Below are 60,948 nucleotides of genomic sequence, written 5' to 3' on the forward strand. Positions count from 1 at the left end.
GAAGCATGAAATGAGACCCGGAGGCTGGCGCGGCCGTGACTGCCCTGTCTGCTCTTCACAGACTTTTATCGCCCTCGGTTCCTCCCGCTTTTATTGGCCCTGGGAATAATAAAGTATGAAATGAGAAACAAATGTAATAACCAGCGTGAACGTCTGCTGGAAACAGTCGTCTTCCATTTTTGGTGCTGGCTGACACACGGCGAGCCCAAAAGGTGATGCTGTTCATTCACGGACGTTATCTGTGCTGCTCATTCAAATGTACTCATCCTCTCAGTTAATTCAATGCACCCACGCTGTTTGATGAGTATGAAGCCGGTTTCACTGATTTCACTGGTTTCACTGGTTGTACTGACCTACCTTTTACTGAGCGAGGCCTCTTGCGTCTCCTCCAGATATGTGAGATCCCGGACGAAACACGACATCGACATGCGCATCGGCATCCACTCCGGCTCCGTGCTCTGCGGCGTGTTGGGTCTGAGGAAGTGGCAGTTCGACGTCTGGTCCTGGGACGTGGACATCGCCAATAAGCTGGAGTCTGGAGGGATCCCAGGGTGAGATCCTCAATAAAACAGCAGATCAGAGCTGCATTCACTCTAAGCCTGTGTGGCAAATATGGTCAAACAATGAAAATCACTCTTGCTCCATTCATGGTTCTTCTCCTCAAGATTAATTTAAGAAGGGATTTAATGTGGGAATCCGTTTGTGCTGAGTCTGCGTTTAGCGCGTGGGGACAGGCCTTCGTCTGTGTTCTGTGTGGCCTTGAGAGGCACAGTGGGGTGGATTAGTGCTCTAACTGCTGATGCTAAGTATCCTACCAGCATCTGTTGTTGAACCACGCGCTCTCGCTGACCTTTGACCTTTAGTGCAGCCAGTTGTGTAACATGCATGAAGCTGCTTTACTCATCCACCACATCTGAGCTGAAGTTGCCTCAGCAGTGGATTCCCTGCATGTTTGTTCGTCTATCAGTTGCCTAAATGCTTGTCTCAACAGTGTGTGTAGTGAGGACGGGTCCACCCACATTTTAAATCTGTCAGTAGATGTTTAAAATGGATTCTCTCAGACTGTTTGCTGCCTGTTTGTTTGTGAAGGCAGGAGCCGTTTGTGGCGGTGGATTCTCCCTCCTGCGCAGCCGTCTGGTTTCTTTAGTCTGATTCAGGCAGCAGCTGGTGAAACTCGCCACCTGACCGTGACTCACCCTGTTGCAGGCGGATCCACATCTCCAAGGCCGCTTTGGACTGTCTGAACGGCGACTACGAGGTGGAGGAGGGCCACGGGAAGGACCGCAACGACTTCCTGCGCCGCCACAACATCGAGACATACCTGATCAAGCAGCCGGAGGAGAGTCTGCTCACGCTGCCCGAGGACATCATGAAGGACTCGGGCAGCTCCGCCGACCGGCGCGCCAGCAGCGCCACCTTCAACGAGGCGTCCTGGAGCCCCGAGCTCCCCTTCGACAACATCGTGGGGAAGCAGAACGTAAGTCCGCTGCTGAGCCCCTTCTTTACCCGTCTCCACACGGACCCAGGTCTCCGCAGACTCTGGGCCTCAGATGCAGCGCCTGCTGATGACGGATGCTTCCTGCAGAACGCCTCGCTTGTTATGTTTTCTGTTTTCTTGAGATTGACTGGAGGGCTTTCTGCGGCGAGCGACTGCGTTGCCGTGGCAACGCGTCGCCGCATGTCAGCGCGCCTGCTTGTGAGGATGACAAGCTTCTGATTGTGTGGCCTATTTAAACATCCTCCTCATCCCTTTCTTCATTTGTCTGCATTCCCGTCCGCCCATGGCAACAAATCAGCCTCCGAGGCATCGTGTTGACGCTCAACGGCTTCGTCTTCGATGGTTGAATGAGTCGTTCTTCCAAAAAATGTCAGCAGGATATTAGCGACATTTTCTACTTTATTTATTTAATATTTAATTATAGCCCATTTTAGAGTTGGCTTTACGAACATTTTGGAGGCCTGACAAAATGAATGTGGCAATCAGCCCATAACAACAGAGCCAAAATAGTTTAACTGGGTTGGTTTAATGTGACTGGATGTTCGGTTCTGTGTCCGAGTCGAGTCCAAGCGGAGCTTCTGACCGCTCGACCCTGCCCTGAACGCTGCTTAATCCCTGCCTACGTTTCCTGCAGGTGAGGGGTTCAAATACAGTGTAACAAGAAGCACTGGGTTATTTTCATAAATCACACCATGATGTGTGTGATTTTGCTGACAAAGTCCAATATGTGCAGTTGTCCATTAAGCAGATTGAGCCTATTTGGGCCACGCTCCAGGAAAACGTTGGTCCTGTGCCAAAACAGCCACAAGCCATTCACCTCCTCGTCTGCATTTGCCCTCGCGAGCTCGCAGGCCTTTCTCACATAATAAGTCAAGTGATGTAAAGTTGCGTATTCAGGGCACATTTGCATTCCCAGATGGGTCTCGGGGGACGGGCTGTTGCATCCTGTGCTGCTGGTGGGGACCCGGCGCCAAGAACACGCTTCTGTGGCCAGAAGCAACCGGTGACGCGCATCAAGATGCTGCTTCTCTTCCAGGCTGTTCAGCGTCACCAGGTCCCGTCAGGAAGATGAGGCAGAGAACAATTAGCTCCATATTTCATTTTAGATATGTTGGCAGCTCATTGCGAAGCTCTGGACAGGAGACGCTGGAGATATTTAATTATATATGAGCAGCAGCTGGAGCTGGAGGAGGGAGAAGATGCATGTGAGACATGGAGGCATATTTATTTTTGGTTACCTACAAAAAGCTAATATTGACCATACAGTATATATATATATATATATATATATATATATATATATATATATATATATATATATATATATATATATATATATACTAGTATGCCATCATTAGTGCAGCCTGTGTCAACTTGAATTTGTCAAACATGTGCAGAGTATGTTTTTGTGTTTTTGTGCAGACAAGAGCAAACAGGGAACTCTGGACTCGCTCGTCTTTGGCTTGTCAGCAGCTCGTGTAGCGTGTGATGCAGCTTTGAGTTTGGATTCTGGGGAATGTTGCTTTTTAAAATGCCATTTCTTTGTTGCTGGCGCAGTGGAGGCCTGTCAGGGAAGTCGTTGCAGACACGCTCTTTGCACATCAAAGGCTTCCGAGAGGAGTCTCGAAATGACTTTCATGTTGTCCCGTTGCTCTGCTTAGACGTGGACTTCTCCGGTGGGTCCTTGTCCTCCAGGTTCCCGTCCTTCCCTCGTTTGGTCCCAGTTTTCTTCTCTTGTGATGGAAGCACAGGAGGCAGATTGTAGAATTATGCAGGACGCACTGTTTCTTATATTCTTCATGTGTCATACTGGGTCAGACGCTGATGATACACGGGTCGGTCAGTTCAACTAAAGAACAGGGACAGATTGACTCATTAAAGATTACGATTGCATCAGCCACTTTTGGTCTGCATGAACAGAATGACTCTGAACCTGTGACGGTTTTTGTCATGGACGTTGAACTTCACATTTTCCTACCAGGCACTTTACAGTTTGCCTCTTCATCCGGATCTGCCATCGCACCCTCACACACTGAGCAGCTTGAGGTTTAGTGAGTGAGTAGCATGAGTCTGCTGAGTCACAGCCACGACCCTTCACCCTCCATTATTCCTTGGAAGACTCTGTACCCAGAGGGTTATGAAGCTGCACACGCTGGACCTCTGGCCATGCGGAGTCGTCTATTCTCTGGGTAATGACCGTCCCTTTAAATCAGAATACAGCACGGCTGAGTGGGGATTTACGGGTCCCTCTCCCTCCTCCGGTTCTGTCCCAGTGGGTCACTGCCTACTCTTAGTTATTATGAGGTAGACATATGGGGATTGAGCCATAGTGCCTGAGCTTAACAATACGTGTGTGCCTTTAGCATCATGATTCCACATGATAATGACTGCTAGCATGTGGAGCAGACACCTCCTGAGCCTGCTGGTGATAACAACTGTGACACTCACAGAACAGCACGATCACATCCTGGTGAAGCAGAAGCAAACGGGTCGGAACCGTTGCGGGTCCGACGAAGGCAGCGAGGCTGTGGACCGAGGCGTCGTTGAAGCGAAGCTGAGAAGGCGGAGGGTTGAGTGATGAAATGACAGCTGACAGAAGCTCCGTTTATCAGGACGGACGTTAGACTGAACCCAGCTTCATCTGCTGGTTTCATTTTATTAACTGAGACAGAATGAGTCTCAGACGTGAACACACTCTAGGTGTGATATTGAAGGTTCAGATGGAGGTCTCCAGGCCTCCAGCCTGAACAGGCTCTGAGCTCAGTGCCGCCGCCTGCTTCATGCTTGGCTGTGCGCCTGCTGGCCGCCATCAGGACGTTACTGTCGCGGCGCTTCCACCTCAGCTCGTCTCCGCTCGGTGCCAGAGAAGAAGCGCTTCCCTTTGGCCACTTCTGACAAAGGGAGCGCGATGACGTGTGGGTGGGGTATGGATTAACATACCCACAGCCTCCTGCAGTGAGGGGCATCACACACATATATCTATTAATGGCTGCAGTCTGGCTGATTAGTGCTGGTTCAGAGGCCGCGTTCAGCCTGAAGCGAGTGTGTGGTTTACGTAAGCGGCTGCTTCAATCCTTTAAAGAGCACCGGCTGCAAGCACGGCACGCTGCACTGATCTTACTTTCTGGCTCCAGCGTTGATCTGTTGCACGTGTGAGACATGGAGCATGTGAAAATCTCCCTGGCATCGCTGCACCAGCGGGAGGACGCAGGGAGGCGACGCAGGTTTCACCGTGTATGAAGGAGCCCTGGTCCAGGCTGCACAGCTGGGCCTCAGAACACACACTTGATGATGGACGGGTGAATGCACTTCACAATTGGAAGTCAATTAGGATTCCGATACTTTTATTTGAACAAATGTTTGCCTGTTTTTTTCTCAGCTGTGTTTTCATTTTGTTTCATGCATTTTCTCTTTCATCTGTTGTGTGTTGTTCACTCTGCCCTGTACCATCACAGCCGTGGACAGAAATTACAGCTTTGTTACAACGTTTGCATAATTACAAGCTTCGCCGCCACTAACATCAGTGCAAATTGAATGTGCTGCGAGTGAATGAGAGATGCATGACTTGCTCCGAGCTCTCGGTCTGATGCATTTTGCTCTTCCCTTCTTCTTGCTTTCAGTTTTCCTTTTCTTTGGTGTATGTAATGAATGTAACAGTGTCTCTGTTCTTCTTTTTCATTTGTAACTTGAATGAAACTAAAGGGGGACAAGCAGGTTCATTCTATGTGCATGTGCTTTCCCCCTAGACTCTGGCTGCCCTAACGAGAAATTCGATAAATCTGCTTCCAAACCATCTCGCACAAGCTTTGCATGTCCACTCTGGTCCTGAGGAAATTAACAAGCGAATAGAGAGCGCCATCGACTTACGGAGTGGCGATAAGTTGAGAAGAGAGCATATCAAGCCTTTCTCACTGATGTTTAAAGACTCCAGCCTGGAAGAGAAGGTAGCTGGGGTTTTAGACAGATGTGTTTTCCATTCTCTCTCCTTCCTCATATCTTTTCCCAGATGAAGATTTTCAAAGGCAAAATACCAGCCGACCTTTTTTCCCATCATGAGTAAGCTAAAGGCCTTGACATACTTCTTATGCACAGACAATCGATTTTTGATTTTACTTGACTCACACAAGTCATTGTTTTGGAAAAAGCTTTTTTGCCGTCACCGAGAGATGAATTTTATGCATTATACATAAAGCTCCTCAGGTTCCTCCTCTGCGCTTTCAGTGTCTGAAACGTGCCACCAGACAATAATTTAGCCAACTAATATATTTCTTTGTTATTAGTTTTTTTTTAAATGTATATAAAGGCTTAAGAAGGTTGATTAGAGATTTATATATATTTCTATTTATTTATACATTAAATATTTACTATAAATATATTTACATTAAAATTAAAATGATATGATTTCTTTATATTTTAAATTGCTCCTCCCGCCACCCCTTCACAAACAGGCAGGGAACGAATATAATTCACATTAACACATCATAAACTGAATGGCCACACAGTAGTACACAACCAACGCTCACATGTTTTCAATACTGGTTTGTTTGCCAACATGGTAGAATCCCTTCAGTTTACTCATGACCACGACGTCACGGACCTGTCAACCAGTTTTGTGGAAAAAGTTGACACGTTCAACTTTTTATTTTTTAACAGGAGCTCATCGCATTCACTTAAAAAAAGCTGTTGGTACATTTGTTTCCTCAGATTCTGTATCTCATCATACGACTTTTTCATTTCACATTATAGGCACAGTTACATGCTCTAAGCGGGAGCTTAGGGTGGATAAGGTTATGACAAATAAAATGCAGTCTGTCTCTACACCTTAATGCTTCACTGTAAATGCTGGCAGAGTCTCAGTGGATTAAAAAGTGGAACAAAATAGTGTGAATGTCAAGAATATTTCCACTTGAGGGAGCAGTACAACAGAACTATGCTCCAGTTAGTGTTGATGAGGTTCAGCAGTGTTAGAGCTAAAATGCAGAGCAGTCACATAACACAAGCAGCGAGAGTCCTCATCATGAGACGTGGAGGTCATAGTTTCCTGAAAATATATTTGGTGAATGCGATGCAGTCCTGTGGCCTTTCATCCAGCTTCCCATTTTTTGTTCCCTGACCTTTGAGTTGACCTTCATATTGGCACTGGTTTCCTCCACATTTGTGTTCCCCATCTTCAGAGCTCTACCAACAAACCTGTTTTTAACCTCTTCAGTAAATGTGCAGTGATTTGCTGTTGGCCTCCCTCATTTTTTGCCAAAGCTCGAACGTGGAACATCCTCTTGCTAATTTCCCAGCACCCTTTGAGAAAGAGACAGAGCCAGGATGGGGCAGTGGGGTCACGGGGGTCACGGGGGTCAGGACTGGGGCTGAGATGAGTCAGGCTGCTGGGCATCAGGTCTGGACCTGTTAACCACCACATTCACGTCACTGCAGAGCAAAAGGCATTGATTGAATTTTTACACTTTTGAGAAATTGGCTCATTTGGGAATTTGATACTTTTTTACTTTTCTACCGCCACTCATGGTTAGATATATTAATGTTTGGTTGATAGAGATAAAACTATATGGTAGCTAAAACCCTTTGCTCTTTAAGCTAACATTAATTATGTACTATTTTCCAAACCTGTTCCCAGTTTAGCTTATTTTGAGTTCTTCTGCTCATACTGTAGCTAACGGCTAACAGCTAACGGCTAACAGCTAACGGCTAACAGCTAACAGCTAACAGCAGTGCCTTCCCCAGGGCCCCACAGCTCCTGTCTCTCTCTGATGCTTGTAGTTGAACATGCATGCATTTGTGGCAGTGCACTGGTTTGTGTGTGTGTGTGTGTGTGTGTGTGTGTGTGTGTGTGTGTGTGTGTGTGTGTTTCTCTGTCTTTGTCCGTAACTTCTGTACCTTTTCCATCTTACCCTCACCTCCTCTTCCTCCGCCTCTCTCTCTTTTGTCTCCTCTTTGCGGGGCAGTACTCTCAGATGAGGGACGAGGTCTTCAAGTCCAACTTGGTGTGCGCCTTCATCGTGCTCATCTTCATCACGACCATCCAGAGCCTGCTTCCCTCCGCCAGGTAGGAGACATTACACAGTTCCTTTAATATGAAAGAATCCTTTGGGAGAAAATGCAAGAAAATAGAATCTTTAAAGGTCACAGAGGTAATAAAATACCTGGTTTTGACTTCCTGCTCGTTTGTTATCCTCCTGTCGCTGGATGTGTGTCTGCAGATTGGTAACGATGGTGATCCAGTTCTCGGTCCTCATCGTCCTTCATTGCTGCCTGATCCTAATTACGACAGCGGAGGATTATAAGTGTTTGCCCCTCGTCCTGCGAAAAGCCTGCTGCTGGATCAACGAGACCTACGCTGCTCGAAACGTCATCATCTTCGTCTCCATCCTCATCAACTTCCTGGCCGCCATGATCAACATAGTGAGTCTGGTCTGATGCTCCCCATGACTTCCTGTGTAGAGGCTCCTCATAACGTGCACCGTGGATGGAACATCAGTTTATAGAAAGATGTTATAGATTAGATATAGAGGTCCGACGTGCGCAGCAGTGAGTAAAACTTCAGTGTTCCCTGACAAATGAACGAACGCTGTGAGCATATTGGCGGATTTGAGACCTGATGAAAAGCTGTATGGAAGGATTTGAGTTTAATTCTATAAAACAACACTAATCCCTCTTTCTCCTCCTCACAGCTGTGGTGCGACTTCGACAAGTCCAGCACTTTCAGGAACCAGACGTTCAACGAGTCGGGCTCCATCCCAGACATCTGCTTCTACCCAGAGGTACCTGCTAAATGAGGGGTCTGAGTTCTGCACTCAGCTCCATCTGCTCCCCTGTTTTTCACGTCCACCACAGTGAGACAATGATAAATCAAACACCTTCCACATCTGCTCACACCCAGAGGGAGGTCTCGCCTTAGACAACGGTGACTGATGCTGAACCGTCACCATGTTGGGGAGCAAGGAGCCAGTAATTTTGTTGGTGCAATAGGAAACTGATTGATGGGTGTAATATGAGAGTCCAAACATATTTACTCACCAGGGTCAAAAAGGCAAAGCAGCTCCTTTAGATCCTGTATATGGAGACTTATTGCCTGTTGTTGTTGTTGTTGTTGTTTTGGAGCCTGACTGGATTATTACAGCACCAGGCCATAAACACCCTTTGCTCCATTTATGACTTTAGAATAACTTTTAAAGAAGTGAATCACGTTGGGACATGAATGAGTCTCTGAGTGACGGACGTTTCCTCTGGTCGCCAGTACTTCGTGTTCACCGGCGTGCTGGCGATGGTGACGTGCGCCGTGTTCCTGCGGCTGAACTCGGTGCTGAAGCTGGCCGTGCTGCTGGTGATGATCGCCATCTACTCGCTGCTCACGGAGGCCTTCTACACCTCGCTGTTCGTCCGCTACGACACCGTGCACCACAACACGCAGTGAGTCTGGTGGGATCTGTACTGCTACTGTACGTGTGGAGGTCGGACGCGAGCGCTGCTGGAGGGGAGCCAACATCTGTGGCTCCACCACCTGCTCAGGCAGCACTCGGCCTTAGAGCAAACAGCACGCGCCTCCTGCACGTTAGAAGCAGGTGACATTTACGGTGACTGACGAAGGCTTGAGGAGTATTTGAGAGGGGCTCTGTGCTCCTTGAAGGGACGGAGCCCCCGTCACAACTCATCATCATTTGTCCTTGTTTATTTAAGCATCATGAAAAGGCTTTTTCTCTTTGTTTCTACAGAAACTTCCTGGGAACCAAAGAGACATCTTTGCTCCTGATGGCCATGTTCCTCCTCGCTGTGTTTTATCACGGCCAGCAGGTAAAGTCAGACCACAGCTTAATCATTATGTGTGATTGGACCATAAAAACAGTAGTTGCCTTCAGAATAAAACAGAACCTTTTCAAAGAGAGGAAGAAGAGAAGCTTTGCTTTCAAAAAGTAATAAACTGGATTTTAGTTTTGAGGAACTTGATCAGCAACCACGCCCTGTTTCTACCTAATAACAGTGGCCCAGCGCAGCAGAGACACTGGGAGGTCGGTTCATCTGCGCAACAGCCATAAAGAAATCAGTCAAAACTTGGTGAAATGGTTGAATGGTGCATTTTGCACCCGACCCACCTCCGACCTCAGGGTCTGTGTCTGGTCGTGTCCCAAGAGCTTGGTTCAGTTTTCTGTACAGAATCTTATACAGTGTTTTGAGATGATTTCTGTTGTGAATATACCGTGTTTTAAACGGACATCAACAGTAAATGGGTCACAATCCTAAAAAAACACAGTCAGTCCACCTTTAAAATGCAGCAGGTTTAATTCAATAAGAGGAAAATATCAGAGCGCGTCAGACTTCATGACTGCGTAATATCCGTAATACTTCAGATAAAGAGCGAAGCAGAAAAAAACCCCTGATCGTCCATATCTGTGACATTACACGAGCAATTCTCTAAAGATGCAATCAGAGTCATGAGCCTGAAGGAAGCGCTGTGAGGGCCCTGCTTTCATGCGCTCGCTCTCCATGGCAACCTTTGATCATGGGAGTTGGGCGGCGGTTGGAGACGGCGGCTAGACGCCATAATTGAAGGCCTCTTTGTAGTCCCACAAAAGTGGAGAGCAGCTGCATTTGAAGTCGTCCGGGGCCGTATCGATTTCCCCGCTCAGGTTCACTGCAGACAATGAGGCCTCGCAGCAGGCGGCTCCGAGGGGCTGCCGGTGCGACGCCCGCCGCCGCTGATTCTGACTCTGCACAGGTGACGCTGCACGGACACGTCAGTGAGCGGCACCATCACATCACAGCCGCTCCTCGTCTGCAGCAGCTGCTGACGCGTCCATCACTTACTGCGCGCTGGCGGATTTACTGTAGCGATGCGTCGCCGCGCGCTCCTGGTTCCACACATTCATCTTAGAAATCGAAGTCTCTGTTTGCGAGGAGTCGAGTGATGCATCACTGCACACGCTGCATCATAAACTCATTAACATGTCTGTCAGCGCTTCCGTCTTGAGCTGTGTGTTCTGATCCTCCCATCAGGGCAAACATTAATCACAAATCTCACATCACAGAAATGTCTTACTGTCGAAGCCGTGAAAGGAAATGTTCACACAAAGACCGAGGGAAGAGATCCTGGTGCCGAGGAGAGCGATAGAGTCGCTTCCTTGGCTTCTTTCATCAGACCTCGCCTCCATTCAGGACATTAGAACGCATGAGGTGTCTGAGCCCGGAGCTCAGAAACATTTACACACCTATTTATCTTATGTGGAAGATAAAGTTCACAAAAAGTGTTTATTCATGTATATTTATCATCTACGGGCAGTGAGGCTCGAGGATCCAGAACCCACAGCTGCACTTGAATGGAGGTTTTTCAGAAAACACAACACAACTTTTTCTGCCTCTTGCTTCATGTTGTGATCAGAAAGTTGTGGAAACTCTGGGATAAACTCAGCTGAGCCCAGATAAAGCAGCAACTGGAGGTTAAAGGCTGAGACCCAATTACTTCAGCAGCCGCCGTCTTCCTTGTGATGAGAAAAAGTCAAAATGAGATTGAAGTTTTGGTTCAAACTCACAAGGGACTAATTGGCACCACAGTTAATCACAGAGGTTTCCTGGGCCGTTGTGGGAGGCAGAGAGATTTAATGCTCGCAGCCTTATCTGCCGCCCCTGAAATTAATTTTCATTCTCAGGGATTTGTCTTGTACTTTTGTTTGGTGCTAATGTATTTAAATGACTTTTATTAATTGTGCATTCAGAAAAGTCATTAATGTTGCCTGTGGGAATATTGTTTGCTGTTTTTCACTCTTTAATGTGATTTTTCACTACTGCAGCGTTCAGCAGAGCTTCTAACTCAGGCTCTGAACCAGCCCTGATCTGATGTTTGCGCTGCCCGTCGTCTCCTGCTTTCAGCCGGTCACAGCTGTGTTTGCTTTGTCCTCAGCTGGAGTACACGGCCCGGCTGGACTTCCTGTGGCGCGTCCAGGCCAAAGAGGAGATCAACGAAATGAAGGAGCTGCGAGAGCACAACGAGAACATGTTGAGGAACATCCTGCCCAGTCACGTGGCGCGACACTTCCTGGAAAAGGACCGGGACAACGAGGTGACGCTTCAGACCTTTCATGTGAAAACGAGGTCACAACCAGCAAAAGCTGCAGGAAGGACTTTAATCAATATTTGCCAACGCATTGGCTGCTTTCTCTTTGAACTGAGTTCTCGTTCTTCCTTCAAATGTTGTGCTACGATGAAACACATTCAGTCCTGTGCCTTTTCTGGGAAACCATTCATCAAGTGCGGCGCAGCGCTTTCAGGCAGCATCACCTCCTCTGACTCCTCACCTGCTTGTCAGAATTAGTCCCTGCGTTGGTTCCAATCTGCTCCCTGCGCCGTGGAAGCCAAGAAACGGCTGCGTAAATGCTTTTCAAACAACTGTACCGGCGCAGAGAGAGAGAGAATCGCTGGGGCGGTTCATTCAGCCGGAAATCTTTGCGGAGCCGGCAGCTTTTTTTGTCTTGCGCGTGTTTGATTTGAGTTTAATAACATGTTGTCAGTCAGCGGCAGCAGAACACATTGATTTGCGTCTCCGCCGCAGCAGTGACTCAGCTGCTCAGACTCTGCAGAGTCAAACTTTACAAAGTTTTCCTCTTTGTTTACCTTATCTCTAAAGGAGAGAGAGAGAGAGAGGGCGTTCTCATTTATAGTCTACAACACCCACACACACAACAACACTAATCCAATGCAGAAGTAAACTCAAGGCGACTACTTCTTACTTTGCTCAGACTCCTCAGTTTGAGGCTGGTGCGTCATCACCACTGAGCTAAATATTGGACATAATAACATTATTGAACTTTATATTCATACTACCTGTCACTAATTAGTATTCCGTGCTTTCTCCTCGTTCACCAACTGGCCAACGAGCGCTTGAACTGAGGCCAGTCATCACATGCTGGAGTCAAATCTCTGTATTGTCCTTGTCGGGCTTCTTCGGTATCGTCTCCTCCGATCTTCCACTGCCTCCCGACAAAAGGCAGCAGCTGATGCATTAGTAATGTCAGGAGACGGGAGCTGGTCTCATTCTGCTCCAGTGCCTGTTCCTAATTAAGAGAGACATGATTAAAAATGCATCCATTAGGATGGGTTGGGTCCTAATCACTCGTTACATTATTAATCAGCCTGTTTATTGCTGTGTGATTTAGATACTTGAGTCCTGGGTTAATAATAGGCTCCTACAACAACCCTGAGGTGGTGTTGGTGACCTAGAGCTGCCAGTTCTATCAGCGTATATCAGGTTTTAGCCTTATTTTTGTAGGAGCTGTTCTCATCAGGGTCGACTGTACTGTAGGTGCAGCCCTCTCTGCTCCATCCTTAGAGACTGGGCCCAGTATAGGACACAGGTGGACCCATGGAGACCAGTTGCTCATCACCAGAACCTTTCTCCTCACATCTCAAGTGTGGAATCCTTTACAGGGTTTAGTTCTGTCTGAGTTTCTATATATGATCTCAGCTGTTTGTAGGTTTTTATAATCGTATCGCTACTGTGTCAAGATGACAGGGACAGATTCACTGTGACATTAAAGCTAAGACTGGGCTCATGCTGGAGGATTACGTCTGGAACTAATAGAGCTCTATGGTGGAAGCATCTTCTGAAGCCAATTTATAAAATATCAAATAAGAATCACTGCAAAATAGCAACAAAACAGATATAAACACAAGTAAGAGATAAGAGATGCAATTAAAGTGTTGTGATGTGTGTGAGGAGCTTCTCGAAGCGGGTTAGACCTGAGCCACGTTCTGCTTCAAACTAATCACACAATCTCTCATACTCTTAGTTTCATGGACATTCTTTCCGAATTTTGGAATTTTAAAACTACACTAAAACCTGAAGGAAGGAGGGGGGGGGGCTGCAGCCCATTGATATCCTCTCATAATAGCCTGATTTTGTAATGTACACTAATATAAAACATGGGCTTCAGTCCAAATGTCCTGATCCTCCTGAAGAAACCAAGTCAGTTTGACTTTTGCCAACTTTCACTCTGGTTTTGGACTGAGCCCATTAATGGCGTCATGTCATCCAGGAAGTCACTGAAGTCATGGAGGCAGAGACAGGAGGCGGCTCCTGCTGAATTATTAACTCACAGTCTTGAACTGCACGTTTTGTTTGCCTTTCTATTATTAAACATTTCCATGACAACGTGATCAATTACCGCAGTTTCCTGTCAGCAGACGTGCCGCGCTGCTCGGTCATGACGTCACAGCGCCCCCTGGTGGCGGAGGCGGTGACGTGCAGCCGCAGCCTCACCTGCGGTGACGCACGGTCCGTCGCGCGGCGATGATGGTGCTACGACTGTAGAGTCACAGCGCTCTGAAGCAAGGCACACACACACACGTCCACGTGAATAAGCGGTGCAGGTGCAGGACTGTGCTTTAAGTTGCCAGAGCAGATCAGCTGCTTACGACTGTGAACGAGGAATAAGTCCTGACTGAACCTGATGTAAAGGCATTGTTCACTGTCGCCGCAGGAGCTGTACTCGCAGTCGTACGACGCGGTGGGTGTGATGTTTGCCTCCATCCCAGGCTTCGCTGACTTCTACTCCCAGACTGAGATGAATAACCAGGGTGTCGAGTGCCTGAGGCTCCTCAACGAAATTATTGCCGACTTCGATGAGGTGGGACTCCAGACTTTGAAGTGCGCCCACTCGTACTTCAGCCCAACTTTTAGACGTCACCATCTCCCACTTTTGATTAAACCAGAAGACTTATTCCTCAGAGCACTTCATAACTGATTAATGCAAAGGCAGGAACAACAGCAGGGCTCGGCCCCGCAGGATTTCACTACATACAGCCCTTCATACAGGCCAAGCGATACAAGCAGGGGCATTTGCATGTATTACTGATGAAGCAGTGATGATTTTATTTCTTCATATTCAGTTTGTTGCACAGAGACGTCACTGAATGTCTCTGTCCAGTCTGTGGAGGCAGAGTTAGTAGAGTTTAAGGCTTAGCAGACGTTTCAGCATCATAATAATCACAATCTGTGGCTGCGTCACAGTTGCTGGGTGAAGACCGCTTCCAGGACATCGAGAAGATAAAGACGATCGGCAGCACCTACATGGCCGTGTCCGGTCTGTCCCCTGAAAAACAGGTGAGATCATCCACGTCCTAGTGAGAACAGCTCAGAACCTCCTGGGGTCCAAAACCAGCATGTCTGCACCGATGAATGGACGCTTCCACTCTTCTTCTCTCTCAGCAATGTGAGGACAAATGGGGCCACCTGTGTGCGCTGGCAGACTTCGCCATCGCCCTCAACGAGAGCATCCAGGAGATAAACAAGCATTCCTTCAACAACTTTGAGCTCAGGATCGGTGAGAGCACAGATTCAAAGCTTGTCAAGACCAAACCAGGCTTTCGCTTTTGCATATTTCATTATTACATGTGTCAGATTTTGCTAAAGCACATCATTCATAGACCTCCACACGACAAATGTATCCAGTTCACATTGTTGCTACCTGTGTGTTCGACCTTTGACCTCCATCCTCCGTCTGCAGAGACTGATGACGTACGAGTTGACACAGTGACAGAACCCACTCCCGTGTGTCTCTGGCAGGTATGGCTCACGGCTCGGTGGTGGCGGGTGTAATCGGTGCCAAGAAGCCTCAGTACGACATCTGGGGCAAGACGGTGAACCTGGCCAGCAGGATGGACAGCACAGGCGTCAGCGGCAAGATCCAGGTGCCTGAGGAGACCTTCCTGATCCTGAAGGAGCGCGGCTTCGCCTTCGAGTACCGCGGCGAGATCTACGTGAAGGGCATCAGCGAGCAGGAGGGCAAGATCCGGACCCACTTCCTGCTGGGCCGCGTGCAGCCCAACCCGCTCATCCTGCAGCCGCGCAAGATCACGGGCCAGTACTCGCTGGCCGCCGTGGTGCTGGGCCTGGTGCAGTCGCTCAACCGGCAGAAGCAGAAGCAGATCCTGAACGAGAACAACAACTCGGGCATCATGAAGGGCCACCACCACTACAACAGGAGGACGTTGTTAGCGCCCGGCGGCTCCGAGGGGGGGGGCGGGCATCACGCCGAGGCGGCCGATAAGACGGAGCTGTCCTGAAGAAGGACCGGAGGCAGATTCACCAGAAGCAAAGATGCTCTCCAGGCAAAGTAATCCCAGTGGTTGGGTGGGTTCAAAAACTAATCCAGTCTGGTCCAGTGTCCTGATCCCAGTGCAGCAGGTGGGAGCCCACACCCACAGCTCGTGGTTCCGTCTGCAGCAGCAGGGCCCGCGGACTCCATGGAAGCCAAGTCGTTATTGTAGCACAACAAGCAGCTATGATGATGCAGGTGAGGCTGCTGGGTAATGTAGGCTCCACCCGACCCCACCAGCACCCGAAGCCCGCTGGGGTTAAGGAAGCACACGCACATTCACGCATAGAAGAAGAGGAGACGACTGCCTCGGTGCAGGCGTTCTCAGGGTCGATGGAAACATGTCGTACGGAAGGAAAAGCGCTCAGAACCTCAAGGATACACACAATGAATGTAACCAGAAACTACAGGGCGCACTGAGAACAAGCTGCAGACGTGCTGGTTCTGGACCTGCTGGATTTTAAGATTTGCCACTTTCTAAACACTGAATAAAGTTATGTCAAAGGTCTCAAAGCCATGAATGTCATGTAAATACGAACAAACATCAAATGTTCAGTCCACTTCTTTCTCTGGCTCCTCCCACTGGGGTTAATTCTGCCTCCTGAACCACTTCTGCTTGTGATGAATATCTGTAGCTTTGAAGGAGAAGGCGCTGGTGGTGCTGGTTTTCTGGTGGTGCCGGTGCTACCTGTGGTATCGGTGGTACCGGTGGTGCCGGTGGTGCCGGTGGTACCGGTGGTACCAGTGGTGCCGGTTGTGCCGGTGGTGCCGGTGCTACCTGTGGTGCCGGTGGTACCGGTGGGGGAGGGAGGGTCTGGATGGGACCACTGCTCTGTTTTCATCCACCCTCATCCGTTCAATCCCCTCGGACTGTTTGACGTTCCTCCTGTCTTTCCCTCTTTTCTGTGGCCCGGCCGTCGACCCATGAACCCCTGCCCCGCTCAGAACCCTGCCTGGTGTCAATGTTTCTTTTTTGTATTTCTTTTATATATGAAAACACAATAAAGGGGTCTAATTTTTGTATAAGCCGTGTGTGCAGCTGCGTTACTTGCCGCCGTGTTGAATCTGCCTCGTCTGCACTGATGGTTCCTGAAGACCAGAGCTGAGGTTCTGATGGATCACAGGAGACAAATGGTGAATGGAACCAGAACCAGGCTAATGAATCCTAATGAAGCACCTGGATGATCTGGAGACTGGTTCCTCTGTTCAGCCGTTTGTTCATTTAGTAAGAGTGTTAATGTTCATGTCCAGGTGTTTCCTGCAGTGACACACTGACCCTGCAGCAGCTGGTTGTGATGCAGTGTGTGCTAATGCTTCACTAGATGGCAGCAGACGACCGCTCAGATCCAGTCACAACCGAGGCATCAACACTATTCCATCTCATCTGCTGCTGCTCTGTGACCTCTGACCTCCTGAGAACGCTCATGGTCGTTCACTCATTAGGACGATGGTTTAAAGATGAATATACTGTAATTATGACACCAGGTTTGCCTGGCTGCAGTTTAACAGTAGCTCTAATCACATAAGAAAAGGTTTATGTCGGTCCACAGACTCTCACACACTCTGCTGAAACCATTGAGTCCTGTGTTGAGTTCATGTCGCCTGCTCGTGTGCAGACAGCGACGTTCAGGTTTTAGTGTGTGACGGCTCCGGGGCACGGCCGCCTCCTGCAGCCCTGCGTGTTCATGATGTAACTCTGCTGTAACAACGATGCGTTTGCTGGCTGACATTTGGTGGCGTCTTCGTCTGAAAGTCCCTGAGCTGTGGATGACACAGTGTCGCTCTCTGCGCTGCACTGCAGCTTTGCTCAGCTGGAAACAGGCCCGGACGTCCTGATCTCTGCACACGAGCGGAGCAGAGCCCGGAACAAAGTGAATGAAACACAGTGAGTTAATTAGTACAAAGCTGCTACTGCGCCTTTGAATTCTCTCCACTCACCTTTGTGCCTGAAAGGAAAAACATTGTGTGACTCAAACTAAGGGTCCGGGGAGAGACGGGGACGCACACACTCGCTGTGGGTCCGGGAGAAATCGATCGTGCTCCTTTCATGTCCCTCCCTCCTATGGATTTTTGGTTAGACGTGGAGGAGGAAGCGGAGAAGGAAGCAGCGGGAGAGGAAGAGAAGTGGAGTTGCCATGGCGACCGTTAGGGCTGTAATAACTGTGACTAGTGTGCATGTGTGTGTGTCTTTGAAGGCAGTTTGAAGTCTAAGTGCAAATTAGGACAACGACGGCGAAGATGTACTTAAATGTGAGCAGCAAAAAGGATCCTGACTGTGAACGTTGCTCTGCCGTCTTCAACCCTTCAATTAGAAAGAGATGAACGTGAACAAGCTGGAGTTGTTCCTTGACTTGTTCACTAACTTGACTCAATGATATTCAAGCAGCCAGAAAGAGCCAACACACACATTTGGTCTGTAAATAAACACTTCCATACGTAATTACCCTAAATAAAGACATGTTGGTTAGTGAATAGCTTCCAAAAACCTTTGGCCTGTTTTCCTGTGGCCCAAACTGAGATGCACTGAGCTGAGAAAAGGGCGGAGCCTAAAGCAAGAAGCACATGGATGAGGCAGGACGTTGTGGAGGACTGGAGGAAGGAGAGGTGGAGGAGGGGAGCACTGAAGGACTGACGGACAGGTAGGTGCAGAGTTAGTAGAACTCAGAGCTGCATTGTGTTGATGAGGGGAAGTCTTGGTGGTTCCTTAGCGGCTCTTGCAGCGCAGCCTAGCGCAGCCTAGCGCAGCCTAGCGCAGCCTAGCGCAGCGGCTAGCTTAGCGTTTGGATTAAAGGGCAGTAGCAGAGTCTGGTCTGATGGTTTGATGGATGCTGAAGATGGAGTCGGTCCTGGAGTCGGAACGACTGTGTCAGCTGCTCATGACATATAGTAGCATGTGGCTGCTTGGAGACATGTGGGTACCCCACAGTACCCTACAGTACACAAACAGCTGAGCATCATGCTGCCTTCAGGAGTAGTAGTAGTAGTAGTAGTAGTAGTAGTAGTAGTAGTAGTAGCAGCAGCAGCAGTAGCAGTAGTAGTAGTAGCAGTAGTAGCAGCAGTAGTAGTAGTAGTAGTAGTAGTAGCAGCAGTAGCAGCAGTAGCAGTAGTAGTAGTAGTAGTAGTAGTAGCAGCAGTAGCAGCAGTAGCAGCAGTAGCAGTAGTAGTAGTAGCAGTAGTAGCAGCAGTAGTAGTAGTAGTAATGTAGTAGTATTAGTAGTAATAGTAGAGTCAACGTATGGACTATGGTCCTCTCAGGCCTAATTCATCCCCTTCCCTCATTCCCGTCACCTCTCCTCCATCCTCACTGATAAACATTAAGACGCGTTGAAATGCGACTGGCTGAAGGAATCAAACGCTTCAGATTCGCACTCAAGCAGCTGTTGCGGTGGGGAAACACATCCACACGAGAGCAGGCGCCCTACATTCAACCATCAGACCCACTCTTACATAAAGCGCCAGCGCCACACACGCTGGCTTGCTGCCTGTTGCTAGGCAACAGGCCCCGCAGCCCCGTGGTCTGGTCTCGCTGGGCTGTGGCTGTACCTGAGAGTGCTCAAATGGGTCAATGAGGACAAAAGGAGGCAGAAAGCAAACAAACAGACATTAGGCTGGAAGCACGCGTGTCTGCGGTCAGAATAATCAGAGCTGCCGGCGGGTGTGAATGTGTGAGGGTTTAGAAGAAAGCGTAGAAGCGACAGCTATTTACACAAAGAGCACAAATCCAGAGCGGTGGCGGCACCGGCCTTTCGGTTCGAAGCGGACACAATCTGAGCTCCCTGTGATTTTAACCGCTACTCACTGATCTCTGCTCCGCTTTCAATTATTTATTCCCTCATCAATGTTTGATTCCACATTTTATGATTCACGCACGGCACTGACGATAAGCTCTCTGCAGGTGAAGCCCAGAGGGAGGAGGTTCTGATGACCAGGTCCGGTAACATCCTGGTTCAGTCCGTCGGATCCAGACCAGCACATGCTTTTCTAACGCTCCATGAGCCGTTCTGATCTTCATTAAGTCAATTCTAACTTGTCTTTAATCCTCAACCAGTTTCTCAGGAGACTCTTTAATGTGTTTAAGGGTTTTGTAATATCACACCCAGGTTTTATGGCTCATGCACTAAAGACAGAGGAGCCTTTTCTTCTTTAGTGCTTTGATGACACCTGACTGGACTGAACAGGCTCCACCAATCATTGAGCTCATTGATCCAGCTCCTAATGTGTGATGTCACGTTCGACACCTCCACAAAGAGTCAGTGTCTTAAAATCATTAGAATAAACGAGCAAAAGAGGATGACGTCTGACACTTAAGGCTCAGAACCCACAGACTTTTCTCATCATGGGTTCTAAAGTGATCATGGTCAGATCCAGTCCAATCCCCAACTGGTATTAATTAGGCTGCTGTGTCACATGATCATAAAACTGTGTGTGAGGCTGGATGTGATGCTGTTTGGAGAGGTTTGAAACTTTTCACTGTAAGAGCTTTACCTGAACAACTTTTTGTCTCCTCTCCCACTTTCTTGTGTGTCTGACAGAAGAAAGAGCGCAGCAGCCTTGTTAATTTGGTCCCAAAAATAACCTCCGCTTAGGATTTAGTGACAACAGTCCCACCACAGCCTCTCATCTCACCGCTCCACTTGAAAAGCCTGAATATAGTTCCTCTCTCCATGAATTCCTGTCACTTCTCAGCCCATAAACCTCTTAAACAGACGCCGTCGGTGACGAGCGGAGCCGCCGTCCCAGGAGACACAGGGGAAAGTTTGTGTGAATCTGGGACAGTGAACAGTTGATTGACAGCGGCCACTGTACCACAATCTGTGTGTGAGCTTCAGAAACCTGGGACCAGAAGACACAGACACAACATCCTGTTACTAACTCATCTCAGCCGTTTTGGTAGATTTGGGCCTTTTGCTGACGCCTCACAATGACTCGCTGCAGCCGCGATGGTGCGGAGACGAAATCTGGCTCAGGTTCACGGTTTGGTACTCGCTCAGCGCTCATTAAAGGGCTCCGGCCCGAACGGTCGCGTCTGAGGAAGTGGTTCGTGCTTGTCTGATCTGTTCAACATGACTTACACCCCAGATCGCTGTTTAGCCCCACATTGATTCACTCCACTTAAATACACAGTGGCAGCGCTGGGTGCAGCTGATGGTCGGAGGCAGATAAGATGCAATGAAATGAACTTCATTGATCGCGGAGGAAAAGCAGGTCAGTCGTTAAACAAAGAAGGGAATTAAGAACCCGCAGCACGTCGCTGAACAGCAGTGAAGATGTGAGATGGTGCCTGGTTCTGGACCAATTAACAAAGCTGCTTCACAATGATTCACCAGAGGCAGTCATTCATGATGGAGACGCTTTATGTCTGTGGGAATATAAAATAAAATAAAAGGACATTCATGAAGCTGAGCATCAGATCATTGATCATAGATTTCTATTCAGAAGTCACTGGACGGATGTTTAATGAGAGTGAGCCCATGCAACGGGCTTTGTGATCCATGGAGTGGGCTCAGCCGCGCTGTCAGACCTGTTGTCGCTTTAATGCGGCACCAGAGCCACGTCTATTATTAGCTGAACTTCGATGCAGCAGAAAGTTCACGTTGTCTAATAAAACGCGACTCGCGGAGCGAGGAGATCAAAGATTTCTTCTCCTCTAATCAAAAGCCCACTCAGCCTGTCTGTAGTTTCTCTGCGTGCTCTCGGGCTCGGAGATGCTGCTGTTGTTGCTTAGCAACTATTACTCTCATGAAACCGTAATGAGCGAAGTGAGAGGACGCCGTAATCGTCCTGCCTCTATTTTTAACGACTGAATCTACAAGTTCTAGTTGGGGATTAAACAGGATTCCTCATTGAACGTCCAGAGCCACAGTTCCTTTACATGGTGCCCGTTTGTCCTGAAAGGCCTGAACGCACCTTTCAGTAAACACGCTCATGCCTTTAGAGGTGAAGTAATCAAACTGTTTTGACGCGTCGTCCACTAATCTGCTCCGCATCTTGACTCACACGTTGCTAAGTTGCGTTGTGTGGCGCGTTGAACATCTGTGGGTGTTTGTTTTGTCTGTGGACGGGGCTCTGAGGAAGGACGCGCCGCGCTGCTGGACTCAGGCTGACGGCGTGTTGACGGCGTTTGGCTTGTCGTCCTCAGCCCAAATCCAGGGAACAGTCTCAAATATCACCCCAACGGAGCCTCGCACGCACGCACGCACGCACGCACGCACGCACGCACGCACGCACGCTCGCACGCCACCGCCGCCATCCCATAAACACCTAACAGGATGTGACAGCCGCCCCTCCTCCATCCCAGCTCCTCCGTGTTCGTCTTCTTGCGTTTTAGCCACGCTGGAGGCGGAGCTGGAGGGATGAGGAGGACGCTGCAGCTCTGCACCCGCGTTCAGCACGTCTTTATGTGACGTTCTATATGCAGAACATCACATCCTGCTCAGACTGGAGGATGATCAGGTTCTGGTCCGGACTGAGTCCAGCTGCTCTCTGCCTTTTGAGGGAGTTCATTGGTGGCTTGGATGGATGTCTAACTGCACATAAACGTGTTCTAGTGGAAACGCCTGCAGTGTTTGCGGGTTTTCACTCTTCGTTTGTCTCTGCACCAACATCACCGAGGTGCCACAACACATCTAGCGTGTAAACGCTCCATACATCCAGCAAATGCGACTCAGAGGCGTCGCTGCAGCCTCTCAGAGAGCAGCAAATTGTGCAAGTGTGCAGTTGCCATGACAATGTAGAGAGCCAATAAAACCCGCTGACTTCCCTGTGAGGCAAGCAGCATCGAGGGGGGAGGGAGGGGGAGGAGGGGGAGCCAGGTGGCCGCGGACGCAGAGTGACGAGGGGTGAGATGAAAATTATAACAATCAGAGAGCTGTAGTTCCTCTGTTCCACACGGAGCCGGGCGGATGCGCGGACCCCCGCTGGGCACAATGGAGAAGTGGCTAAAAGGGGGGGGGGCTCAGCCGCTCTGCTGCTGAACTTCCCTGCAGGTGGATAAAGAGACGCTTCCTCAACCAACTGGGTGTCAAGTCCTACATTTAAATATGTGCAGTGTAACAGACTGGACTGAAGCTGCGGTGGTTGAAGGTCCCTGGAAAAAAAAAAAAACAATCAGGAAACAAACTCCATAAACTCAAAGCAGCTGATTTTAATTAATGCAGCTCATGTGAGCTTTATGTTGTCTGTTTGTTCCTGACAACGGCCTTTTTTTTGCATTCCACGGCAAAAAGATGCAAATTTAGTTAAAGTTTGCAGGAATGTGAACTAACGCAATGACTGGACGGCTTCTGTTTAAGTGAAAGGCTTCTCATTTGAATGAGTCTGGCATCGTGTCACACCACAGACCCGGCTTTGAGTCCAGGTTCCTACTTTGGAAAAGCCGTTCAGGCAGAAGCACTAAAGAAGTGGCGTTTTATTTGCAGCGTGTGCTGTGTTCTTGTGCATCTGCCCCCCCCCCGCTGCTCCCCCACGTGCAGGCAGGACTGGGGGTTGAGGTGCTGCAGTAGCTGCACCCGCGCCTGTTGCTAGGCGAGAGTCTGCTCCGTCGCCGCCTCCGCAGCCAATCGTGATGCATTCAGGCGCCTGTGCTCCAATGGGGCGGCTCAGCGCTGCCGCGCGCCGACGCTCAGGTGCTTCACGGTCTGATTTCTGCACATCGACGCAGCTACTGTAGCTGGAGCTTGGTTCAGATGCATTGCTGTAGGTCTTTACTGCTGATGTGGCTGAAGGAGCAATAATTAAAGTGCTAATTGAGATCTCAGCTCTGTGACGTACGTCTGCTTTCATGAGCGTGGTTTCATGCAGCCTCATAAAGGACCTCCATTCAAACCAAGCTGTTACTCCTAGTGTAAATGTCTGTTAGTCAGGATGACTTAAGGTTGGTTGCAGATAATGTTAGTATGAATCAATCAGTGGTGAAGCCAAAAAAACAGGCAGCAAATGACAAAAAGCTGCTGATGAGTGGATTTAACATTCATCAGAGCTTTAAGCACTTGAAGGTTTTGACGGAGGCGTTTTAATGAAGGCATTTCATCATCTCTAGTTTGACAGGACGCACACGTACATTTTACCAGCAGACAGAATCAGTGAATGTTCTCAAAGTCAGAACGCGCGCTTTGCTTATTTCCAGCCGTCACTCCATCGCTCTTTGTATTTTCCATCGCCGCCTCCCGTCAAGTGAATTGAACTGTTGTCCCCGTTCCTTCAGCGCTCACTTTAAATATGCAACAACATTATGTAAGATTACGCAAGAACCAGGGAAACTGGGGAAACGTGGGCAAGATCATGGGAAACGCTAAATATTTTATCAATGCCCTCATGCTCGGCTTGATTTAGTGGCTGAGGATTCGGAGAGACGCCGTCAGTGTCGTTTGCTACACGTGTAACCAGCAGTCGGATCCTTGGGACGATCACGCGTCTGCAGCTCAGCTCACGACCTGTCGAACACCTCCGCCTTCACTTCTGGCTCCTGAAGGTTCACAAATGCCCGAATGTCATTACGTTGTTATTTTTGACAGTTTCTGACCCCGACTCCCTCTCTGATTCTTCCCCACAATGGCCGGCGTAGAAAATGAGATGGAGGCTGGGTTCCGGCCCACTGTCCACAGCTGAAGTGACACAGATGCTTTGAAAGCAGTGGTTCCACAGATGCTGAAGCGGTCGTGAAGCAGAGACGGAGCCTCTGCCGTGATGCCGAAGAGGCTTCTGTCCGCGTTTGAGCACATCTTCATCATCTGGTTCATTATTGGAGGCTGATGTCGTTTCTGTTGGTCTTTGTGATCAGATGCTGAAGCTCAGGGATCATCTTTGTGCCGCCGTCTGACGGGACGGCTTCGTGGCATGTGCTTCTCCTTTGTCACAGATTGATGGGCTCTGTAAACGCAGCAGCTGAGACAGAAGCTGTTGTTTTTTGCTTCATTGTTCACCATCTGCCGTTTAGTGGCTCTGCGTGACGCCTGCTGATGTGAGGCTCGCAGCCTGTGGTTAGCGCTGAGGGCGGGGGGGGGGGCAGCCGGTTTGTTATCGCGTACTGAGGGCAGGAGCTTCTGCTTCTGAGCATTTCACTGATTCAAAAATAGAAACGTCAGAATGCATCAGTGGATTCTTTGAATGCAGGAGAGTGTGGGTGGTTTGAGATCAGCCTCATTACCACTCACAACTATTCCAAGCATTTCATTGGGCGGTGGTGTTGCAGGCGGTGATGGGTCAGAGTCAGCAGGGGTTCACGACGTCGTCTTCTTCATGACTCCATCCCTGAACTGTGACGATGCTGATGATCTGTGCCGGTGATGATCTTCACTGTATCCGTCCAGCAGCACTTCCTGCTTTGCCTCGTTGAGGCTGAGTGAGGGCTCGAGATCCAGCGCCTGTGACTGTAAATCACAGCAACGAGATTATGGCCTTGATTTACTACCGCGTCCCTTAATGTTAGAGAGGGAGGACGAGGAGAAAGACGCAGAGATTAGGACGAGGACCCATAAACTGCTGCAGATCACAAATCACCGCCGCTCAGACTTCCTTCCTTCATATTTTTCCTCTTTCTGGTGTCCCGTCAATGTTAGTCTTGTTTTATGTGGCGAGCGCAGGTGAAGTTATTGCAGAGACGGGTTGAATGAATCCTCAGACAACCTTGTCTCTCAGACACATCGTGCCTGCAGGATTCTGACACACAGACACAAGGAACCTGGGACGTTTGATGAGTGCAGCAGGTGTTGGTTTGGAGCACAGAGCTGCTGTGAGTGTTTACATGTAGTTTAATCAGCGGATCCGACTGATGACTCTCACGTAACGTCTCTCTTCAGATCAGCAGAGGTTGTCCTTCAGTCTGATCCACAGTAAAACTGGGAAGTGCTTTGAACAGATGAGTGGCTTCACCTACACACGAGGGGGAATAAATGAAATAAAAAATCACTTCCAGCTTAATATTGTGATGAACCACAGCCTAATGTCATTGAGCTGTGAAGTTTCACTTTTAATTTCTCCAGTGGCACCAACTCATTCTGGGATCTGACTCAAGTCTATGGAAGAATTGAACTGGCACAGAAAGTTTCAGTCAATTTCATATGTTTTATTACGGTTGCACCATTTATACAAGTACATATAATTTTGAATGCATCAATTTCCATATCATCTTTTTGTTTGTTCGATCTTGTGGTGTAGAAATAGCAGTGGTAAGACATGGGATGAAAATATCAACCGCCGTTGCCATGGATGCAAACTGAGAAATCATTATTTTTCCACTTGACCAAAAAGACAGGACTACAGGTTCACCCGACCACATACATGCAATTTACTGAGTCATAAGAGGAAGGAAAACAGAACCAAGTGACACACGACGCTCCTCCAGTGTTTGTCTCTGCTACGGTTTCAGTGTTATGTCATGGATGGAACTGATGGATGAGAATAAACATGAAACGCAAAAACTAATAGCTGCACATGTAAAGGTGGAAACCAGGAAACGCACACCTCGCTGTAACTGCTGGTAACGCTGGATTACTTGCCTTGTTTCCTTCTCAGCCTCCTTTAACTCACCTACGGTCTTTAACCTATAAAAACCAACACCTCCTGAAATAGACAAAGTTCTTAGTCTGTTCTAAAATTTGGTTTGGTTTGTTCCTTCATTCAGATTAGATGCCTTCAGCTGAATACAGTGACAGTTGAATGTATTTCCACAGTGCGACTGCTACTTTTACATGAGGATGGATGTCAGTACCTTTTCCTTCCACCGCTGCATCTGCATCCGTGTATGTACTTATGACAGGGGAAAAACAAAAGGCCTGTCCTCTGTGTGCGCAAAGCTGGCGTGTGTGTGTAGAACACAGACCACGGAAGTTGGAGTGTGATGCGGACCCCTCGCTGGAAGCCCCCAGTGGGACCAGGCTGCTAGCGGCTGCTCAAAGCGCAGTAAACACAGCCTGCCGTGATCTCAGCTGGAGTCTTCTGACCTGCTTCAACCCCTTTCAGGTGAGGCTGCTCCTGTTACTGCTATGACCACGCAAATCAGCACATTCTGCTCATTCTCTCATTAGTTTATCTTCGTCCAGACTAAACTAATTCAAGGTCAAGCAAACGCCCGAATCTAAAGCCCAAAGCCACGGCTAATCCTCACCTCGCTGTTGATGTAAAGCTTGTTTCACCGGTCAGCAGTGGATATGTCATAATCCTGAAGGACTCAGATGGAAGAGCAGATATTTCCGTCAGACTTTCTAAGAACACTGTAGAGATCTGTAGAGGCTTTGCAGATTTTACATATTACAAATGTTAAAAAAACCACTTGGGCCACTCAGAATACACCTAAGGGTTTGGTTACAAAATCTAGAAGTTCGTCTCAAAAAATTCTACGTTGTTCTATAGGACTAAGAAAGTGTTTTGCTCTGCAGAGGCAGCAGTTTTCAACCTCTCCAATGTCTTAGAAAGCCTGAACACGGGTTCTCCCAAAGGTCACAACCTCCCTTCACACGTTCTTCCCAATTTTGGCCGTTCACAAAAGTGGGCAGTTATCGCCAAGAGGAAGATGGAGAGACAACCCAGCGACACCAAACGTCCAAGGTCACAAACGTCACAAGATGCAGAGTGAACGAGGCCGAGGCCACGCCCCCTTCCTGTCAGCCAGAGCAGAGGGCGCAGGTGGACGGGCGCCCCCTGGGCCTCTGGACCGTGTAGGAGGAGGGATGATGATGTGGAATGATGAGGGATGGCCAACACAGACTCGTATCAAAGTTCAAATACTACAGCAGAAAAAAATAGAATAAAACACAACAATAATAATAATAATAATAACAGCAACTATCAACTTCTCCAGGTGGTGGCTCCAGTCCTCGATTCATCCACATCCCAACTATTATTATTATTGTTGCTGTTGTTATAATATGGGCGGGCTAGTTAATTTCTTTTTTACTTTTTATCTTCATTGCCATTGAGTTAGGTACTTTATTTTTCTTCATTTCCGAAAAGAAGCTGTCCATTAATCTTGAACTGCTACGGTTTGATCCTTGCTTGGTGCCTCTGTGGCGTTGGCCTCCTTGGCGGGGGGTTCGGCGGCTGGTGTTGAACTAGGGGCCGCGGCCGCCTCCTTTGCTGGTGCGGGAGCCGCCGCCTCCGTGGGCTTGGGGTCGGGGGAGGCAGCGGGCGCCGCCTCGGCTTTGGTGGCTGCTGCCGCGGGGGCCTCAGTCTTTTTGGCGTCTGCCTCGTCCTTGCTCTCGCCGGCCTTGGCCTCGGGCTCCTTGGGGGCGGGAGCGGCCGCCTTCTCCTCGGCCTTGACGGGCTCGGCGCTCTTGGGCGCCTCCGTTTTGGGCTCGGCGTTGGCGGCAGCTTTCTCGGGCTCCTTGGTGGCGTTTTTCTCCTCCTCTTTCGCCGCGGCGTCGGCCGCCGGCGCCTCCTTGGCCGCCGTGTCGTTCGCTACCTCTTTGGCGTCGCTGGCAGCCTGGGCGCCATCTTTGGGGGCTTCGCTCTCCTCAGCAGAGGCTCCCTCCGCTTTAGCATCCTTGTCCTTGGTCTTGTCGTCGTTTACGTTGTATCCCTTCTTCTTTTTGCTGAGCTTGCCTCCCATTTTGGATCTCTGGACTCTAAAAGTGACAGGAAGAATAAATGACGTTTAGTTTTACAGGAACATTGATTTAGTGGGTGAAGGACTAACGTGAAGTCTGTGCATTTCAGATGATTTTTCTCTCTGTGATAAAAATAGCGATTTGTTTACACCAGAAGCTTCTCTGTGTTTAGACAACATGTCCACATGATCTATCAAAAGACACCATGAAGAAGAGAAAAATGCTCTTAAGCGCAAGGAAATCCACACGGTGCTGAAATGGAGTCGGAGCCCGGTTCTGGAAAAACATCAGTCATCGTGCATTTTTGATGTGTGCACTCATCCTGAACTACAAACTCCTCTGAGAGCCTCCCAGCAGGACACTTCTTCCTGTCAAATCATGCAGAGCTGATTTAAACATGAGGAGAAGAAACATTAATCCAACTCCTAAAAGAAGCTGGAAAACCAAAACAACAACCAAAAAAGTCAAATGGTCAAAAACCGCCAATTAAAATCAACCCCAACGTCAGAAAATACGCTACAGAGACAACACTGATGTCCAGGACGACTTATGACTCACACTGAAGGCCATTTACACATAACAGCTGATGCAGCGCTAGTAGGAAATGAGACCTGGATCCTGAATCTGGACCCAGGATTCAGACTCATGGACCCAGTCAAGCGTGAATGTGCCCATTGGTGTGAATGTTCTGGCCACTTGTTGTGGTCAGGGAACGTTTGATGATCCAAGCGTGGCTTCATCGCCGTCTACACATGAACCCGTGTAGCTCAGTGAGCATCAGGGAGCAGGTAGGAATCACTGGGTACCCAGGCTGAACCTGCAGATTTCTGGCTCGCCCGTTCAGTTACCATCTGTCGGCTCGATGGGGGAGAGGACTTCAAAACCGCGACGAAGCAGAAGGACGGTTTGATTTACGATGAAAACGGATTCCAGTGAAAGCCTCACAGGAAGCTGTAGTTGGTTTGGAACAATGTCTAATTAGCCAAACTGCAAATAAAGATGTTGGAGATAATTTCGAACCTCTGCGAACTTAAGACTTGTTTGTGCGTTTGCACAGAAGCATGAAGCTTTGGCTGCAGACAGATAATCAGAACCATCCTGTTGCATGTGTTAAGTCCAGACCGGCCGGTCCGGGTTGGGCCCGTGAGTGGAACAGCAGCGGAGGTGAAGCCACTCAAAATGCTAATGGCCTCGCCGCCGCTCACTGAATTACTCCACTATTCATGCAAAGTTGCCCCCAGTGTCCAACCGCTGGTGTCGGCTGTTCCTGCCGCTGCTTTATACGGCGCACAATGGACGCCTCTCTGCAGCGTCACATCATTTGACACCCGGCTTGTGCTGCCAGTACAATGGCTCACAATCAACTACGCAAACAATGGCGTCCTTTGAAGCGATGGCACGCTGCCTCGTGTTGGCCGAGCCGGGCAGAACCCAGGCAACCTGGACCACATGCCCCGGACTTCACAAGGGAAGAACCAGCGACGCGCACAGAGGAACTGGGATCTGCCGCGATGGCGTCGTCTCAGAATGAAGAGAAGATGCTCGTGTGCCTTTGCACTCCTTCTTTCGCTGTCTCCGCCGGGACCTCTGCTCAACCGTTAAACTAACTCCACATTATGTCCAACAACTGCTCGTCGCCTCCATTTTTCCCCTTTTCCCGTGTTCAGCACTTCCTGCCTCGACCACTGGCTCTGATTAGTCCACAGTGCAAGATGCTGAGTGCACAACTGGCCCCGGGTCGGTCCACATCAGCGTTCGCTAACACTTTGTACATTATCAATCAATGGTCAAGTGGAAGCGGTAAATCGTGTAGAGACGTGTTCTATTCCCTGAAGGAACACGCTTCAGCTCGCCCCCGTTTCCTTTTTCTCCTTTCTCAAACTCTCTGTCTTCCTTCACGCCCACTCGCCAGCGCCGCTGCCTGACTCTGCCGCGCTATTCGTCCCAACACCCACTTCCTTTCTGCAATAATCCCCCATCATCCCTGCAGCCGCCACCTGCTGCTGTCGGCCTCATCCGCAGTGGATCCTGTCCTGGGTGTGTGATTTCAACCCTCCCACCTCTCCCTGCGTGCGGCATTTCTCTCCTTCTGCCTTTGCTCAGTCAATGAACTGGCCAATCTTCACCAACCTGCTCAGCACCAAACCCAAAGACGGACGCCACAATCGGCCGGCTGGTGGACATTTATTCACATCCACTCATGAAGGATGTTTAATTATACACAATCAGAAGCTCCATCATCCACGGTGAAGCCTTCAGCCAGATGGAGCCTGCAGCAGGTCCTGGCAGGCTCCGTGTTCTGATCCAAGACCACGTGGTAAAGGTTAAACCTGCCCGGCTTCTTGTCCTTAATGACGACCACAGACAAGGAGCTTTTCACTGTCTTCTTGTCATGAAAAGCTATTTTTACTGCGATTGCCTAAAAGACATCCTTGCGATGCTCAACTGCGCCGTTTCTGCAGGTTTGATAAATATGCAGCATCATCGCTCCTGCGTGTTCAGATTCCTAAAACGGAGCGTGAGGAGGCAGACACGGCCTCTCCTCCAGCCTCGGGCGTGAAGCAACACGGCTTCAGCACCTGTGTCACACTGACCTCCATTTTCTAGCGGCTCTGCCTCGTCAGGCTGCTTCTGAACACGTTACGCTGCTCTGTTTCAGACTAACTGGGCCCAGTCAGCCTCCGGACCACGTCAGCGCCACTTGGTCTCCACTCGTACCTGTTTCGATAAAGCGCCAAATGTATATGTGGCCCGTTTGGTCGCGGGATGAGCTTAACGCTTTAAACCGTGACACAGGCTTGAACGCTTCCTCCTGCTTCCATCCTGCCGGCTGATTTAAGAGTCTGTTCAAGCAAACTGCGGCAGGCGAGTGCAGGAAGCTGAGTGGACGGGCAGGAAAACTGGAGCAGAAAATTTGGCCCAATCACACACACACACACACACACACACACACACACACACACACACACACACACACACACACACACACACACACACACACACACTCCCTGCACTGAGCTGGAAGTAACGGGGAGCAGAGCATGCTGGGAGTTTGGAGCTCGGCGTCGCAGGAAGACGGTCTGGGATGTTCAAGTGACTGAAATGACAGATGAGAGGCTGCAACAAAAGCTATTTATAAAAGGTGGCGCTCTGTTAGGAACCGACCCGAGCCAGAGATGATGCAAAAGGATTCTGGGCTTTGATCTGCCTGAACAGGCGGCGCTGTTGCAGGGGGTGAAGTCAGCCGAAGTCGAAGGCTGTCGACTCCTTTCTTCCAGGTGCTGCATCCGGCACCAAGCGCTTTGACTGCGAGAACAGATCTTTAATTGCAAACGATGCTGATTGTTTAAGATCCAGCGCCTCTGACGGACTGTAGTTGTTGATATTAACACACTTCTGCAGAGACGGCGCATCCTGAAGCACATTTCACCATCACCATCACTGATTCGCTGCCAGAGCTGCGGTTGAAGTTGACTGGGATCACTGGGAACCCAGTGGCTGCTTTGTTCTGAACTGAACCCACTGTTATTTCGTCCTCGGGCTAAACACAAACGCACACGCTAACACTTAATAAACGCGAGCACACACGCGCGTGCGGCGTTGTGGAGATCGGAGCCTGAATCCACTCCGGGGATCGAGTATCGACGGCTGCAAAGCGCCGCCGGGAGGTTTCGTACCCTGCACAAACAACAGCACACACGACCAGACAGAAGTGAAAGCGATTTGCTCCATCTCTGCGGTTTCACTGACATTTCCAGCTGTAAAATCCTCTTCCCCTCAGGCTCACATGACCTCCACGTCTGCACACATGGCTGAGAGAGGGAGCGCTTATGACCCTGGATGCAGGACGTCAGCTGCATCACAGCCGTTCACACTCAGCTTCACCTGAAGGATTTCACCTGGTCTGAAATCCATTCAACGCACGAAGGAGTCAGTGGCTTTTTGTTGATTCAGAGTTTCCCTGACAATGATGTGTAACACTGACAAACCGAATCACCTTAACAACCGCAAATATTTACACCTAGAAAAGAAAAAACGGCTGAAGTGAATTATTCCATCCCATAGTTTCCATTTATGAAAACATGTTGATATCTCTGTGGCGTTTTATCTAAACTCAGCCTTCACTGTTGGTCGACTGATTGAGGAAATCCTCTGCAGCGCTGACGAACAAGTCACGCACAAAACTCTCACATGTTTATTTGCAAATCTAATGAAGCAGAAGCAGCACAGACAGATGCACGCACGCACACACACACACACACACACACACACACATGCACACGCACACACACACACGCACACACGCACACACACACACACAGTCTGAGGCACATCTTCACCACAAACCTGTGGTTTCTCACTCACACAACTGTTGATCTTCTCACTAGCGACCCGTCCGCCGCTGCTCTGACTCCATGTCTGTGGGAGAGGACAGGTCTCCACAGGCGTCTATGAATGCATGAGCTCACCTGTCCTCGCTGCTGCAGCGCCGCCGAGCCTAACGTGACTGATGGGAGCTGGCAGACGCCTTCGCTGCCCGGCTCTGTTTTCTCAGACAGATAAGCGAGTCTGAGGCCAGGGACAAAGTAGCAGCTCCAGAACCCCAAGGCCTGTTTGGTGTTTACACGGTGCCAAACCTGCTGCGTCGGCTGGAAACGCCAGCCTTGACCGGACAGTTGTGTCTCAGCATCCAGTGCTGGAGAAGCTCTGCCTGCTGGCTCCACACACAGCATCACTGCACGGAGACTGAGGCTTGGTCGCGTTTTACACTGTGCTGACATCCTAAAGACCCTGATGGTGGAGAACACGGCGACGGTACTTCCTGTAAAACATCCACTTTTAAGTTCTTTGCATGAATGTGCATTAAGCCAACACTGAACAGGATTCCTATTAAACCTGGGTGTATGAGCTGAGCCAATCAAGAGCGAGTCATCTCCACCTCCTCACACCTGATGCAGAAAAAGCAACGGAGCAGAAATAGATTCTTCTGAACACATGTAGCTTCACACTCGGCCTCGTAAAAGCCCGGTTTTAGACGAGGCGGGTCGAGTGTGTGACTGCTGGTCGCGTTTTTCTTCCTGACAGTGAATGCAGTCACCAGCTCTTAAACGTGTTGGTTTCCTGCATGACGCAGCTCAAAGCACAGAAAACAGTCCTACGATCCTGTAACAAAACTCCAAACAGCTACAAGACGAAACGTCCCAAATGTCCAATAGGACTTTAGCTTTAAAGCAAATGCATCGAATCTGAAACCTCTCCCCGCACTTTGGCCCATGAGTGTGTGTGTGCGTAGCAGGATTAGCCCCTGTTTATTTAACCAGGCAGAATGGGATGTTTCTAGTTCAGGGCTTTTGTTCTTGTGCATCGTTGCCAGATTAGTTAAGGAAGTGCCTCGGTGAAGAATTCCTCTGCTTCATGTCTCATGTCAATGGATGCGTCAGTCTCAGGGTCATCTTTGCTCAGTAGTCCTATATTCAACAGGCTGTCGGTGGATCCAGGCGTTCACACACAGAGCATTAAACGCATTGACTTCATGAGCTCACGTTTCTACATAACTGTAACCGTTCATCTCTGGTCCGTTGGTCAAATCGCAACTCTTATACATGAATTTCCCAATGTAAAACCTAAGCATCGGATTTCTGTGCTGCCCCACAATCAAATGATTTTCACATGTGCACATGCATTTATTCATGAGCAGAATCAGCAGCGGTTAAAAAAAGCCTCCTGCAGTGCGTCCAACATACGACTGCTGTTTACTGGCAGAACATCAAACCGCGATATTTCCTCCGAGAGGGAACGATTCCAATCCCTTCCAAGAGTTTAACACCCACACGCGAACTGCAGCTCATAGATTAGAGTGTGTCTGGCACGGCGACGGAGCCGCTCACCTCAGCCACAACAAGCATCCGCACGCGTGGATATCGGTCACGGTTCCGCGGACGCATCAGACAGAACTCAACCCGCGAGCAGAGATGGTGGTTAGAACCTTGAACACCTCAGTCAGTGGCCACAAACGGCAGGAAACGTCACCTGCTCAGGATAAGCTACGCAACCCAGCGTCACCACGCACGCACGCACACACACACGCAGGCACACAAACCCCCCCCCACACACACACACACACACACACACACACACACACACACACACACACACACGCACACACACGCACACACATACACACACACACACACACACACACACACACACACACACACATACACGCACACACACACACACACGCACGCACACACACACGCACGCATGTACACACACCCACACACACACACACACACACACACACACACACACACACACACACATACACGCACACACACACACGCACACACATACACACATACACACACACACACACACGCACAAACACACACGCACACACATAACCACTGTCTGATTTCACTTCATGAAATAAAGCTCCAGTCTGGTTCAGACGTCCATTTCCTGCGCGGCCTCATAGACGTTCACCAGCCATGAGTCTGTAACTGCAGCGAAGGCCGAGCAGCGCAGCCTCCGAGGACCGAGTCCTGAATCACTGCTCACACGCTTCCATTGACTCGGTGCTGCTGTTTTCATTGCATTCGACAGACGTTCCTAATAAAATGGCCGGTGAGCGCTTCTTCTCATTGTCAGGCTGTGGGTGTATCATCTGTTATTATCTGGGCTGCAGCCAAAGTGAAGTATAGACGAGACACATTGTTTTCCGGTTATTTAAGGACTCCTGGTTCTTCTTGTCTTTCGTTTCCTTTAAATATTGAATGAGGGTTAACGTCTCTGGTTAATAAATCCACAACCACTGGGTGAAAGGCAGCGGAGGGAGGGGGTGATTGTTTCTGCAGAAGGCCGAGCTGATGCCTGCACACACACACATGCACGCACGCACGCACGCACACACACACACACACACACACACACACACACACACACACACACGCACGCACGCACGCACGCACGCACACACACACACACACACACACACACACACACACACACACACACACGCACGCACACACACACACACACACGCACGCACACACACACACACACACACGGGCTGTTTATTAATGAGAGATGTGGACAGCGTGTCTGAGAAATATGCGACCTCTGACCGACTCACAGCTCCACTAACACACACAGGCATCCGTCAGCCTGAAGGTTGCCATAAAGAAAACAAGAAGGGGCCCAGCGCTGCAAAAGTAAACTGGAGCGGAGTCCAGGCAGCGGTGAGCTGCGAGTCCTGCTGTTAAAGCTCCCGACGACACGCGGCTTCAGGCTCCATGAGTCATTGTGTTTGGACCAGAAAGAAAGCGAAGCGGGCAGAAGTTCAACCCGGTTCTGGTGTCATCACAGCGGAGCGGCAGCGACTCCCTTCAGCAGATTCTATCTGCTGCTTGTTTTTCCACCGTATCCATGAGCCTCAAATCACAACAGCAACCAGAGTCAAAGTTGAGTGAGGAACCTGAGTCCATACAAAGCATGTGTGCCCCACAGCTGTGTAGAGACAGATCACATTAGACCTCAGGTCCACATCGATATTTGAAAATGAGGAATCCTTGAAGGGGTTTCAGCCCCATCAGCAGCTCCTGCTCCATATGACAACACCTGGACTAACTTTCTCTCCTTGCGCTTTAAAACGTAGAGTTTCAGAATATTAAAGGTGCTAGCGTGAACATAATGGGAGCAGAAGAGACGTGTGAAAACCTTTCAACGCGTGCTTTTCTATTTTCTGCTCACGGCTCTGGTCTTTCTTCACTGTTTCTACCTGCGGCTTCTCTTCGAAGCACAGTTGGTGGCGAAACTGTCTGGAATCGACTCGAGTTCCATTTAAAATCCCATCGGGGGTTTCACAGGTGAGACAGGTGCCTCTGAGCCGCAGGGAAATCTATAGAATGTGGAGTGAAGGTGAAGCATTCTGGGCTTTCGACACCTTCCCTCTGTAAACGTTAAGACCAACGAGTGACAAATGTTGAAGCTAAAGATCAGATGTCGCTGGGACGACGACAAAGGGAAATAAAGGGGAGTAGCGTTGATGTCGCTCTGTCACCAGGCAACGCAGTAAAACAGGATTCACTCCTGCTTTAACGCAGCAACCGCTGCTCATTCTCTGCCAAATTCTCCAGAATGAACGCAATGACTCGCGTTCAATCTGACGAGAACAGTTAAAGGCCGTGAGGAAAAGCTCAGACCTGGTGTTGAATCAACGATCAACTGCAGCCATTGATTGTGTTCGTACATCGATCGCTCCGCGTTCTTTTAAACCTCAGGGTTTCTCTTCGTAGGAGGAACCAGCTGAACCACTTCATGGACCTGAACCAGCACATTTCTCTTCTTTTGGGCTCATCATGAAGTTGAACAAAAAGAGGCATCTTATATCAAATATAAAAATAATATCAGCCTAAAAAACCTCACTTATTTACATTTAGCTTTTGTGCATGTTCCCCAGTCTCCATTCCCTAAATAGCTGCAGGGTCCTCAGAGGACACATCCTCTGGGACATTAACGGCTCCGTGGGAGTGGAAAGTGGAGCATGTCCACTTCACACAGAACATTTCCTTCTGAAAGCACGCCTTTATTTCATTCATTCTTATTAATGTGTGTTATTTCTCTGTCAGGACCAAGAATTAAAGACCCCACTGCCTGTGGAGACAGTGAGACGTCTGCCTGGACCGGTCCCTTCTGAACTTCATCCACTCGTACCTAAACCTGACGGGTCCGACCACAGACCTCCCGCCTCCAGCTGCTCACGCCACTGGTTTCCAGTCAAATCACTGGTGGTATTAACAGCTGCATTCGATTCACAGTAAGTCGAGGTGTGACTCGAGTCATCGCCCTCTGGGCTGAAAAAAGGGGATTCAACTATCGACTGAGTGTTTACGTACGAACACCCATCTGTCGTCACGTTAATCAGATCACCCCACAGCCGGCGCCACCGGTTACCGCGGCAACCAAAGCGCCCAGCTGGACCTCCCTCGTCATGCATCACTGTGTAGAACAGGCTCAGATGTGTCCTGGCCCACATCTGCAGCGCGGAAGAAAGGAACGAGCTTCGGCCTCAAAACGTTTCACAACAGGAAACCACAAACTTTATTTTATCATTAAAATGTGTCAACCTGACGTCGTATCAAACCCTGCTGCAGAAAAAGCCGCTCAGAAAGAAGAAGACAACGCTCCATGACCTCACGTTTCCATGAAATGCGTCAAGAATGCGGAGAATGTGGCCTTGAGGAACTGGTATCGCTGGTTCCTGTGACCGAACCATGAAACACTGTACTAACACTCAGCAGGACCTCAAACACTCAGTGTCCACTGGTCCACGAGGCGGTTTGTGCTGGTCTCAGGGAAGCGGTCACTTCCTGATTTCACAAAGCAGAACTGGATGTTTGTGCAGTGGACGACGGCGTCTCGACCTTGAACGTGTCGGTGCTCAAAGATCCCACGCTGAAACTCATGAGGAGAGAACGAGTGCAGACGCTGATAATTGGAGCTGTCTCTTCTTCTCACCGCTGCCAAACCTCTGAATGTGTTCGCGCTGGCATCCGGCCCTGCGTTCACTGAATCACCGGCGCTGAGGTCCAGTCAGTGTGTTCCAGGCTCTGAAGCCGCTCATTAGGACAGCTGCAAAGTGTTTTCATAGCAGCCACGCTGCCAAACGCTGTATTTATAAAAGCACTCTATTAATATTGTCTCTCGGTTTCAAAGGAGGAAACTGTTTACAGGAAGCTGAGAGATTACGAGATCTGCTTCGTGTCCTGTGCTGCTGAGTTTTGCTATTTGCAGAATCGCACGTAGCTGCTTCTCCAGTGCCATTAGAACAGGTCATTTTCAACTTAAATGTGATGTGAAAGCGTGAGTAGCAGCCGGGATGCAAATCAGCGGCGAGTGCGGCAGCAGCATATCAATGACTGCGTACTTTTCCATGAAATATTCATTTAAGCAGAGCTTTTCCACAGAAGCCGCTCACGCACGTCTCATCACTCTATCAGATGATTCTGCCTCCGCGCAGAAAACCTCCTCGTCCTATTTTAACGGTGAATCTTAATTTAACTCGTGACGTCGTGCATTCCTGTGCGTCGACTCATTCCCTGAACGCTGACCGCTCACGTTTCTGGTGGATCAGCTGATTCTGCTCAGACCCGCGCCGTGACCAGCTGTTGTGTGGAGTCACGGCCTGTCTTTAGTATCATCAGCTGATGCTGTGACAGGACCTGGTGGAATATCAGTAAACATGTGTGGCTGCATGAATCAGCGATGACCAGGAGTCACTGGGTCAGTTGATGCATCCCGGTGTCAGCAGCGGTATCGGTGCTGGAAAGTCCAGGAGTCTGTCCATTCGAGGGATTTCAGGAAAAATAAAAGAGCAAGCATGGTTCAGTAGCTGTCGAGGGCCACGTCTGCATCAACCACTGCACGAGCCCCCTGCGTCTGATCCAGCTCCATTGCGTCCTGGCCCGGTCCGACCCGCCTGTTCCGTCTGATCACGGAGCCTGGGTTTTCACGGCGCCTCTGAATCCCAGCGCCTGCTCGTCCTAATCCTGCGTCTGTTTGATTCCAGATGAGCCTGATAGACGTTTCACGGCCTCCTCTCTGAAGACGCGGCGGCCATTTTGAGCCAGACCACACGCTGTACATGTAAGATAAGCTCCAGTATAGTGCCCACGTTAAACCAGGAGGCAAAATGGACCCTGCTCAGAGCGGCGGCGTTGTTTTACTGGAGTCCTCTTTCGTTTCAAACGGACTCGGGGCCTCTGCTGTGACAGCCGGCTCTATCTCCCACTCCATCAAAGGCCGCTGCCAATAATCCTCCTCCCAGCACACGGGCTGATAGGAGGCTGCGAACGCTGTCAAGTGCTCACTTTATGGACTTTCAAAGAAAGCGAGAGCTCGTGTCTGCGTTCTCCCTGCAGCCGCTGCTGAATGCAAATGAGACTCAACCACTGCAGGAGCTGGGAAATGATCCACATAAACCTGACTTCATCCTAATTACTGGTTCACTGTGACCTGGCAACCTGTGCACGCGGCCCAGTGCTCCCAACAGAACCAGACAATTAGACCTCAGCTAGAAATTCCATAAAGGATGTGATTCAAATGAGATATGAACACTGTGCATCGCGTGTGTGTGTGTGTGTGTGTGTGTGTGTGTGTGTGTGTGTGTGTGTGTGTGTGTGTGTGTGTGTGTGTGTGTGTGTGTGTGTGTTGCTGAAAAGAGAACCAGGCCTTTGTGTTGTCAGCCACGTTTGCATGTTATTGCATATTTAGGGCAGCTGTGCTCTTTGGATGATTTGAATACCTTCCTTTTTCCTTTTTATTTTAGGAGAACAACAGAATACCTGAAAATCCCAAACAGGTGTTGACGTGTCACGTGATGAGGAACCACCAACACGCACAGATGCCAGATCAGCCTGTGAACCTGAACGCTCGCAGCTCTTTGGTTTCCTCAGGTTCGATGTTTGACTCAGGCCTGATGTTTGACTCAGGTTTGTTGTTTGACTCAAATCTGATGTTTTTTACTCAGGTCTGACGTTTTATCAGGTCTGATCTTTGACTCAGGTTTGATGTTTTTTTACTCAGGTCTGTTGTTTGACTCAGGTTTGTTGTTTGACTCAGGTCTCATGTTTGATTCAGATCTGATCTTTGACTCAGGTGCTGCGATGCGTTGCTGCTTCGTATTAGCCGTCACCCCACACGTGCGCTGTCATGTGATGTCACGGGGCTCGACTGCTGACGGACGGTGAAATCAGATCCTTCCCGTCGTTACTTCTGTTCTGCATTTTCTTGATTTGCCGATTCCCGTCAGTGCTGAGATAATGCAGGCAGGAGGAAGCGCAGCTGTGAAACGTGTTACGCGTCAGAAAAAGTTATTTGTGTTGTTAGTGACGGGTGAGATGTGGAACTGGGGACGTGTCTAATTACTGCTGGTCCAACTCCAGTGAGTCTAACACTGACACGCTGTGAGGCTGGATAGAATCTACAGCGCTGGTGGAGGACGAGGCTTCAGACGGCTGCTGAGCCGTCCTGGGCCTCGCTTCACAGTCGTTCTGGTGCCTTTGTGTCGCTTTCAGCTGGGCTTCGGAGGACTCTATCTCTGGTGTCAATCAATAGCGCTGCAGCTCTGAGCCCACCGCTACTAGCGCTGCCATCCCAGTGTCCTCCTTCCCATCTGTCTGCACGGATCCCCGAGGCCCGGCTTCCACCGCGGGCCAGGCACAGCCCTCCATCAATCAATATCTCTGCAGGGCTGCACTGGCAGCGAGTTCCACGGCCGAGAACGTTCTGGGAATGGAATGAGAACCCGTGGCAGGAAATGAAAGATCGGTTGTTTTGCATGTTTTGGCTCATTGACTGCAAATTGGGCACATTCTACATCAGGGGCTGTCATCGCTTTCTGCAGCGGCTTTGCACTCGTCCCGTCGCACACAGCTTTCACCCAGTGCTGCTACAACGGGTTCTGCGTCAGCTGTAAGTGAAGACGGCTGCAGGAACGTGAACTGCTACTGCTTGAATGCGCTGGTTGGTTCCTGTTTGACCTCATGACCTTTGACTGCGTGCAGTGACCAGGGTCACGCTGGGCTTTGGGGACTTGATATTTCCACGTGCTGAAGTCATACACATTCACATGCCACATAAGCAGTTTGGGCAGAACGTCAAACGTGGCTCACTGTGAGAGCGGAGGACGAGCTGGAGGCCATAAAATCCCTCCTGACATTCTAGCCCGTCTTCTTTGGAGCCCAGACATGGAGGTAATAACTCCTGGCTGCTTTCTGGGGACGTTTCTGTGATGTTTATGATCCGCTTTACCGGCTGGATCCAAGTGCACAGGAAAACATAAATCACTTTCTCTGTACTCGTCTCTAATATAGGGCTATAAATTCAGCGTGTGGAATGACAAGGAGGAGAGATTTAGCTCCCGTGTGCAGCGGCTGCCGTGTAGGACAAGCCGTGCGTTTCTCTCTATACCAACACCTTTAATCCTAGACTCTAATCTGTACGTTCTCTGGCAGGTCTGACAGATGACCGGCACGTGCACCCAGCTCCGGCTGTGGCCTTAAAGTGGCATCACGGCCCGGCCCAGTGCAGTCAGAGCTGGCTCCGGGCCGCGGCTGCAGACGCAGACGTCCGTCCCGGCCTCTGTGTCGTCTGGACGCTCGCTCGGGTGAACGGACCCCCCAGCGCCGCTCTAAATGACCCGTCCCCGCTGCGTCTGCAGCGCACGGCCGGCGCCGGCGGACGAAGATGGGACGTGGCGGGTGTTTGCTGTCGCCAGTCAAACACAGTGGAAGAGAGGGAGAGGACAGGGCTGCAGTCAGCGGCGCTGGACCAGAGGAGACGGGATAAACTCCAGATGACCCAAACGGAGCCAATGAGACAAAACACAAAACACAATATCAGCAATTAGGTAAAAAGACAAATGGTTCCTGATATTGTCACATTCGGAGTGTTACTGTGCAGAAATCAACCTCCTCCTCACTGTCTGTTCTCACACACACAGAGCTGAGCCTTGATCAAACCAAAGCATGTGGTGAGATATTCCTGTAATTGTCCTCTCTCGCGCTCGTTGACGGGAGCTGACAGATCTGGGACTGCAGCACAAACAGCTACGAGTGGAGGCTCTGCTGCACCGCTTCGTTATCCTCTGCCACCAGATCAGCGTCCCCAGAGGAGCGCTAACACCTGGAGCTAGCGCTGCGCTAGCACACGCTAGCACGCGCCTGCGTGGCCCGACGCCGCAGTCGCTCCACCAACACCTGAACCTGCAGTTTCTGCATGAAACTGCAGGAAGTGTGACGCAGCGAGCCTCCGACGCTGGAACCTGGCGACAGAACCTCTGGTCCTGCACCAGAACCTTCTGGCCCTGCACCAGAACCTCTGGTCCTGCACCAGAACCTTCTGGTCCTGCACCAGAACCTCTGGTCCTGCACCAGAACCTCTGGTCCTGCACCAGAACCTCTGGCCCTGCACCAGAACCTCTGGTCACGCGTGTTGCTTATGAACCGGCCAAGTCACGTCTGTCTTTCTTTATGAGGCCGTAAACGTTAACTGATCACATATTTCCATCAGGACATTCTAGCAGTGAATCATTGACTGCTTGGTGTTGGGAAAGTCTGACAGCAGTGAAGTCATCAGGCAGGAATGACAGTAGTTCCTCTGTGTTTCAAGCCCAGTTGTTACATATGTGGAAAACCTCATGCCGCCATCATTTGCTCCTCATATTTTCATATCCATCACTTTCCACTAACAGGTGCCAGGATCCCATTTAGCTTTGGCTAATGTACCTGTCAGAGCTTCTGAGGCTCCGGCTCGGAGGCTGGAATTGGTCTCGTCCACAGATAAGAGGCCGGCTCGGTGCAGGAAGCAGCCAGATTGTCCCTTTATCTGCCTCCCCCAAATCATTTCAAATCCACAAGGATGAGCGAGCGCCGGGACCGCTGAGTTCATGCCGCCCCGCCGGGCGACATATCAGATAGCGTTGTCGCTTCAGGTTTGAGCTGTAATTTCCTAGAAGACGAGGCTGGATGTGACAGATGGCGCTGACGGTGGAGGAGCTGCCGAGGACGAGGACGCGCGGCGCCGCCGCCAAACCTCCAGAGGAGCGGCCGCACGCCACTTCCACTGAGTTTGGACTCGTTCTGATCTTTGCTGCAGGAACTCTGACACATGCAGAACGTTTAGTTCATTAAAGTTCAGCTTTAATGCGAGCGTTCACTTTAAAGCCAGCAGCTGTTTGTCAGACATTTTTAATCTTTACGTTTAACCTAAAAGCAGCGACACGCAGCGCTGCCAAGGTTTTAGCTCGAGGTTTGGTCTCCACCAGCTCAGGCTGCCGCCACCGCCCGCTTCGAGCATCAGGATGAGCTTGAATGAGGGGGGATCCCGTCCCGGAGCGCCTGTTGAGCAGCAGGTTAAATGTAACACGTCGTCCGTCTGCTCCTGCTGGAGACGGAGCAATGGAAAATCCAAGCAGTCAGGAGCCACATCTTCATTTATTAATAACATACATTCTGACCAAGCTGGGTCACGCTGCGTTAGCGAACATGATTCGTAATGATTATTAATAAATGAAGATGTAAAGATCCATCGAGTAAAAGGCTTCAGTGGACGGTTTGTAGCAGCTCAGTTTAAGCCCAGAGGGAAAACGGCCCAAATCTGAACTGGAGGAGGAGTTAGTGACAGGAAGGTTCTAAGACGTGAGAGTGCAGATGAGCCGTGACTCAGGGCAGTCGATGTCTTTTCTTTAAATAGTCAGACTGATTCTGAGGAACTGATCACGCCTTTCCTGTAACCTTTGATTCTACTTGGGTGTTAACAGCACCGAAGGCACCTTGAGAAGTGTTTACAGGCCTTTTACACAGTGTCACGCTTCCTTTGTCAGGAAATTGAAACATCCAGCTTCCCCATTAAGAGCGGTGCAGAGTTATAGCACAGAGGCAGGTCAGAAAGTCTAAAAGAGTCTCTTGCTGCGCGTTCCCTGCAGCTCAGTGACTAATCACCACCTGACGCTCGGACCTTTCCATCTTTCAAACAAGAAGCTCACCGCCTCCTTCAGCAGCAACAGGAGCTGGACATGAATCGATGTTTAATCATTGTGGTCGTGCAGCGCGACACAAAGTGCTCATATCTGCAGCTGCAGCCTCCTTTTGTCCTGCGCCGTCAGAAAAGCAGCCCAGTGTGAAGCAGCGATGCTTTAATTAACTGAGCCTGTTGATCCCAGCATTGACTGGATCCTCAGCAAACACGGCGTCTGCTGTTATTTGTCTACCTGGACGCGGACGCTTCACGCGTCATTGGGAACAAAAAAGCAACAGGACCCGGGTTCTGCTGCGCCTGGACCTCCTGCAGACACACACACACACACACACACACACACACTGAGCAGCTGACGGATGAGTCACCGTCATGACTCCTCATCAGGCTGTTTCTCGCTGTCCGCAGATGAATGAGCCAAGTGCGATGTGGATTCATGGGAACCAATCAGCAGCTCACACACCTGCACCAGGTGAACGTCACCACGACTCCAGCGGCAACACATTCTCCTCTTTTGGTTTTACTAGTGCTCTTTAAAGACATGTTGCTGTTTGAGTCAAGCACATCTAAGAACGACTGCAGGCAGAACGGAGCCTCACAGTTAACACACAAACCCATAAACGCACAGAAGGAAGAGGCGCCTCCACGCAAAGACAATCAAACACAATGCTGAAGATGAAAACATTTATGTGTGATTCATGTCCACGTGATCATAAACGCAACAATAAGGAACAATGTCCATTTGCACATATGCAAACACATATAGAATGAGAGTCACTGTCAGCAAAGCAGAGCTCAGTTATGAGCAGAACCAACGACTGCTTCAGTTTGACCCGAGAGCACCGGCCGACAGTGTACGTGACGGGATCGAAACAGGAAGACTGGAAAAACGCTCCCAAATCCACCACACGTTCAGCTAAACGAGGATTAAAGACACTGTGTGTTACAGCCTCCATCAGCAGCACTGGGGCTTCACTCACAAACACACACACACATCCATTACACGACGGAGAGAGAGAGTGACACCCGGCATCATCACGCCCACACACACACACGCCCACACCCACGCACACACACACGCACCGAACACACACACACACACACGCACACACACACACAGGCACACACACACGCACACACACACAAGCACCGAACACACACACACACACACGCACACACACACACAGGCACACACACACGCCCACACCCACACACACGCACACACACACACACCCACACCCAGGCACACACACACACACACACGCACTGAACACACACACACACACACACACATTCATTACACGACAGAGAGATGTAGTGACACCCGGCGTCATCACACACGCCCACACACACACACACGCATGCACCGAACACACACACACGCCCACACACACACACACATGCACTAAACACACACACAGGCACACACACACACACACGCACGCACACACACACACACACATGCACTAAACACACACACAGGCACACACACACACGCACGCACACACACACACACACACACACGCACGCACACACACACACACACACGCGCGCACGCGCGCGCGCACGCATGCACGCACGCACACACACACACACACACACACACACACACACCATCGATTTGGCTCATTTCATTAACAGTTATTTCTCCTGTAATTAATACATTAATACATGCACCGAGAGCTAAACCGCCTCCTCCTCATCTCCATCCTATTGATAGGCAAGGTGGCACCTCTACCATCCCCACCCTATACCCAGTGCGCATGCGCGCCGCGGCAAACAAAGGACCAGGCTATTCACCGACGGATGATGGCTAATAAAGTTTGACTCGCTGCAGAAATAACATCCAGCATCGACGCAGCCTAGTGAGAGGATGAGCTTCGATCCTCCGCCAATGCCTCATTCTCCTCCTTTATTCCTCCCTGTGCCATAAAACATAAGCACGAGCCCAATAATTCATCCGCCCCATGGAATAAGCAGGTTTTAATATGTGTGATTGTATATGTGAGCGTTCGTTGTCTAAACTGTGTCACACCTCCACTCAGACAAAGAGGTGGGGCGAGCAGCGGCCGGGCGTCTTCACCGTGGATGCTGAACTCGCCGTAAAATGTGCTCCGTGCGTGTGCGTGTTGCGGCTCGTGGAAATTACATAATCATAACCAATTTTAGGGCAATTCATAAATAATAGAGACCGTGGCGCGCGCGATGCGACGCTGCCGCACGCAGTCTGAGCGCATTCCGGGCAATAACTGTGAAAAGCAGAAATGTGTCTGAGAGCCGGGCGCGTGGTCTCAGACGCCACACACCCCTTTTTAGGCGCTCGTGCACATTTTTCTCGTTCGAGAAAGAGAAAAACGAAGAGTTCAATTGTAGAATTAACGAATCCATAGCGTCTGAGTCGCTTTGTGCTATTTTATCTTTTTCTCTCTCCAACTGGATTTTTCCCTTTGGTTTTCGACACTCATCCACGCAGCGTGCGCTCCTGCTCCACAGATGGAGAGATGGAAAAAGACAAAAGGCAAATGCAACAAAAAGCACACGGGCGGCCGAACGGCTGTGTACCGGGGACACGAGTGGAACTGATGGGGTCAGCGGCTCTTACCGTTCGCACCGAAGTTCCGACGCTCCTCTGCCTCCTCGCAGGTTCTAGTACAGCTGTAAAAATCTCTGGGCTTCTCGTGCGCGCCTGGCGGCTTGTGCCTGCTCTGCGCTCGGGCACGGCTCGGTCCTCCGCCTGCGCGCACACGCACCTAGAGCTACGTTTGCGCGCGTGCGTTGTGCACGCACTCAAGCAATTAAACGGAGCAGATGCACGACCAAATTTCCCTCCTGAGGAAAATGCAAATCCCGAGTTTTTAATAATGCCCACGGTGTTCTATAAATACATATGGACATTTGTATAGACGTGACACTTGACGAAGATTACGTTTAAAGTGTTCTGTGATATTCATGGATACATGACCACAGGATACTACAGTGCTGTGGCTGTATTATTATTATTATTATTATTATTATTATTATTATTATTATTATTATTATTATTATTATTATTATTATTATTATTATTATTATTATTATTATTATTATTATTATTTCAATAATAAAATGTATTACCAAATAACCAATAGGAACCAGAAATAACAAAAACCATTTTGACCACTTCTTTGCGTTTTCTCTCTGTTAAATGTTATTTTATTAGAGACCAAGAAATGTTGACTCGGATCGCGGGCGGTGCAGAAGCCGCGATCAGTTTTATCCGCTGCTTTTAGTAGAAATGCTCCTCTCTCCGTTTGCGCTGCCCAGCTGCGCCCCCTGCTGGTCAACGCGACGTTTGTTGGTTGAAGAACTTGGTGAACAAATTAATACGCGTGACAAACAGATGGAAGTGGACGAGGGTTTGTTTAATTACAGCATCAGTTTAATAGGAACTTGACTCAACTGTTCCTATTTTCCACATGTTATTGTTTGAATCGGTTGCAGTATGTCATTTAACTACACATACAGTGATTTGTTTTCAAATGTTTTCTTTTAAATAAAGAAATAGTTTAATAAGTGGTTTGATGCGGGTTCAAAGTGAATCTGCTTGACGCCACTGTTTTATTTAAAGTCATCTGAGGATGTTAATGTTTGTTACATGAAAATAAAAACATAGGACTTTACGGCTCTAGATGTTTTAGTGAGTTGCTGGTTGCTGTGTATTAGTCACTGTTGGGCAGTAGATGGCAGCGTTTTCCAAGATTGGAGGAATATTGATCTGACCTATTTCAGATTGGGATATTTACATGTGTACAGTGTTAATCACGTGGAATCAGTTTGTGTGATGTGATTTTGGTTTTTTAACAACCTCCACTTCCATCTGTGGTTAAATTCTCCAGATGAACACGTTTCTACGCAGCGTCAGTCATTGAAGCACAGAGACGGGCGGGGTTAAAAGAAGGAGCCCTTTTAAGCATCACAGGCTGGAGTTCAGACGCAGCTTTGAAGCTTGTGGTGAAGACGAGTCGTGACAGTGAGAACCTCAGCCAGCGCCGTGATTTAGGCTGGAGTTCAGCTGCAGCCATTTGAGAGAACGAATCAAATAACACACGCTATCGTTCTCAGGCTTAATGTCTTTGTACAAGAAGAACTAGTCTGACTGGACCCAAATGTCATTTGGTGAAAGCTGATCTTAGAGAATAAACCTTTTATCGCCTTATTTTTCATGAGAAGGTGAGTGTGAAGGCGGTTCTTGCTCCAGGTTCTCAGTACCTCCTGACCCGTATACTGTAACACCATCGTTCACTATCAGTGTGAGTCTTGCCCTCAAACCTCTAATGACTACAATACCCACAATCCTCCAGCCTCCTCCGTGCTCTTCATTCATATTTCATCTTCATCTCGTTCAGTGCTCGCCTCTCTCATTGCAAAGGTCGCCACCTAGTGAGTTGGAGGGTCACTACACCGCACCCTCTCCAGCCTTTGTGTGGTGGGTTAGTGTCCTGTCATAAGCCTACGAACATGTGTTGGCCATCCTTAATACATGAAGGCACAGGCTCTGAGTGTTTCCACTATCTTTCCCTGCTCAGACTGAAGGCGTTTGCTGTGTCTTTTGTCAGTAGGTGCAGTAGGTGGTGAGTGTGATTATCATGTAGTCTTCAGTTACCTGAAGCTGGAGACAAGCTTGACTACAAGCAATCATTGACCCTGTGTCCCTGCCTGCTGCCTCCATGTCCTGCAGAGGTTCCCAGGGCCTGTGCAGAGGTTTGACCCATCTCTGAAGGTTGTAGAGAGGACTGAGGCCTCTGAGTTCAGTGTGTGATCTTCCTGCTCAAACCTTTAGTTTCTGACACTGCTTAACCTCATGTTTCATCACCTCCAGCAGCTCATGCTCTCCCAGTGGACGTGTGTGGGCTTCACCACTGTCGTCTCAGTCCTGCTATTTCACATCGCTAAAGCAGAGGAAATGTTTGTCTTCCGTATCCTGTTTTTGGGATGTTTGGACGTTTGGAGAAGCTGGCAGAGAATCAAACAAGAGGCTCTGGCAGCAGCGAGGAGTTGAAGGTAGGATGAGGACGGGGAGGTTTGTAGTGAACAGGCGTAAACACTTAGAGGTCACCCACCAGAGAAGTGCTGCAGCAGCTCCTCATCACTCACAGACACTCAGTCATTCACTCAACTCCAGCACCTAAGGGTCAGGTCCAGATAAGAACTGGAGGTGCGTTCAGGAGCTTGGAAAGGTGCGCTGACCCCGTGGCTCCCGCTGCATCCAGCTTGAGCCTGGCTGAGGATCCCCCAGGGCTTTAAGAGCTCCACTACAGTCAATGAGGGCTACTTAACCTCTGTCAGGAGCCAAGAACGAGAGGTCAAGGGTCACTGAGGTAACAGTGTCCAGACAGGTGACCCGCACAGATCATAATGGAACCAGTATCAGCTTATGAACTGTAACTGGTACAACTGGTACTTAGTGCCGGTAACAAATCATTTTACTTTGATGAGGAAGAGCGTTTGAAGATGTCAACATTATATTAAGTGATTGTTTTGAAGCTAAACTGAAGTGAACCGGTTCTTCTGCCCCTCCGTCAGCAGCAGCTGGGCTGAAGTCCTAAAGGGGGGGGGTGCATAGGTGGCAGGGCCTCGGGGTCTAAACCTGGAGGGGTCAGGGGTCATTTTATGTGTGGATCAACGACAACAAAGAGCCAGAAGCACACACACAATCCTGTGTTTGCATTGGATGTGGAGGCTCAGTTTGCGACTGCTCTCAGGCTTTGTGTAAAAGTTCAATGAAGTCAAATGTCACTCCTCAGATTTTAAAGGATGTTTTTAAAACTAATTGCACTAAAACGCTTTAGTCCAAACGTGCGTTCATGTGATGAGAGGAAAACTGAAAGGTGTCCTGTGAAATGATGATGGAAACTGATGGACCTTTGTTTATTTTATTACACTTCAATCAATGAACCACTTTCAAACTAGGGGACTGAATTTCAAGGCTTGAGAAGAACTGTTATTTCATAAAATACTTTCCTTTCATATCATTTAGACGCTGATGAGAAGCTTTCAGACATTATTGTATGGACTTCTCGTCCACTCGTGTCTGTGGGAGCGCGAGCTGTCTCATGTACAGCAGTTTGAGTGGAGTCTGGTTGCGCTCCGTACCTGCGGAGCCCCGTCGGCTCCGCACTGACAGCAGGAGGAGTCCGAGAGACAGCGGCGGAGGAGGAGGAGCGCGCGGAGCGGAGCGGAGCGGAGCGGAGCCGGAGGCGGAGCTTCGCCATTATTGTCACCGGTGCGAGTGAGTGAGTGACTGCACGAGCGTCTCCAAAGTTTGACTGCGTCGCTCTGCCGTGGATTCTGCTGCTGCTGCGTTCCGAACCACTGACCCACTCACTGACCAGTGACGCGGACGGAACCGGGGGTCCGCTTTACGCACGGAGGCGCAGCGGGGGCGCGCGGACGAGCTTCGGCTCCAGGAGAAGTTTTGTGCTGAGGCTGCTCCCGGTGAGTGCGTTGGAGCAGCGCGTGAAACAAAGACTAAAGTCACTACAGTCGCTCCCACTGAGCCGCTGGCCCACTCACTGACTGCCCGACACACGTCCAGCAGGAAGCCGTGGACCGGAACTCTCGCCGCTGCATCATTTTCACGCTGCTTGGGACCAAACTGACACCACATGAGTCGGATTGACCGCACGCGCGCTTTGCAGACACTAAATCCTCGGGGGTTGAAATAACCAGGGCGATGGATAATTTCTTCACGGAGGTAAGAACTGCTTACACTGCTTCGTTCGTGCGTCATGTTGGACACTGAACGTGACAGACTTTGGGAAACTTCACTGATTCTCTTGAGTGGTAACTTTTATAAGTATACAAATACCACAAGTACTAAGTCAGTACAAACTGACTACACTGTAATAAAGCTGTAGATGTAGCAGACGCTCCTCTGTGAAGACATCAACAGCTCCTCTTCCCTCTTGCATGTTAAATATGATGGGATATAAAGCCGCTCAGACGGTATCGAGGGTCAGACAGGGGCTTGGACTGGGTCCCAGTGGACCTGTGGTATTTCCGCAGGTCCTTCTTCTTCCTCCAAGAAAAAAAAGTGCTATTAATAGAAGTCTGAACTGTGTCCCACTGGGAGGTTTCTGCAGACAACAGCTTGTTGATGGTGACACAAACGCTGCCACTGGTTGCAGCTTCAGATGATGCTTTATATTGGACAATAGTTCAGTCAGGTCCAACTTTAGGCCAGGACTCGTCTGATTGTGTTCATGGACGTAGAGAAGTAATTAAACCTTTCAGTCTTTGGGTCGTGTTGGGGTTCCTCTAATGATCCGAGTTCAGCTCAGACTCTTATTATGCTGAACTTTATGGTTTGACCTTCTGTGCTTTGACTTGTGTTGTTGCAAACTAAAGGTGTTTCAGTTTTGGCCCGATGGTCTAACAATTCAATACACAACATAACCCTGGGCTAAGGTTCTGTTGTTGCTGGGGTTTGTCACAGTTTTATGGCTTTACAGCCCAAATTAAACAGTCATCAAGAAAGTATTTTTATCGGAAGCAAAAGGAAAGTGGCGTTTTGGTGTGTGAGCTTCAGCGTTGTGTGGGGTCATAATAAACCACAGCGCAGCCTGTGAAGCGTCTCATCTCTGATCTGAATCACCTCAATGCTTAATGACTCTTCATTGTGCTGACTGACACAGCAAGCACACCTCTGATGATGTCATCCAGGTAACAGCGGCTCCTGCTTTAAAGGTAACATTCATACCTGCAGCTGACTCAGGTGAAACACAACCACTCTGTGAGAGATTTAAAACCGGTTCCTCTTCAGGTGTAACGGTCACAGCTGAGCAGATGCTTCCTGGTTTGAGACGTTGCTCCTCTCCCATTGGTGCGCGCACACTTTCAAAAGCCTCAGAGGTTTTTCAGTGGTAGAAGAGGTCAAAGGTCACTGGACCAACTGAGCTCCCAGGTGCCTGCATGATCGAAGTAAAACAAACACTGTGGAGCTGTGGGCTCTTGTTCCCACAGTGTACAGTACATGTGGCCGTGGAGCTCAAATATCTGCCTGCCTTTATATCTGCCAGTTAATCACAGCTAAAACAAAGAGGCCAGTCTTTAAGCGAAAGGGCATCTGACAAGCAAGTAAACCAGCTTCCAGCCAGTGCAGATGGAGGAATGTGGAATGTTTCACATTTAAACTGAAGCCCGTGTGGATGAGGGACCCACAGTCCAATCAGAGACCGGCTGCTGCTCACGTGTTGCTTCTGCTGTTGGTACGAAGCCTGTCAAAGTGCATGGAGGAAACCAGATCATGGTGTCTTAACCTCAATGCGTTGTTCTGGTCCTTTTATCATGGTTCTGAAATCAGAATGACTTGTGGAGTTGGACTAATCAAGTCTTACATATTTTGCACAATATGATCAAATTCACAAACGGCTGAAACACTAAGTGAAGCAGAGTAAACAGTCGGCTTTAAGCACAAGTGGCTTTTTGGATCACATTTTTCACATCCCTGAACTAATTAGATCCTTTCTGACGTGATCTGTCGAGTTCTTCAAGTGTTTTACGAGTGCAGAGACAACATCCTCGCCTCAATTACACGTCTGAGTGCGGAGCGAGGGCAGCGCTCATTGTCCTCAACTACAGAGACATGACTGCTGACAATGACATGTCCTCCAGAAGGAGGCTCCTCGTCTCTAATTACTGGTCTGCAGCCAAAACAGTCTGGACCCGAGTCAGTGCGACTACGAATAGACGCGGTCACAGATCCAGACTGTGGATTTGCATCATTGGGGGCATTTTCCTGAAACGTGACTCAGCTTTGTGACCCAGGGTCAGTGGGAGTGAATGTGCAGAGGAAACCTGCCAGACAGTGGGAGTCAGCGGCGCGCTGGGACGTGAACCTGGAGCCTGCGCAGTGGTTGTGCGCTCCGTTTGTGTGGCGGCGGCCGCCGGTGTGCGTCGCTGGACGCTAAATGTGCGTTTGCTCCGGGACCTGCAGCGCTGAAGGTGCGGCGCTCGCTGTTGACACAGTGGAATCCGTCCGTTGAGCCTGAGCGACGCTCGCAGGGTGTGTTTGTGTTTGAACCAGTGGGCGTGGATTCGCGTCGGCTCCACCAATCACACGTGTGTGTTCAGTTCAGATCAGTTCGTACCGGGTTGGATCAGCAGCGCACGCTGAGGGTCCAAAGGTCCAAAGGTCCGGGGGTCGGTCGGGTTCCAAAAGCAGGGGCTGAGAGGAACCGTTTCTGCATTAACACAGCATTGGATCAGATCGTACAAGTAGCAGGACAAAAGACAGGCCCATAGAACCGGTCCAGGCTCAGCTGATGCGTCCTCTGTCCAGCGTCTGCACACAAGGCTTCACTAACCTGGTTTCCTACTTTTCCAGCCTGAATCGACCAAAGCTTTTCCTTCTTTGACGCTGCTGTGTTTTGTTTTTTGCTGGTCTGCATTTCTCATTAAAGCCATAAAAACTAACGGCCCAATCATGGCTGTTAATAGGCTCCCTGCAGTAAAGCCAGGCCCGGCCCGGTTTACGCGGTTCTGTTCTCAGCGTCCCGTTTCTCCTCTTCGCTCCCTGCGTTTCTGCTCGTTCACAGCTGAAACCTGACACCTGAGGAGCCGCCAGAGGAACCAAGAATTTAAACGACTCGCAGATTTGTCGCTGTGTGCGTTTCAGCGCCTGCTCCTCGTGGCCCGGACAGCTGGGCCCGGCCCAGACCGGACTCCAGGCAAATCCCTCTCTGGCTGATCTTTCGTCAAAGCTCAAATGCAAAAAGGAGACACAAAGGAAGCAAACACAAACTGTTGTCACCACATACTGTAATTGGAGCTTTTCTGTAAAGTGACTGAATATTGCAGAACTTTCCCCTTCGCTCGTTTCATGGAGCCAAGACAAACAGGGAACGTTTGGCTTCAAGCTGAACCTGAACCCGCTTTGCTTTCTCGCCTTGCGTCTAATTAAGTCTGGAGAGAACCGGCGAGGAGGGAGTCTGAGTCCCCATCGCTCATGCGTGTGGTGGAAACCTGACACCCGAGGCCGGCGGCGCCGGGCTGCGGGCCGGGTCACTTCTCCTCAGAGCAGCGAAGCGACGCCTTCAGGGGCCGATCGTGGACCTGAGCCAGAGCTGCCAGCACTCGCTCCTAAACTGGTTCCACCGCTGTCAGCGGCGGCTGAGGATCCAGACAGGGAAGCTGCCTGGTCCTTTTTCCCATGATGAGTCTGTTCTAAGAGTCTGACTTCTATTCCTCAGTGAAGCAGCTCAGTTGCTGATGAGACGTTTGACCCCCTGCTGAGCAGCTGCTCTGTAGCTGAATGTTAATGAGACCAACTCTTCCAAGGTGGTGTCGTTTAACTCGCCTCCGTCCTTCAGGTTCCTTCACGTCTGCCTTGTGTCTGTTTGTAGGTTAATCCATGATTTACTGTAGACGCCTCCATCGCAGCCTTGGCTTGTTGTGATACCGAAGGCCGTGACGGAGGACGAGCATCAGATAGAGGCTGATTCCACGTGTGTTTTGACTCAAATGCATGAGTTGAAGGATTATCTCTAGAACTGACTTTGTTTCCTTCTAATGTCAGGAAATGTTAAGTATTTAAACTCACTCATCAGTTATTCACACTCTGATAAATACCAAAAAGCCAAAAACACAAGCCAAGTAAAGCTGAACAAAGGATCCTCTGAGGCTCTAAATTCGCTTTAAATCATTTGAAAAAAGCGACACGTGACTGAAAAATGCATCATGTTTCTCAGCTGCAGGTTTTCATCGTATTCCAGCTGCGCGTGCTGATCTGAGCTCTCGGTGCTGAAGCGGAACCGGACATTGTCTGAATTTGTTTAAACCTTTAACTTTCCCCGTCACAGTACTTCACCTTCTTCTCCAGCGCGTTCTCCTCCTCTTCCTTCCACCCCAGCTTTTTATAAAGTCTCCGCTTCCTCCCGGATGCTCCCAGCATTCCTCTGGATCCCGGCGTTTCCTAACCCCGCGCCCGCTCCAGCTCCCTCCACATGCTCATGGGCTGGAGCTGGTTCAGGTGTCATCGGGGATTCGCCACATCTCATTCATGACTCTTCACAATGGAAGAATCTGTGAACGGGACCTTTAGTTGTGATAAAGGATGGTAGGAAGCTGGTTTGGTGGCTGTAGAAGCGATTTTTAAACCAGTCTAGTAGCAGTAGTAGCAGTCTGATGGTCTCCTGACTAATTCTTCAGCGTCCTGCTGCTTTGTGCTCAATTAAAAGCAGGAGTTAAGTTCTGACGTATCTTCTCTGACAAGGTGTCGCTCTTGGGTTTTTCTCTAAGTCCATCAGACACGCTGTAAGAGACACGTTGTTTTGGTTCCTCATAGAGGTTGAACACATGTGAAGGCTGAGTCCATGTGTTCCATGTGGTCCGCTGCCTTACATGGATCTGGTTTCACAGACGACTGGTGTTTGGAGCAGCTCAGCGACCCGTCGCTGGCCTGGGATCAGCTGCTGTAAGCTTTGCTGAAGCAAAGATGCAGATGCAACTGTTTCACAGTGTATGTACCTGTCTGACATTGAATGTCTACAACTTCACGTTCAGCTCGCTGCATCAGAGCATCAAACTTCGATAGTTATCTGATCCCAGACTCCACTTTGTCAGCAGCTTCCAGGAAACTCGGACCCACACAAATGCACACCCACAAACACAACACTGGAGAAGGCCGGACGCGACTCATTAGCGCTTCCTCTGCATCCTGGTAGGTCCTGTCCTCAAAGTACTTAGTGCTACATCAGAGTATCGTTACTCCTGCTATTAGGGAGGAAAAGTTGAGTCATTAATGATCGATTTAATGTGGCTGAGTGATTTTTCTGCTCCGCACAAAGCCGACAAGGCAACAGCATCACATCTGCTCTTCAGACAAACCGGTTTCACTCCAGATTCATCAAACCCATTAAGACAGTAAGGACTGGATGATACAGAAACATAAAGATACTATATTGTTATCTTTTTTATGGGGAGATAAACGATGCTTCTTTGCATGAGCACCAGCGTCCGATGTCACTAAAGAGGTGAAGTCATATGGTTTAATAGCTGATGGATGAACGGCTGGCTGCCTTTAGCTTGGCTTGGTGTCAAGTGGATCCTACTCAGAGAATGTGCTGCCTCTGTTCTGCCATCGCAGAATCATTTATTAACATTTAGCCTCTGGTCTTTTCTTCGTGTGTCTTGATCAAAGGTGTGTCAGACCATCAAAGTGCTGTTAAGCTTTCATTCCTTCTTTACCCGCTAATCTTTTGGATTTTTCAGTTATTTGAGTCCCAGACAACAATTTCCTCATTATATCGTGATAAATGGCAATTTAAGGAGCCTTTGGGGTCTGCAGTTTGTTTACACATGCACCAGTAATTCTTCTCTAATTTCACCCTTACCTCACCACTTAACCCGATTCCCCACCGGCCAAGCCGCCAGAATTATTACGCAGACTTTGCGAGTGCACTCAGTGACTTGACACTATTCCAAAAAAGCCATAAAGCTTGAAGAGACCGTTTAAAAGCTGGGTTGAAGCATGTCTCCAGCATCGGGCCTTTCTCACACTGAAGTCAGCAAACAGCCAAGACTCTATAAACAAGGTTCTGTCTGCGCTTGAGTGGCTCTGATGTCTTCAAAAGGATTTTTACCTGAAGATAAAGACTTGTTTCCCAAGTTCAGATCTGTCTGCAGATCTGTGCAAATGTAGGTCAGATGGACCCTGAGCAGAAAGCAACAATGACCTGGAGTATTGTTACGATTGTGACAATATTTCCTGCCTACTTCAAAATAAAAGCCCTTACTTTCACTTAACTCGAAAAGGGATTTTCTAGGATCAAATAAATAGAAAACTGCAACATATAATAGTAACAGTAGCTTTGAGGGTTTAATGGTGGTGTTTCCTTTTAAACTGTTCTCAGGCCTGAGCGACTGCTTTAATTTAACTGCACAGCGTGTTTCTCATGATAAAGTGCCCTTATTGTACGAGAACAAGAATGGGCAGAAAGGGGAAGACAGTATTTATATTCTGCCTGAGCTACGAGCCTGAGAAACCAGCGCCAAGCGACCACAGCTGGGCAACACATGGCCTCAGCTGCCAGCCCAAAACACACTGGTGCGCTCCACATCCTGCAAGTACCAACGCTCTCCCTTTCACACACACAGGAATAAAGTAGGTCAGGTGGGACTCAGCGACGGGACTTTCCTCCCATTTCCTCCCGTCACTGGCCTTAGGGGTTGTTAGTGGTGGATACTGGTCTGAGCCAAGTTCAAGATTAGGTTGTTGTGGATCCCGAGGTGCAGAAAGGAGTTTGTTTCTTCCTTGGTGTCGAATGAACCAAAATGAGTCGAATGACAGCACCCATGTACTCTACTTTGTAGAACTTTGTAGTTTCTGTTGTTCTTCAGGCGGCCAAGTACTGGCATCGCTTTAATGAAACAGCTTCATGTAATCGAGCTGTTTTTTCCTGTGGCACAGCTTTATCTGGAACGTTGAGGTCTGTTTGATTGTGAGAGAGACAATAGACCGACTCCAGTGTTTGTGATGGGATAGGCTCAGTGATGGTGGGCAGGTACTTGTTTGTGAGGAGCAGCTTAGTGCTGGGGTAATGGGATTGGACAGTCAGACTGAAGGCATTTTTTTTTCTGTCTACACCACTTATAGTAAAGCCTAGTAGATGCAGTAAAAGCTTGTTATTGTTATCCTAAGCACTACGTTACCCATGAGCCTCAGCTAACAGTTTTAATTAGGATAACACTTCAGATGCAAATCAGAGCTGTAGTGAATTCTGAAGGCTTCACTGTTGCAGACGAACCAAACATTTCCTCATTCATCTAATGAAGTTTCTGTTCCCGTCCCTGCCTGGTTTTGCTCAGGCTGTGACACAACAGCCGACGTTATCTGTTTATTTGAACCAGGAACCTTTCTTTGTATGATGAGTCAGTATTCTGCTGATGGACCACAGTAGAACTAAATGTACAGCCTTAAAATGAAATACAAAGCAAATGTCTGTTCTGGAAAAGTAACTCTCGACCCGTGTTTGAATCAGCGAGGTAGAAACAAGCAACAGAACTCGGACTGCAGCCTGGACTTGTGGGCTTCACACTTACAGTACTCTGTTCTCTAAAACAAGTCGAAAGCACGTCCACGTTCCAAAAACCCAGACCACCGGCTTGGTCCCCGAGGTCCCGACAGATCACACTGCATCGCTCGGGTTTGGGGCCATCAGGGGTTCATGTATGTCCTTGTCTGGGCTGCATCAGGAGACCATACACAGCATTTACTCCACAGTCTGTGATAAATGAGTCTCTGACCACCTGAACTACAGTAGTTTGAGTGATCAGATCTTAAATTATCTTGATCTCACGCAATCTCACGTTTGATCCAATCACACATTTCAAAAGTTGGTGTAAAAGAGAAGTAGTCTACAGCATCAGGTGAAATTAATGCTCTTTACAGTCCAACTCTGCCACTATGACGTCTGTGAGCTGCTCTGGAGCTGCTATTAAGAGCAACTTCCAAACCACACCAACCTCTATAGGAGCCACACCAGCCGCGTGGCCATCTCCAACCTTGGATACATCTGTGCCGTGGGTCAACTGATGTGAGAAAGAACAAAAATGGCCACCAGTGGGATTAAAGGTTCCCACAGGAAGGCGGTCGACAAAGACACGAGTTCAGGCAGGAAAAGCCAGTTTGCATTTCTCCACTTCAAAGCTGTTTGTTTTCAAAGAACTTCTAAAAATCTCTTTTGAACACGTTCATCTTTTTTGCATGGACAGGATAAGAGTGTTTATGTTCGAGTCGGGGGCACAAGAAAGTCTCGGAGCTCAGGTTTCGTTTTCACCCCTTGGATGTTTCATGTGGTGGTCTTGAAACAGAAGCATCGGCCAAAAGCATCTTCTGAGCTGGGCCTGTGACCAGGTGCTGGCAGATGTGTTCACATAATGAGCCAGGAACATTTTTATAGCAAAGGAAAATCGATTGTGCGAATGTGCAGGTGCAGAGTGTTGGTTCAGCAAAAACAAGCTCTGGTTTTGGTTTATACTATTATTATTTGTCTGCGCCCTCTTTGGATAAGCTTTAAAGGCAGACAGAACTTTTTTTTATTGGCGGAGTTCAACCTCAATAAGAAGAGCATGAGAAACATCAGCTTTGAGAACGAAACACAACAGTTAATGACAGTTATTGTTTGGAGCAAAGTCATTTGTGTCAGATTTGCTGTAGTAGTTCACTGTAATGGATAATTATTACTGGACTGGTGCTTGTAGCTTGTGAGAGTTTAGAACCAATGTCTTCCCAGCATCAACCTGGGAAGTTCAGTGTTCAGAAGGAGCACACATCTGAATCATCAAGACTGGCCTCATTCTGAATGGTGTCATGAGCCTATAGAGCCTATAGAGAATCACCAGACATGCTCATCAGGACTAACATTAGCTGAATTCATCAGCCACTTCTGACTGAACCTACAGCTACATGTGGTCTGGAGTCTGTCTAAACTTAGTCTACTGTCCAAACAGTCCAGAGAAAAAATCTCTATAATTATATGTAGTTATACTAAAATAAGGTATCAGCTCACATACTACTATAAACGGCAATAAAAACCTCTTCAGATTTAAGTCCCTTCAAGGATTTGCTAGAGTTAAAGTTGACTTGATCGGGTCAGGACCTGGTTAGTGGTGAAAGGACGGTGACATGGCATTCATGACATCACACTGAGTCAACCAGGTCCATAAGCAAACATCTAGATCAGTGCAGAGGAACATGAGGCGTGTTGAGACGCAGAGAAAGTCCAGGAGCAGGTCTGTGGGCGACTGAGCAATTAGACAAACAACGTGGGTCTTGAGTCCTGCAAAATTCCTGCATCTTGAGAGTGCGGAGTTGTGAAACTTGATCCTTTTTCTTCCTGGTACTTTGGAGTTGTGGAAGTTTTTCAAGTGACCCGTTTTACGGTTCTGGGATCTTGGGCTGATGGGACCATGCACAAAGCTGTCGTTGGTGGAGAACCAAACGTCCACGTGATTCTCAGCTGTACGACAGTGGCGACACTAGTCATTAGAGCAGCAGGGCTCAGCTGAGACGGACAGAGTGCCCACATGCTGCGCTGCAGAGACGGCCCGTGTCAAACAGCACGTTCATCACCTCTAATCAAACTGCTGACACGCGGGTTTCCTGTCGCTTCCGTCCTTCCACTGCTGGATCTTGTCTGCCTGTGTTTCTCCCCTGCAGCTTTGGTTGCCGTCCAACCAGCAGAGCGTCTAAGTCTCCCCCAAGTGCGCTGCAGAATCACACGGATCCACCCTACAGCTGTTGTCCAGATCCACAACAACATGTCTTTTAATTATCCACAAGGCAGCTGGAGTTTACCGAGAGATCCATCTCCCAAAACTCCATGTCTCAGAAGTTTGGAGGATTTAGCGTGGGAAAGTGTTCTTCCATTTGTTAAAGGCTTAAAGGGTTGGAGCAGATATGTGTAATTGTGGCTCGGTGGAGCTGCCGCCTACTGTAACTTCACCTGGTTTCACCACGTTGTCGCGTCAGCAGCTCGTGCTCACGCTCCTTTGTGCTCGATGCTTCCTGATAAGCCGATCACTGACAGAAGAATCAGTCATGGAGCAGCTGCTTCCTGTGCAGCCTCCACTCCACACCTCTGCCCCCACCCGTCCTGCTGAGTGACATGACCTCTCACCTCCCCAATTCCAACAATTGCTTCAATAATTCCAACCTGCCAGGTGTTCTGCGTTGTTGATCCTCTTTCAGGCTTCTGTTTCATGTGCAGAGTGATCCATGTTGCATGTCTTGTTTAAATGAGTGCATTAGCTTCTCTTAACCCGCATCGAACCATCATATACTGTGGTAGCAGGTCCGATAAAATATGCAGTCAGTGAACATCTGGCCCACGGTCGCTGTCACTGAGCGAGGCAGAAACAAGGCGTTCTGGAGCAGCTGTCCCTGCGTGAACTCCCACTCACTAACGAGTCTGGGCTAAATTTATTCCGACCGCAGAACCTCTGAGCTTATGTTGAAAGTCCGTGTCGGAGCAGAATGTTCGGAGGGAGGAGAGGTTGGCACCGCGGACGTCGGTGCTGAGTCCAGTGGAAAGGCTCAACGCTCTGCATGAAGTTTGCTTTGCTCGTTGCCATTTTTTTGTTTTTTGTGGGGGAATCCAGATGTTGAGTCAACCTGGACTTTATGAACGGAAGCAGTCATTTAGGAAATGGCTACAGTTCATTGTTAGAAAGTCTGTAGGTTTTTTGTTTTTCTCTGTTCTCAGTAAAGCTCGTTGGACTCCGTGTCTCCATTTCA

General features: G+C 49.2%; 2 protein-coding genes across 2 annotated transcripts in view; one reads left to right on the forward strand and one right to left on the reverse strand.

Moving 5' to 3' along the window:
• Positions 1–16,620, forward strand: part of adcy8 (adenylate cyclase 8 (brain)) — a 35,621-nt gene extending 19,001 nt beyond the window's left edge. Inside the window, exons 6-18 of the mRNA XM_029131261.3 lie at positions 393–551; positions 1,207–1,477; positions 5,245–5,442; positions 7,456–7,556; positions 7,711–7,912; positions 8,182–8,271; positions 8,748–8,920; positions 9,223–9,301; positions 11,403–11,561; positions 13,978–14,124; positions 14,508–14,600; positions 14,706–14,820; positions 15,063–16,620. Coding sequence (XP_028987094.1) covers positions 393–551; positions 1,207–1,477; positions 5,245–5,442; positions 7,456–7,556; positions 7,711–7,912; positions 8,182–8,271; positions 8,748–8,920; positions 9,223–9,301; positions 11,403–11,561; positions 13,978–14,124; positions 14,508–14,600; positions 14,706–14,820; positions 15,063–15,562 — 2,287 coding nt within the window. The 3' untranslated portion in view covers positions 15,563–16,620. The remainder of the gene's footprint in view (positions 1–392; positions 552–1,206; positions 1,478–5,244; positions 5,443–7,455; positions 7,557–7,710; positions 7,913–8,181; positions 8,272–8,747; positions 8,921–9,222; positions 9,302–11,402; positions 11,562–13,977; positions 14,125–14,507; positions 14,601–14,705; positions 14,821–15,062) is intronic.
• A 9,016-nt stretch (positions 16,621–25,636) lies between these two features.
• Positions 25,637–46,435, reverse strand: basp1 (brain abundant, membrane attached signal protein 1). The gene is made up of 2 exons (XM_029131404.2): positions 46,276–46,435; positions 25,637–28,154 (listed from the first exon to the last, which is right to left on the reverse strand). The coding sequence occupies exon 2, from the start codon at positions 28,136–28,138 to the stop codon at positions 27,554–27,556; it is 585 nt and encodes a 194-aa protein (XP_028987237.1). The 5' UTR covers positions 28,139–28,154; positions 46,276–46,435; the 3' UTR covers positions 25,637–27,553.
• Positions 46,436–60,948: the final 14,513 nt, after the last annotated feature.

The sequence above is a fragment of the Betta splendens genome, chromosome 17 (genome assembly GCF_900634795.4).
Source record: "Betta splendens chromosome 17, fBetSpl5.4, whole genome shotgun sequence".
Classification (NCBI taxonomy): domain Eukaryota; kingdom Metazoa; phylum Chordata; class Actinopteri; order Anabantiformes; family Osphronemidae; genus Betta; species Betta splendens.

Excerpts from the sequence above, each read along its gene's own strand:
- basp1 (XM_029131404.2), bottom strand. The coding sequence starts at position 28,138 with ATGGGAGGCAAGCTCAGCAAAAAGAAGAAGGGATACAACGTAAACGAC.